Source organism: Glycine soja, chromosome 1 (assembly GCF_004193775.1).
Source record: "Glycine soja cultivar W05 chromosome 1, ASM419377v2, whole genome shotgun sequence".
Taxonomy (NCBI): Eukaryota; Viridiplantae; Streptophyta; class Magnoliopsida; order Fabales; family Fabaceae; genus Glycine; species Glycine soja.
Genome location: NC_041002.1, coordinates 35,520,801 through 35,592,889, shown reverse-complemented (window position 1 = coordinate 35,592,889; position 72,089 = coordinate 35,520,801). Strand labels below are relative to the sequence as shown.

Here is a 72,089-nt window from a genome sequence, read left to right as displayed (position 1 = left end):
AATTGAGAGAAATAAGTGAGAAGAAGAAGAAAGAAGAGGAAACGAAGCCAAGGCGCTACCAAATTGCAACTACGATCAATCTCTACATCGTCCTTGGTTCGGTGTTCTTCATGCAACCATCGGTTAGTTTTATTTTTAAGATTTGAATGTGATCCATGCACCCTTAGGGGGCCCCTTGTTGTTTTGTGCATATTCATCTCCTCCTTCTATCATCAGTAATCTCTTTTCTTTTGTAAAGTTTAATCTTAACCGATCATTAGTGTTGTAAAGTTGTCTTTTAAAGTCATTGAAAGTTAATAAAACCAACCCATAACTGATTTTCTCTCCATCAAAGTCACTTGAAATCATTCAAGGTTCAACGCCTTAACGACCCTCTTTTGTTCTTATTAAAAAAGAATCTTTCAAAAGCACAAAAAACAATTTGACACACAAACTTTCTCACTTTAAAGAACTATGCAGGTCTGAATTTCTCATCGCACCTGAGGATACGTAGGAGCAAGGGCAACACCCTTGTCGACCCCAAAAAAATAAAAAATATATATATAAAAAGGGAAAATACATAATTTTAAAGTCATGTTTTGCACACTCGATGAAAGGTTGTCGTCCCTTGTGACGGGCGTGTAGGGTGCTAATACCTTCTCCATGCGTAAACAACTCCCGAACCCTTATTTTCAAAATTCGCAGACCTTCTTTTTGGTTTTTCTAATGTTTTCCTCGAATAAACGTTGGTGGCGACTCTCACACATTTTCCTTTTTGGAAGACGCACCTTTTGCTTTTCGCCTCGCCCTCCCGTCAAAGGGTAGGTTGCGACATAGATCAATCTATTTTATTTTTTATTTTTTATTTTTTTTATAATTAATGTTAGTCATTTTCATTGAGATAAAATCTCTTCAAAAGCAAGAGCTTTAATGATGTAAAACCATCTAAGTAGTGAATGTTTAGTTATCTGAACTTAGCTACTAATGATTTCTTTGAGTGTGTTTTGAAAGACAAGACAAAATTTAGAAGCATAAAGGTGTGAACATAGGCCCACAGTAGAAGTTTTTCACACATAGATTTTTCATATTCAGAAGTAGCACTACTAGAAGGGGAGCTATTCAAAAGTTGGAAATGTAGTTATGTTTTTTTAGTCAAAGTGTTATCAGAAGTTGTATACGATCAGAAGCATAATGCTGAGGGTAGCTTTAGTCAATGAGTAGTTGTTGCAACTAGGATCGCAATGGCACAATGAAGATTGAAAATATACATTTTGAAAAATGGTATAGTGAAAAGTGAAACAATTGGTCCCTATAAGGGGGTTGAATAGCAACTCTAAATTGAATTGGCTATTTTTTGCGCTAGCATACTTGCTTCTAATTTACTTCTCAAGCTTCTTGCTTGGAGAAATCAGAAGTCAAACAAGAGTAATTTGTTTGATTTACAAGTACTTGGATAAATAAATATTTTCAAGTAAAATCTTCCAAGTAGTCTTGCAGTTCAATATTGCTTAAAAACCTACTAAGAAAAAGCTACAAAATCTGCAAAATAGTAGTTTCTATTTTTTTTCTTACTCAAAGTAGGTGTTGCTTCTGAATGATAAAACAATTTTATAAAAACCTTTTGAACAAGAATCAATATTAATATTTTTTAAAATAGGTTTTTCTAAAACAGATTTTAAGTGCGCAACAACAAATGATAATTAAGAGGTAAGAAAGGAAACAACACACCAAAGAATTATACTAGTTCAACCCAATCTGGGCTATGTCCCATACCTACACATTTAGGCTTTCCACTAAGACCAAACACTCGGTGTTTTTATTTTTTCTTGAAGCCTCCACAGACTTCTACAACAATATTCTCTAAGCTTATGTAGGCTCCACCTAAGTATTCTTTTGAAAAGCCTGTTTAGGCTTCACCTCAATATTCTCTAAGCCTCTACAGGCTCTACCCGAGTTTTCTTTCAAAAACTTTTCTCCAGGCTTCACCCCCAGTATTCTCTAGGCCTCTGCAGGCACTACCCAAGTATTCTTCCTAAAAGCATCTCTAGGTTTCACCCTTAGTAGCACCTACTATTGTACACACACACAACTACCTTTTGTGTTCCCACGAAACATTATAAGACATAGTCTCCTACTACTCTTTTGAGTTCTTTCCCTTTATTCCAAGGGGGGGATAGGAACTCTTTTGAATTTGGCTACACAGGCTCCACCTAGAATGCTTTGGCCAAGGAAGTACCTTCAATTAGGGGGTTTGTCAACCTTACCTTTACCTTCTACTTTGGCAACTCTACCTTGAAAATTTGTTCCTTCGATTTTGATTAATTTATATCCTTGATCAGAAGCTAGTCATTGGAGGTTGAATTCCATTTTCAAATGTTGCATGAGTTGTCCATGTTCTGGCAACTAGCTATTTTGCTCCAATTCAACACATGTCATACAACTCTTCTTGAGTTGTCTTTTCATATCCGCTCTTACTCCAATGCCAGCCAAATAGAATAATGTATCTGTTGAGATAGATTCATTAGTGCTAGTTGTTGTCTTAGTGGATTCCACGAGATTGAATTTTGAATCATGAGAAGTTTTCTGGAGATTGTTTTTAGTAGCATGTCTTCTAGAGATGCAATGGTACTATGATGTAATGTGCTACAATCTCTCTTCTACTTGGTTATTGGCTCTTTGACTTGGACATTTATCTCTTTTGAGTTCCTATGACTTGGACTTTGTCAAGGACCACAAAAACCAACAAATTCAAAATTAGTGTCGTTAAAGCACTGAAGCATTTTTTACTGGTGTGTGCTTCTAGAGTGCAAGATATGCCTGTCATCATGTTCCAATTGCAATGCAACTTTTGAGGATCCTTAAACCATGTGTAGCTTTTGATATCTACCCCTTGGACTCAAGTTATCCCCAACATCATGCTTATGATCATACACAACTTCTAATATATGCACTTTGATCCAAAAAACATAACTACCTTTCTAGCTTTAAAATAGATTTTCTTATGGTAATCCTACTTCTAATTATAGAATCCATGCCATGAAAAGATTTTATTGTAGGCCTATACTTCACGCTTGTGCTATGCTTCTAGATATATTGTGTCTTAATAAAGAACACTAAAAAAACAATCATTAATGGCTAAGTTTAGTCAGTTCAGTTTTTCTTCATAGTGGTTTGTCGTTATTAAAACATTAGCTTTTTGAGGACTTTGTCTCAATGGAGTTGCCACCAATATTTTTTATTGGGCAAACATTGGAGAAGCCATTCAAAAGAAAAATGGTCTTCAAAAACCAAATTTGTGTTCGAGAGTCAATTACGTGTAGGGAAGGTGTAACCACTCTATGACGTTTGTCCTAAGACAATTACATCTAAAAAATTACATCTAATTAACTAAAAAAGTTATTAATGATTTTTAAAATATTTATCTCACCCTAAAATGCAATTAAGACTTAATTATAACAAAAAGATAGAATTTAATTTATTTACATTTTGTTTCATTTTTCATGAGATCTTATATTCTATTTTATATGACTTGACAGGGGTGGTCCCCTACTCATACATATCTCTTGGTGCATTAGAGAATCATAGTTTATGAGACCAACTGACCCACTTTAATTTTTTTTCCTTTATGATGGAAACATATTTTCTTAAAAAAATAATAATTATAAATGAAATATATTTTTGAAATTATGTATACGTTCAAGTTATATACAAGTGCAAATATATTTATAAAAATAATGGTTTTGGAAACAAACAATCGTATAAATTAAAATAATGTAAGATATATATCAATAATTATAATTATGTTAATATGTTTTAGAAATATTTATGTTTATTTCTAAGGATATATACTTATATATAAAATTTAAAAATAATTGGAAATTTAATACATTAAAATATAAGTTAAAAATTTAGCCTCATGTAGTTCACAAATTAATACACTACTATATCATAGAGAAATGTCTATATTAGAGTGTATTAATATATAAGTGACTATTTTGGATATGTTGTGAAAATTGAACCAGTCGGAATTGGAATTGATTGCTTGACTAGTCCAATTTAGTCATTAGATCAATTAAGTATATGACTCGAAGGTTGTCGTGGCAATTAGTGACCTACTCGATTTTGAAAACCCGGATAAGCACATCAATTATTTTTTAAAAAAATCAAAATGCCCAAAATGCTCTTGACACAAGTAGAATGATGTTCTTTTCTAATTTACACTTAGTCTCACTTTCACAAGCACAGTTGGGTAGGGTTCTCTTCATTGTTTCACTCTTACCCTAAATCTCACCCCTTTCTCTTCATGACACATTCCAGTGTGACTTTCGCCAAGGTGAAGGCCTGAGGTGCATTGTAGCATCATTGTTTGTCTGGCATAGAAATTGTTTGTTTGTTGTTCTTTGCAGGTAAAGATCTCAAAATCTCCAATATTTCGTTTCAAAGTTTATACCGCCTAGTTTAATAACTTAATTTAATGATTTTTTTCCATATGAGCATTTTTGAAAGCTAGGATTGAAGTTTTTGAACTTTGAAGAATCAATGTTATTCTAGATATGTGTGTATGTTGACTACAAAAGCTTTTATTGGTTCTTATATTATCGTAAACTTTGTGATTCTAAAGGTTTTGTATTGGATATTTGGATATATTTAGCAGTTGCAAAAGCTTTTGTTTATACTATGAATTATACTTATAGTTTTTTGTAAGTTTATATATCTTTGTCAATGAATGTTGAAGTAAATTTTAGGATTTTGAAAAGGTGGGAATCATTTTTATGCTACACATCTCATTGTTCTACATTCCTACCTTGTTTTTGAAAATTAAAATGAAACTTTAAGCACATCCTTATTTTTCTATGTTTAGATTTGAAACTTCAATTAAATAGTTTACTTTGTTTGTTTTTCTTATATAATTTCTACCTTTTGTAGTATTTTCTTGTGAATACCACATTTTTGCATTCTTTAGTTCTTTACCTTTTGAAAATGACTTACATAATAGTTCATGGTAAAAAGATAGGATTTTGAAAATGTGAGAATCTTTTTTGTGCTACACATCTCAGTATCCTACATTCCTACTCTAATTCTGTAAAGTAAAATGAAACTTTAAGCACATTATCCCTTTTTATTGGTCAGATTTGAAACTTCAATTAAATAGTTTACTTTGTTTATGTAGTTTCAATACTTTGTAGTATTTCTTATGATTACTAAATTTTGGTATTCTTTACTTTTTGAAAACGACTTACATAGTAGTCCATGATGAAAATATGGGATTTTAAAAAAGTGGAAATCCTTTTTGTGTTACACATCTCAATATCCTACATTCTCACTTTGTTTTTGAAAACTAAAATGAAACTTTAAGCACATACTCTTTTAGATTGGAAACTTCAATTAAATAATTTACTTTGTTTATTTTTCTTATGTAGTTTCAACCCACCCTTTGTATTATTTCTCATGAATACTACATTTTTTTGTATTCTTTAATTCTTTACTTTTTGAAAATGACTTACATAGTAGCCTATGATAAAAAGATGACTTATTAAGTTATTACAAAATTGTAAATGAATGTTGAAGTAATTTTTAGGGGCTGATTCAATTTTATTTGAAATTATTAATATGAAATGAAATTAGTTAGACAACATTGCATAATTGCATAATCTGAAATGAAATTATTTTAGAATATCATATACTTTAAATTTTGGAGTATGGATTGATCAATCAAATTATTGTAACTATATATATTTTTTCATTTTTTAATAAAACTAGGTCATTAATGACACACCAATTCGACCTTTGACTCGTTAACCTAGTGCCTAGGTTGATTTTCACAACATTGCTATTTGGTAATATCTTATTAGATTTGTTTAGAATAGCTCAAAATTAATTAGACAATATCTTATTAGATTTGATTATGTTATTTTAATTTTCATATAAGATTACATATGTAAACATATGATTGAATTAGGTGATAAGAAGACTTTGGTACACATTATAAACAACAGTACAAATTCGGGAAAGTTCTTTCTCCACTCTACTCCACTTTAATATTCAAATTTTAAAATCAATATGTAGAAATTATCATTTTTAATATTAATATGTTTGCACTATTAATTGAATTAATGCATTGATCAACGTTTTTCAAATAAGATTTCATGTCAACATATAGTTGAGTTACATAATAAAGAAGCATTGGTGCACATTATTAAGTATTAACAATGTTACAAATTTAGGAGCTTTTTTTCTCCACTCCAGTTTGATATTCAATTTTCAAAATAAATATGTAGAAATTACCATTATTTTTAATATTTATTTGTTTTTCAGTATTAATTAAAATGATGTATTGGTCAACTAAAACATTTAATAGAAGTAAAAAATATTATTATTTTAAAATGAGATAGTAAAACCAGTAACTCTTTTCATTTCAAACTTCAGCAAGAGTTTGTACATACTAAAAGAAACAATCTATGCTTATTAATTAAATCATTTAATAAGCATTGATTATTTCTTTTAATAAGGATTGACTTTGGTTGATGTTTAAAGTGAAAAGATTTACTAGTTAACAATCATTTATTACCTCATTTTAAAATAATAAAATTTTCCTTCTGTTAATTAAAGTTTACATAGATTGTTATGTCAATTCAATTAATATTAAAAATAAATAATAATTTCTACATATTTATTTTAAAATTTGAATATCTAAATGGGGGAAAAGACCTCTTAAATTTGTTAGTTGTTAATACTTCATCATGTACTCCAATGCCTCTTTATTATGCAATTCAATAATATACAACCAGTCTTATTAGAAAAAGGTTGACCAATGCATTTGTTTAGTTAATAGTATCAAATATATTAATATTAAAAATGATAATTTTTACATATTGTTTTTTAAATTTAAATATCAAAGTGAAGTGGAGGAAGGTCCCCCTGAATATATAACATTGTTAATAATGTGTAGTCATGTCCTCCTAACATTATTAATTGAATTTATGTATTTGTTAACTTACATTCAATAGAACAAAAAAAAAATACAAATATTTACTAGTTAACAATCATTTATTACCTCATTTTAAAATAATAATATTTTTTTCTTTTATTAAATGTTTAAGTTGACCAATACAACAAGTTAATAAATAGTGTAAAACAAATTAATATTAAAAATAAATGATAATTTCCATGTGTTTCTTTTGAAATTTGAACATCAAAGTGGAGTGGGAAAACTCTCTTAAATTTGTAACATTGTTAATACTTAAAAATGTCCAGCAATGTTGTCCCTTTCAAGCAATGTTGTCCCTTTTATGTAATTCAATAATTTAGTGACAAGCAGTTTTATTTGAAAAAGGTTGAAAAATGAATTGGTTCAATAATATTGATAGTGATGCACGACATTGACTCAATTTTCTGGATTGACCCCAAGATGTTCTAACTTGATATAACGACAAGTTGAGTCTAACCTCCACATGGAGATACAAATTGGCCTCGCAATTGAAGGCCTCGACATTCTTGTTTGACATCTTGACAATCTAATGTAACATCTCAACATCACAGTTTGACCTTTTAAGAATTCCAGCTTGAGACTGACATCCACTCAATTTTATGGATTGACCCCACAACTCTGACTTAACATTGTTGATATTTCATTTGAAAATTGAATATCAAAATGGAGTACATGGAAAACCCTCCTAAATATGTAACATTGTTAATAATGTGTACCAATGTTCTTTTAACATTATTAATTGGATTGGTGTATTGGTCAAGTTACATTTTTGTACTAATTTGACTTAGTAAGTCTCTGTACTTAGCAATTAATCGAGTAGATCTCTTGTTCTACTCCATGAAACTTGACTGAGATAAATAAGGAAAGAGAAAATATATCTTTTCTAATTATTTGGAGAAAGATTATGGTAAGATTCGGTACAGTATTATCAAATAGGATGAGATAAGATCAGATTCAATCTTTCTTTTTAACATTATCTAATTAGAGAAATTAGGCCAATAAATATAATTTCATTGTTATAAAAGAGGTAACAAAGGTTCCAATAATCAACTAAATTGTAACCCTCTAGTACACCCCACCACCATGCTGGGAGGAGCGCAAGAAGGAGAATTAGAGTATATTGTAAGAGAGGTAGTTATTCAACTGCATTCTCAAGGTAGTGAGTTTTGTTAGTTGTGACATTGTCATAAGGACAACTTTTGTCTATAAGTACCTATATGTACAATTCAAAAGTGAGTTAACAAAAGATAGTTACTCTTCTTCTTCATTTTTATTTTTCCTATTCTCTGAACCCTACAACATTAAATAAGGAGCCTAACAAGGTTCTACCAAATTTGGTAGGAACATTTAGCACCCATCACTGGGCTTGATAAAATTCAACTCGATAACACAAATCAATTTAATTTTTACATATTACAAGAAAAACTTAATTCAAGGAGTTTGGGAAGATTCAATCAACACTTTCGTATTAGTTGCGAGTTGTCAGTCTAGAATCGAAATCATCATAAAGGAAAATCTAGATGTGTTTATGTATCAAGTAGTATGTTGTTGCGTTAAAATAAGAATGAGCAAAGTGCCGAGCATAGAGCTTGGTCAGCCTTAGATCAACCGATGGTAGTATTGGCACCATGACTTTCCTAATATTCCTTTCTGCATACACCTATAAATGGAGTATGAAAAGGGTAATGCACCTACAACTCTTCACACCACTAAATTCAATTTTGGTCCCATCTCTCTACACATCATGATTATACCATCATAAGGTATTATACCATAGTACTTAAACCTATGGATGCAAACATTTAAAGGTATTGCACCTTTTTCTTTTTTGGAAACTTTTATATTATCTATGCTAAAGTATTCACGCTAAAGGTGCCACATTATTTCTATTTATATGTCATGACATTAATGTTATAATATTACAATAGCTATATGTCATGTTAATTGTGTTTATGTCATGCCACTATATTTTTTTAAGAATTCAACTATATACGCCTTGATTTTTGCTAAATCAAATTTCAAATGCTTAAATAAATATTATCTTACAATTATGTTCATGCAATTTTTATGGCATGCAAACATGTTTTTTCCTTTGGAAAATGTGCATTTGTAGGAGTCTTCAATGACACGGGATGGGCTGGGGAAAAGAGGTGAGGCTAGTTGAAAATGGGATAGTTATCCACATAGCCTAATCTAACTCCATTATTATAATATGCTAAATCATCATTTTGGTCCCCCTATTTCTAAATCAAAACATTTAGTCTCCCTATTTTTTAGAATAAACAATTTTGGTTCCCCTATTGCACTTATTTTAAAATGGTGTAATAAATGACCAACATCAACTAATAACTCTTTTCAAATAAAATATAATTAGATTTGTTGATGTTTCAAATAAAAAGAGTTAGTTATTTATGTTGCTCATTTATTACATCATTTTAAAATATTTATATTTTTGTTATAATAAATGTGTAAGTTGACCAATGCATCAGTTCAATTAATAGTTTATCCTATCTCATTGGATTTTTTCAGGTTTAGGTATACCTATGGATAATCCGTTAAGAATTATAACAATAAAATTTTAATATATATTCTCTGTGTGTCGGCCCACCATGAGGAGGGGCCCAATTTTTTTATATAGTTATTTGGTATTTTTTTTAATGTTGTTTTGTATTGTTTTTATAAATAGATTTTTTTCGTATCTCTTTTTAATATCTAAATTAAAATATAACATGTATTGTAAAGTAATAATATTTTAGTTCTTAGTTTTTTTGTGTGTTACATTTATAAATTTATGTTAAATCGATTTTTTCTCACTATAACATATCAACATGTAATGGACATATAATAATGTATGGACTTAAAGTTTCTATTATATCAACAAGATAAAAACTAAACTAAAATAATAAAGGAGTCTATTTCTATAGTATAAACTAAAAATCATCACTTGGATACTAAATCTTTCACTCTCAACTAGAAATTCGTAAGGTTTTTCTTCCTCTCTTTGACAAGTGCATTTCACACACATTTTCTTTGGCAAAAAAATTCTCTATCAATAATCTCAAACTACTCTCCATTTATGTTTTTTTTATATATACTTAAATTTTTTAATTGCCTATTCATTTCAATTTAAAAATAACTTTATTCCTAACTTAGATAATAAAAGTTTCACTCTCAACTAGAAATTTGCAACACTTTTTTTCTCTCTCTTTGGCAAGTGCATTTCACACACATTCTCTACAATTGGCAAAAAAAATCTCTATCAATAATCTCAAACTACTCCCCATTTATGCTTTTTTTTATATACTTAAATTTTTTTAATCACCTATTCATTTCAATTTAAAAATAACTTTATATCACAATTTAAGTGATTTATTATAAATCTAAAATATAATTTATATATTCTAAAAAATTATTTATTATGAATTTTTTAAGAATATTTATTATTAATTTTAATAGTAACATAATTTAAAATTTTTAAAATATTTATTTATTATGAATTATAATAATAATTATATAAAAATAATTCTTCTATAAAAGAAATACTAAAATACTACAAATTAAATAATAGTGAAAACTAGAAGTAGTATATTAATAAACATAAAATAAAAAATGCGTCTAAGTTTAATATGACACATTGATATTTTGTCAATGATTCATGATAGTGTAGAATTAAATTGAATAAAAATTATAATTCATCTTATTTAATATATGTTAAAATTATGTTATTCACTTAATTAATAAAACATTTTTTAAAAGAAATTATATGTGCTACTTTTTTTAATCTAATTTATGTTTATATTTTAAAATACTTGTATATAGGTGTCTTATATTTTTTTGGTTTTCCTCGGGCCCATAAAAGGTTAGGACTAGCCCTGGGTACGGTTATAGTTTGATAATTGTCCCCATCCTCATTCCTTTTCTAAAAAATTGGGAAATACCCATACTTATATCCAGTTAAAGTGGGTATTATCTATCAAAGTCAAGACAGGTTTGGTGTGGTACCCATGAGTATGGGTTTATTTGTCATTCCTAGTAAAGGATTTAAAGCGATAAAAGGAAGAAAGCATTGAAGATAAATACGGAGTAAAATAGTCTTGATTTTTTTTTATTCTCTTCTAAAATTATGTACAAGGCCTATCTATTGGCTGAAAACTCAAATCCTCTACTCAATCATGTTTTTCTACTTGACAACTTCAAAAAACTTAGGTTGGGAGTCAATTAGGTTTGAGTTATTCAACTAATTTGACAGTTAAATTTAACTAGAATCAATTGAATTTGACTAGCATCAATTAAAATTTGGTTGATCAGTGTGCATTCTGCTAATTGAGACCAATTCACCATCTAACTTATATGTTACTTCGAATTTTGAAGAAGATGACAATCACTTCTCATTTTTAAGGGAGCATTATCATTGACCAGTTCTAACCATTAAAGCCATTTGAATATAAGGAAATTGTGAGAAATATCCTCTTATCTTTATCCAATTATTAAATCTGAATACATTCAACTAATTTTCTTATGTATAAAATTAGCTGAATTTTATCATTCAACTAATATTGTAGGTAGTCGAATTGACCTTATCCACATTTAGCTAACCTTCCTGCTTGGCTAATATGGTAAAATAGTCCGTTGCGCATTTAGACAAACTTGTCTTTTACTTATTTAGCTAAACATTAAAATTAGTTGAATTCCACATTAGCTTGACAACAATTTTGCTTAATCCTCAACAATTGAATTTTATTGTTGGTATCATAGTTTAGGTTTTGACAATAATTAAAAAAATGTAATATAATTTTTTCTTGTTAATATTTCTTTTTAAAATAATGTATATGTCCAAGTTATATACAAATGCAAATATATTTATAAAGATAATATTTTTCAGCAAACATTTGTATAAATTAAAATAATATAAGATATATATATATATATATATATATATATATATATATATATAATTATAACTATGTTAATATGTTTTAGAAATATTTATATCTATATCTATATCTATATCTACTTATATATACAATTTAAAAATAATTGAGAAATTAATACATTAGATTAAGTTATAAATTTAATCTCATGTAATCATGAAGTGGTCAATCAAATTTTTTAACAGAGATTAATCATAAGTGAAGCTGGTGGATACTTCACACTAATAATAAAATTAAAAAAATATATGCAATGTACACATTAATACACTAGCTAGTATATCTTAGAAACATGTATGTATTTTTGTGTATTAATATATATGTGAATATTTGGTGATATGTTATTAGGTTTGTTTAGATTAGTTCAAAAGTTAGTTAGATAACATCTTATTAGGTCTTATTAGATTAATTTAGTTTTCAAATAACACTGCATGTCAACATATAATTAAATTAGGGGATAGAGGGCATTGGTGCACACTACACATTATTAACAATGTTACAAATAAGGGCTCCCTATCTATTCCTTTTCGATATTCAATTTTTACGAGAAATATATAGAAATGATCATTTTTAATATTAAGATTTGTTTGACATTATTAATTGAAAATTGATGCATCGGTCAACTTTTTTGAAAGGTTGCATGTCAGCATATGATTGAATTAGATGATAAAGGGGAATTGACACACATTATTTATAACGTTACAAATTTCATAGGGCTCTTCCTCCCCTTCACTTTATATTCAAATTTAAAAAAAAAATACAAAAAGTACCATTTGTTTTTAATATTATTATGTTTAAGACTACTAATTGAATTGATGTTTTAGTCAACTTAAACATTTAATAGAATAATTTTTTTAAAATGAAGTAATAAATGAACATTAATTAGTAACTCTCTTCATTTAAAACATCAACAGGAGAAGTCAGAGCTTGTTAAATGAAACAATCATTGTTAATGAAGCTTGTTATCAAATGAAGCAGGACTTCCTTGACCAAACTTTAAATGATGCTTATTTTTAAAAAAATAGGGTCAAACTTTCTAATTCTTTTTCCCTCACTTCACTCCATTTCGATATTCATTTAAAAATAAACATGTAAAAATCATCATTTTTAATATTAAGATTTGTTTGACATTATTAAATTAACCGATGCATTGGTTACTTTTTTTTTTTGGAAGACTGCATGCCAGCGTATAATTGAATTGGATGATAGAAGAAAATTGACGCACATTATTTATAACGTTACAAATTCTAGAGGACTCTCCCTCCACTCCAATTTCATATTCAAATTTTTTGAAAATATGCAAAATGTACCATTTATTTTTAATATTACGATGTTTAAGACTACTAATTGAATTGATGTTTTAGTCAACTTAAACATAATAGAATACAAAAATATTTTTTAAAATGAAATAATAAATAAACATTAATTAATAATTTCGTTCATTTAAAACATCAACAAGTGAAGTGTTTATTAAATGAAACAATTAATGTTTGTAGAATGAAGCTGCTTATTAAATGAAGCAGGACTTTCAAGACCAAACTTTAAATGATGCTTATTTAAAAAAAATTAGGTTCAAGCTTTCTAATTCTTTTTTCCCTCCATCCACTTCATTTTGATATTCTAATTTCAAAATAAATATGTAGAAATGACTATTTTCAATATTAAGATTTGTTTGGCATTATTAATTTACCTGATGCATTGGTTAACTTTTTTTTTTTTTTTGAAAGATTGCATGTCAGCATATAATTGAATTAAATGATAGAAAAAATTGAGGCAAATTATTTATAAGATTAAAAATTTCAGAGGACTCCCTCCACTCCATTTTGATATTCAAATTTTAAAAAAATATGCAAAAAGTACCATTTATTTTTAATATTATTATGTTTAAGACTACTAATTGAATGGATGTTTTAGTCAACTTAAACATTTAATAGAATAAAAAATATTTAATTTAAAATAAAATAATAAATAATCATTAATTAATAGCTTTGTTCATTTAAAATATCGTCACTTATTAAATGAAACAATCAATGTTTGTTAAATGAAGCTGCTAATTAAATGAAGGAAGATTTTATTGACCAAACATTAAATGATGTTTATTTTTAAAAAAATTAGGTTCAAGCTTTGTAACTCTTTTTCCCTCTAAAGTTTCCCAAATTGTTAATTCACACCAACCTTGTTGTTGTGTTGGCCTTTGGTAGAAGCTTTTCGGCTCTGCAAATTCTGTTGGAACAACCGGCATTATGACCGAAGGGAAAATTGTCAATTTTGAGACTAGGCAAATCCGTGTAAGGTAAGTCAGAAATTATGTTATTATGAGTTATTTATCAGATCTCAACTGCAACTTCCATATGATTTGAAAATGATTTTTATTTTTTTTCTTTTCCAGTTAAACATGTACGCTTGCTTTGTTTGGCTGACCAAAAAAATACATGACCTTGTTTATGTCTGTTTAAATGATTTTCGTTCAATATATTTTCTTATAGTCACAACATTAAAGTTGAAGTTATCACTTTGTATAAATTACACAAGTCTTTTTATGTCGCTTTTTCTTTAAATTGTTCGTTTGATCTATATTAAAAAAATGTGCTTTGGATGTTAAATAATTTATTGATTATTTATTAAGGATTTTTAAAAAATAGAAATTAATTTATAAAAATAGTTTTTTTTAAAGAAAATGTAATTGATTTCTATGAAAAGCTATTCAAAATATTTACTATTTTTTTAAAAAACTATCTGTTTACTTTTAATTATTTTAAAAACTGAAATAAACGTTTTTTTTTTAAATTTAGCTCGATAACGTTTATGCCATGGTCAAATATTGGTCATTTGTGCCACAATGCCATGGTCAAATATTGATTTCTTTAAAAATATTCAAAATATTTACTATTTCTTTTAATTTTTTTCTTTTAATTATTTTAAAAACTGAAATAAGCGCATTTTTTTAAAATAATGTAGCTCGATAACGTTTATGCCATGGTCAAATATTGATTTCTATGAAAATCTATTCAAAATATTTTCTTTATTTTACTTTTAATTATTTTAAAAACTGAAATAAGCGCAATTTTTTTAAAAAAAAAAATGTAGCTCGATAGCGTTTATGCCATGGTCAAATATTTTTCATTTGTGCCACACTGCCATGGTCAAATATTGATTTCTATGAAAATCTATTCAAAATATTTACTATCTTTTTATTTTTATTTTACTTTTAATTATTTTAAAAACTGAAATAAACGCATATATTTTTTTTAAAAAAAATAATGTAGCTCGATAACGTTTATGCCATGGTCAAATATTGGTCATTTGTGCCACACTGCCATGACACCCAAAAGCAGAATTTCAATCCCTAGACAAACCAAAGGGAAACAAAGGAACAAAAACAAAATAAATACTACTAGCTGGCCCTATGCACAGTTCCAATTATACCCTTTTGGCTTTTTGACAATTTGATGATTTATGCCTTTAAAACCCCAATTTTAGAAAAATTATTTTCTTGCAAAGCCAAATGTCTTTCTGATTCTTGGAACTCCCCATGTGATGTAAGGAACTAGGAGACAGAAACAACCCTTTGTAAGACAGCTCTTGTTCCCATCAAAATAGGAGCCTACAGACCTCAAATCCTGTAATTGAATTCTCTCTTGGTGGTGAGATGAAAAATAAAACCCCTTCCGCGGCAGCCATTTAATTCTTTTTCAATTTTTCAGTTCTTACTCTTCTGGCTTTTCACTTCATTTTTGTCTCTACATAAATTCCATTAATCTAGAACAATTGGATGTGACTTTATTAAATGAATTGACATACTGGAGCGGAGACACGTCCTTGACGTGCAACAATAATTGGTAAGGTCAAATTTGGAAGGGACTCCTAAGACAGTATTTCTCAAATAATTGTGTGAGTTATGTTTGAAAGTATAGTTTTTAAGATTAAAGAAAAAAAGAATGTATTTTTTATTTTATTTCTAAGGAATATGTATTTTATAATTTGGCCGTTTTAAAATAAAAAATTGATAAATTAATTAACATAAATTTAATACCTTAATCTTTTGATTATATTTAGGAATGTCGGACATGTTTCTTAATTTAAAAGTAGGTTACATTATTTTTTTATTCTTATAGTTTCACGATTCGTTACCATTTAGTTTTTATAGTTTGAAAGTGTTTTTTTAGTCCTATTTTAATTCTCTTTTAGTTCCTATAGTTTAAAATTAATTTTTTTAGTCCTTGTAATTTATATTTTTAATTATCTTTTAGTTTTTATTAAAAAAATATATAAAAATAATTAGCAACAAATTAGTTATAAATTATCAACTATTTTTCTATTACAAATTTTCTTGCGATAAATTAATTAGGAATTATCTGCTAATATTTTTGTAGTTAATTGTAATTGATAATATTACTCATATTTTGATGGTAAAGACTTAAAGAGAATTAAAATATAAAGTATAGAGAATAAAAAAATCAACTTCAAATTATAGAGACTAAAAAGAAATTAAAATATAAATTATAAAGAGTAAAAAAAAAACTACTTTCAAGCTATTTAGACTAAAAAAGAGTTAAAATATAAACTATAAAAACTAAAAAATCACTTTAAAGCTATAAAGATTAAAATATACAAATGATGAAACTATAGAGAATAAAAATAATTTTCCAAAACTTCACTCCAAATATATATAAAAGAATCTAATCATAACCACTTTCATTAGAGATAGATTGAAGGTGTCTTCATTTCATGTTCCTAGACTAAAATCTCATCTTGAGCTTTGTATTCTAAAATATAGTTTAATTTTGCATCATACTTTTTTTATGGGTAATTAATTAAAAATCATCTTAAAATGTAACTTTTAAAGTAATTACAATACATAAAATTAAATTATTTATTTTGAAGAACTTCATATTTGCGTTACATTTTAATTAAATTAATGACCAATATAATGTTATTAGACCTTACTAAGAAAAAAAATGAAGTGAATGTTACATAGTTGTCATGGGAAGTCTAAGGAGAGCGTTCTATATTAAATGAAGTCAAGAATGGAGTTGTTTTTTTCTTTTTTTCTTTTTTCACTCATGTCTCTCTCATATTCACGTGCTTCGAGCAATCTTCAGTACTAATCATGATTGGCTTCACCTTCATTCTTCAAGTATAAGTAAGCAATCAGAGATAGCTCACAAAATGGTCCATCAATGTATCTATCTACCCTTCACTATCAAACATTGTTGACAACTTATGAAAGGTTCTTTCACCCAACAAGGAGCATAAACTCAATAACAACAACATTAACATTAATTATCAATAGCTGATGAAGCAATGTACCCCATTAATCCAACCCCATTTTCCCTTTTGATGTTCTAGGTGTCCCAGCCTTGCCAAAGTTTTCACAAATTTCAAAAGGGTCTTGCATGAGAAGGACTTAGTGCGCTGGCATGGTAATAACAAACAACACCGTTTTCTAGGCTGCGGCAGGTTTTGTGAAGGAGGGAAAGCAGCAATGGAAGATGAGGCTTTGATTGATTATAAGAGTGAAGGTGTTGAAAGAAGCATAGAATGTGAAAATGGTTGCAGTGATGAGAGTTTTGCTGATTTGATTAAAGAAAAGGGTGGAGAGAGCAGTTCCAACTCTGAAATTCTATTATCTGAGATGACAGAACTTGATGATCAAAATTTTGATTTGAATCATTTGATTAAAGAAAAGGGTGGAGAGAAGAGTTCTAGCTCTGAGGTGATGACAGAACTTGATGGTCAGAGTCAAGGTAGTGCTGAAGATTCATCCTCATCAACTTCAATGATGTGGCAGGTTCAGGAAATGCCTACATCTAATAGTCCAAGTCCACGTGGAAGGGAAGATGCAGAGAAAAAGGGCATGTGTAATGAGAATTTTGAGGAGAAAATCTCAGGGTTACCAATGTCAGGTATTCAAATTCAATGTGCTTATGTACATAATCTATGCCTTTCTTTTTGGTTAACAATTTTTGGGGAGGGAAAGAACACTCGTTACAGACTTAAATTTATCTCATTCAAATGAGAGAAGCAGGAGTCAAACCTATGACTTGTCAGATGCGAGACTCCGTTTTGCTCTACTTGAACAACTCTTTGGGGTTTACATAATCTGTGTTAAATTTCTACAATGGGGGCTCCTGGCTTATGATATCAATATAGTATATATGTTCTCTAATATGATTTTGGTTCTCAGTGCTAGAGCTTGAATTGATGAAGGAGAGGTTTGCAAAATTGTTACTTGGAGAAGATATGTCAGGTTCTGGAAATGGAGTCCCTGCAGCCTTGACTGTATCCAATGCCATCACTAATCTATGTGGTGTGTACCCATGAAACAGTTTCTTGATGCAGGTTTCATTTAGTGAATTTTAATTACTGCAATTCTTGCTCCTGAATCTGATGTTCTGATTGTTATCGAAACATTTTTCTGAATCTGTAGCCACCCTCTTTGGGCAACTTTGGAGATTGGAGCCCTTGGCACCAGAGAAGAAAGCAATGTGGCGACGAGAGATGGAGTGTCTTCTTAGTGTCAGTGATTATATTGTTGAATTGAAGCCTACATGGCAAACATTTCCAGATGGAAGCAAACTTGAGGTACAAGTAGCTTCAGGAACAATTTGAATGTCCATTTATGTAGCTGTATGATGCATGTTTTGTTAATAAATATTTCCTCCTTTTGCCCTTCAACCCTTTTGAGATAACTTTCATTTGGCATTTGAGACACAAGATTTTCAGAGGAAAAAAACAATCCCTCTTCAGTTTTCCCGATGGTTTGTGAATGGCTGAATTGTCTGGCATTCATTTGATTAATATTGTAATGTCAGTTAGATATAATATGAAATTTTAGGATTGTAAATTGAAGTTGAAAGCTTTTTAGTAATTTTTGCTAGATGATACGTCTGTTTTGAAAACAAGCATAAAGTTTAAAATGCAAATTGATATGATCTAGCTGAGTAAGGTACAATCATGATTTTTTTTAAGCGTTTATGATTAGATTTACATGTATGTGCTACAAATGTGATCCACCCTTTAACTGTAAGATAGTCATCATCATGAACATGCATTGCATGCACAATGCAATATTGCAGGGTCTGGCACTTGCAGTATATAAGAACAATGAGTGATGCAGGAGAAAAGATCTAATATCCATGCTTTCTTCATTTTAGATTGATTAAACTTTCTACCAAATAAAGTATATATAGATAGTTCTTGATATTTAGTACTGTTTCTTTTCACATGTGAATCAGGTCATGACCACTAGGCCTCGGTCAGATCTTTATGTCAACCTGCCAGCTTTGAGGAAATTAGATAACATGCTTCTGGTAAGATTTTACACCATTCAGAGCACATTAATCCAGTTTCAAGAAATAACACATATTAAACATTTTCTCTTTCCGCAGGAAATACTGGATAGTTTTGTTAACCCGGAGTTTAGGTATGTAGACCAAGGGGTTTTGGCCACAGATGCAGATGGCTCATCTTCATTCCGCCAAGCTCTTCAGCGGTTAGAAGAGAAATGGTGGCTCCCTGTACCTCAAGTCCCTCCTTGTGGTCTACGTGAAGATTCCAGAAAGCAGTTGCAGCACAAGAGGGATAGTACAAAGCAGATATTAAAAGCTGCAATGGCAATCAACAGCATTACTTTAGCTGACATGGAGATCCCTCATACATACTTGGAATCTCTTCCAAAGGTATAATATCAATGTCCATTCCCTATTCTTTCAAACATCATGAGATACTAATGAGTAATGACATGTGCATTTGGTTAAAAAAATTAATTAAGCACCGTTTTTTTTTTGTCTAAACCATAGGTATCCTTTACTGGAGGCAATTTAATTAAGCACCTTTTAACAAACTATCATGTGAGGACTTATATCATGATGTTAATTGTGAAACTTACTGAAATAAGATGGAAAAAACTTATTCTGATAGACTTAACTGTAAAACTTATTGAAATAAATTAAAAAGAGTTTATAAATCACTTTCATATGTAAATCCAAATGAGCTTTGCATTAGTTCTTCCAAACACCCTATTAAATTTTTTTATCCAATCCTTCTTTTCTTTCAGACTGCAAGAGCCAGCTTGGGGGATGTCATTTACAGATATATTACAACAGATAATTTTTCTCTTGAGTGTATGCCAGCTTGCCTTGATTTATCATCTGAACATCAAGCCATAGAGATTGCCAACAGAGTAGAGGCATCCATTTATATTTGGCGAAAAAAGACGAACTCAAGGCCTACTACAGGTCGCACTACAAGATCCAGTTCAAGATCATCATGGGAAATCTTCAAGGATCTGATTGTGGAGGGAGACAAAATGGAAACACTTGCAGAAAGAGCAGAAAGCCTTCTGCTCTCCTTGAAGCAGCGTTTCCCTGCTCTTCCTCAAACAGCCTTGGATATGAGCAAAATCCAATGCAACAAGGTTAGTATCTAATTATTTATAATGTTCCACTTTAAAGCCTTTTTATGGCTTACATATGTTTTTGGTAGGTTTGTGTTAGTTCCTATTAGTCCCTACATTTAATAAAAATAATTTTTTTAGTCCATCAACAACAAGGTTTTTAAATTGTAATCGCAGTCACAATTGCGGTTTGGTTGAGATTCTTGATATTGTAGAAAATTTGAATTAAATTCAGCTAATACAGTTGTAATTGATTGTGGTTATAGAGACATAAAAAACCTTAATATTGTAATCACAATTGCAGATGTTTACTATTTTTTCTAATCTTGCTCAACAATCCTTCCATAGGGATTAAAAGCGTGTGATTTTATAATTTTTAAAACTAATAATAAAAAGGATCAACTTTTCAAGTGCTTCAAAGTTGTTGTAAAATATGTCTTTAGCCTCTTAATATTTGTTGATTGTTGACATTTTTTTTTATCTCAGTGCTTCAAAGTTGTTCTATCTGTTTTCTAGGATGTTGGAAAATCCATTTTGGAGAGCTACTCACGAATATTAGAGAGTTTGTCATCAAACATTGTAGCACGCATTGACGATGTGCTCTATGTAGATGAACTGACAAAACACTCTAATCCAATCTCATCTTTCCCAAAAGTTGGTGTAATTGCTCACAAGAGCATTTCAGTTCCACACTCATTGCCTGGCCAAAGCATTCCTCCACATAAGTCATCTTTTGGCACACCAAGCTTTTCTCCTGCACAATGTGTTAGCCTGAAGGGGAGCAAAATCATCAATCATCAACAAAGGCAACCTTCCCCAAAGAGGGGTAGGAGTTAACAAAACTTTGACTCAGTTTGGCACTTGCATTGAGAGGAAAGAGAAGTTTGTTCTAACATTGAAAACAACTGATGAAGTGCTAGCGTTAAGAACATTTGATGAAACAGATATGGAGTCCAGTGATTGCATAGAAGATGTTAATCTCAATATGTTGGACTGGTCGTGGTTAAAATGAAAGGATTTTTAATGTATCAGTTATTCATCAAAGTTTAAATTTGATATTGTCAACTAGTTAATTAGTATTGCTACAAAATATAAATTTAACGTACGTAAGTCATCGCTTAGGAAAACCCATATTAACTAAAAAGTATGGTGACATTTTTTTTAGATAAAATATTATCGTTAACATCGGTTATTGGAGAATCACTATTAGGCCTATCCATCAATTTTGGTTTTTAAAAAATTGAAGTTGTGAGATACCCAATTTTGCACAGAATAGTGCCATTCGTTCCCCCTCCCTCAAAAAACTTTTGTTCTTTCTCTGGCTTGCCGAAACCCTGAAAGACTTGTCTCCTCCTCTCCCTCGACCCCACTACCTCTCCAGAATCTCCGCCTTGCCTCCTCCCAATCCCTTCTCTCTATTCCATAGCCATCCCGTGGCGGTTACTCCATTGTCGACATTGTCGAGGAAGCGAACAAGTTGATCCACGAAGCCTTCTATTTTGGCGAGGAAGAATTTGTTTTGATGAGAATCTTTCGCGAAGTGGAGCAGTTTTGCGAGCGAAGCGAACCGGAGGGAGTCTAAGTTGGTTTTCAAGTCGGTGACGGTTCAAATGAGTTGGTCCCGGGAAAGGACTTGTTCGGAAGCAGTTTGGTGGCGAGCTGAATTAGACCAGATCTGGATGAGGCTTTGGAGAGTGCAGTTGGGCACAAAGTCTTTGGTTTGGAGGAGTTGCATGGTGTTGTTGCTAGCATTGAGCCAGCGTTGGATGTTGGAGCGGTCATAGGTGACTCCGGTGCAGAGGCTGACAGGGGATTTCATGATGTCGAGAGAGATATGGCACTTGAAGAAGCTGGGAACGGTTATGCATAGATCGTCTCTGGCTCTCACCATGGTTGAGTTGAGCCAGTGGAAAGGGAGTGATTAAGAAATGAAATAAATAGAGGAGGGAAGTGGGAGATGGTGCGGACAAGAGAATGGGGTGTTTAAAGGTGAAATGGGATAGCGAGAGTCAATGGTGGGTGACGTAAGATGCTTGTCAATGTTATTGCTCCCTTCCTATTTTGTTTTTCTTTTGTTTTTGTCTGTTTTGTTTGGGAATACAGAGAAGTAGGGAAATCAGTTGCAAAGATAATAGCCCTTGCACTTGATTTGGATGCTAATTTTTTTTTATCAGCCAGAAATGCTTGGAGAGCCCATTGCAACTCTGTGTTTGCTGCACTATAAAGGTATTAAATCTATACCCTTTATACCTAGTATAGATACAAAATTTTCTTAATACCCTTTATACCTGGTATTGAAGGGGTTAGTCCCTACAACACTGTAGCTTTCATTTCTATTTGTATGCAAGGCAGTAGTGAGAAACTGAGAATTCTCTCTTCTTCATCCCTAGTTCCATACCTTTTAATTCATGGGCTAATTTCTATGAAATTTCAGACATGCCCTTCTTCCTTCAAATTCAAGTTTTTTCTTTCTAGATTTGTTTATCCTAATTTCATAGAGAGTCTTTCCAATTGTCATTCATACAAATCTATATGATGGGATCATGTAAGAAGATCATACTTTTCATTTGATAGTATCACATGGAACGCCGCAAAGCGATTCATTCTTTGTAAAATTAACTTATCTACCACAACTAATGTATTTCTAAAATTTTATTTCTTTTTAAGTTGTGTTATGTCAAGTATTAGGCATAATTGGCTGCAAAGAGAGGAAGTATCTATACTACTAGGTCTTAACTTCATTACCTTTGGCATGCCCTTCTCCTGAATTATTACATTATTTGGTTGATTGTTTATGTTGTTGAGCATTCATAGTGAATCTTGGTGACATGCTAGAGTGCTGGAGCAATTGTGTTTTTAACTAAGAAATCTTTCCCACTTTTAAATATTTCTGATTTTGAATAAAGGCAAGCATGCTTCTGACCTTGGAGGAGTTTAAAAGACAAAAGATTGATTTGTATGATGGGCAAGCTACCGCTACTATTCACAAGGGAAATATGTTGAGAAGTAATAAATTAGCTAGATAATTAGTGGTATGATATAATGTAGTTTACCTATAACATTTTCCTTGATTCTAGATTTAGCTTTTAATTAATAAATGGGAATTGCATGTGCATATGGTTTATCACTTGTATTTTTATAAGAACTCAAAAATTGAGAGAACTTGTGTGGTATCCTACATCTCCTTTAGCTGCTACAATGAAAATTGTAAGCTTTAATAGAAGCAGAGAATTGCATGTGTACACAAGTGATAAGTAATTTTATGTGCTCTCATGAAACTTCAAATGTTATGTGGTATTCTATCATTTGTTTCTAGAAACAAAACGCTAACAGTATATGTAATGAACAAAAGCTAAGTTAAATAAAGTATGTGATTTGGCCTTTGGGGTATCTTAACTGTGCATTCTTTTTCATTAAATTTTATTTGTCATATAATTAACAATTTACTTTGCATTTATCTTTAGGTCAACACAGCACAAAGTTCTAGGAAACGGTCATGGAAGATATTCCGTAAGCCCTAGCTCTTTTTTCTGGTTCAACTTTTTTCTCATTACGATTTTTAATTTTATAGGAAAACAGGTTTTACATTGTTAAATACATTAGTACATAATATATTTTGCCTCCCTAAAGATCCTGTTGTTTGTTCTGAGTTTAGAATTTTAAAATTGAAGTCATATGTACTTAATACATATAGCTAGTCAAATTTAAATAATATTTCAAGCTTTAGCTTGTAATCTTGTAGTTCTCTATTATTATCTGCTAATATTTCATATGATGATGAATTACGGTGCCGTTCATGGTTAAGTTTATGTCAGTCAATAGCTTCTCTAATGGAGCTTATGCATATGTTTTTCAATTTTCAGTTTTATGTTGAAGTTGAACCTTATCAACCAATTTGAATTATGAGTAACTCACCTGTTGTTCTTTCTTAGGTTAAGTATGCTGCATTGGAACAATATACGTGGATTATCAATAGGGTTCAATCATATGGAATGAAAGTGATGCTCACTGTTTTTCATCACTTGCTTCCACCCTAGGCTGATGAGTATGGAGGTTGGAAGCTGGATTATTTCATGGACTTTACCAGGTTAGTTTTTCATTTAGTGGCAGTTGTCTGTATGCTATGGCCTATTATTACTCTATCTATTGTGGATGACTCACAAGTTTCAAGTTAACTGCTACCTTGTGCTAGCCTATGGCTATAACTTGTAAATGAATAAAGTGCAATTATGGTGTTGGATTAATTAGTGCAAAATTACATTTTCATCTTGTGTTTGAGTCTTTGTTCATTTGTAGACTGGTATATTAACCTGTCATGGCATACTCATTTCATTTGTTCGTTTGTAATTAAAAACTTATCGTGCTCGATAGGGCCATATTTGGTATATTGTGCACAATAGAGTACATTTGTTCATTTGTAACTATAAGCTTATCATGCACAATACGACCATATTTGGTATATCGTGCACGATAGAGTACAGTAGCAAAACAATATCAGTTTTGGCAGAATTGATGTTGTATGGTGCATTACAATATTGGTTTTGTTAGAATTGATGTTGTTTTTACGTTTTTTTTTTATCTATTTGGTATTATACCACATCGATTTTAGGAAGAATCAATGTTGAAAATCGATGTTGAATGTCCATAAAAATTTATGTTAAATGCTTATTTTTTAATAGTGTAGATAGCATTCCAAATATGACTTTTGAAATAATTACATAAAGGTTGATAATTTTTAATCATATGATAATTCACAATTGGTTGACAACATAAAAATTATTTACATTATTAGTAGTGTATTTCAATTAAACTTTTAATCACTTGTTTTTTAGTCTTTGTAGGTATATCAAATATGTAGAAGACTTGATTTTAAGTTGAGACTATGATTTGGTTTGTAGTCACAAATTGTTGTGGTAGCAGCAATTGTCACTCCAATTCCTATTTAGATATTTTGGCCTCATCATGTATTCCGGTTCATAGTTTAAACGCTTGATAGACGGATTACAGATTTAGAGCACATTATTTAGGTTAAACTAACTTTTGGTCCTTAAATATGTTACTCATTTGCCCTTTATATATTTTTTTTAAAATCGGTAAACATAATATTATATATAATATAAGGGTACCAGAGGTACCAAAAATTACAAAAGGTTCCAAAGTTAGTTAATATATCAGGTTATGCAATATATAGAACATGTAGATTAGATACTGGATAACCCAACTATTGCACCCAACCTGGGGCCACAAAGATCCAAACAACAAAAACATATTACAATACAATGCAAACAAAACAAATCCACCCAATAAAGCCTTCGTTGTTAGCATCACCAACTGAAATATGCAGTTCCACCACCATTAATGCCCATTGGTTACACAAGAATAATTGGGAAGATTCAGATGCAATAACTTAAGCAACATGCAAACAAGTCTCGGATTGCTTACCCATTGAGCATAGGAATACTGAAAAATCAAAAGGAATAATTATGCAGCCATGACCAAGACACAAACACAATATCATCCATTAAGCCACTTATTTCCATCAAGGCCTATTGAAAATGATGTTATTCCTCTTCCTCCATACACATAAGATAATCGCACACCATATGACATTCCAAAATCCTTGAGTTTTCTGTACGGCCTCATAGCATTATTTTGCCTAAAAAGTGCCTCAATAGAGAGGGAGAGTAGTGGAAAAATCTGGGGCTTTCCAAGCATACACGTTCTTCCAAATCAGAGATACCACCATGCACGAAGAGAAAATATGTTGTGTTGACTCATTCTCTGAAGAACATAACGAGCATTGTAAATCTACTTGAGGTATGATGTTCCTTTTGTGTATTTATCCTTTGTTGGGAGGCGCTTTCTCAAAAGTTTCCAAAGAAGAAAAGAAACTTTACGAGGTATCTTCAACTGCCAAGCCAATGAAAAGATATCATTCACAACCTGAAAATTAGATCCACCCAAGTAAAGCAAATAAGTTGACTTTGATGTGTAGCTTCCACAAGGGCTAGCTTTCCACAACCAAGAGTCCGCTATAACTTTGTGTATCCGAAAAGTGTCAAACAAGTGAAGTAATTGTTGGATTAGCTCCTTCTCCCACTCAAACCCTTCTCTCCTCCAAGTAATCTGCCAAAGCCAAACATCATTACGCCATCGTCCCATACCCCCTAACACTAGCATCTTTATTATCCGACAAAAGGAATAACCTAGGAAACAAAGATGCCAAGTTTTATCCATTCACCCAATCATCTACCCAAAATTTCATCTTCCCTCCATCACCAAGCTTCCACTCACTACCCTTATCGAACCACCTTTCACCATTTAGGCTTCCACACACTCTCTTTAAGTCCTTCCACCAAAAAGACTCCCTCGAAGAATTCTCTCGTCCCAAAATCCCTCTCCACCCATCATACTTTTATTAATACCTTAACCCACAACCCTCCTTGGTGGAAAAGGTTCCACCTCCATTTTCCCCAAAAAATGCCTCATTAAACAAAGCAATGTTTTTCACTCCTAAGCCCTCACTCTCCTTACTAGAACAAATGTCCTCCCAACTAACCCAAGTTACCTTATTATTATGTTCTTCATCCTCCACCCACACAAGAACCTTCTTTGGATAGCAATAAGTTTTGTACAAATCACTTTTGAGAATTTGAAAAAAGATAGAAAGAATAAAGGTTAAGAATGGATAGAGGCTGAATTGAAAACTTTATTTTTTGTATGAAGTCAAATTAAAATTGAGTGTCACATGTAAAATGTTTTTTTTTTAAATTATTTTTTGTTGAGGTGCTTCTAGTTAGGTTTCTATCATGTATGTGCTATTTCTTGAATCAATGTGAATGATATGCAACATTAAAAATGGAAATATATTTTCAAAACCTTATGAAAAACTAATTAATTTGCTTTTGCCAAAGGGATGTCTACCACTAGCGTGTGTGTGTGGAAACTTATTTACTTGCGGTTGAAATGAGTGTGCGCACGTGTTAGAGACCTAAATGGATGAATAGCGGGCAAGATATAATAAATCTACCTTATCCAGTTGAGCATCAAAAAAGTGTGTGCTACTGTTATTGAGACCAAAGTAGTAGAGTTGTTTAAGGATAATGAATATTTCTTCCATAAACTATTGCATACTAAGTAAATAAAATATTGATGCAATGCTAATTATGGTTATTGATCATAAAGTAGATGTGATATTTAATTGTTAATGATGTATTGAATTTTATATTGGTCCAGCTACCCCATTGAATTTATAAATAGCTGACACGCACTAGCAGTAAAGGTTTGTAGTGATGTTCACACTTGGTTGAATTAGTGTTGAACTTACATTTCACGGTTGGTAAACCAGCACTGGATTTCCAGTATTCAGTACCAAGAATACAATAATGACATATTAATAGTTAATATATGTCATAATGATAAGTATAATGGTGGTATCTTCAAAGCCATTAAACTTGTAGTCTTATAGTCAAGTCATCTGGTTTGAATTCAATCTTTTAAGTAAATATAATAATGACTAAAATACATTTTTGTCCCTAATTTTAGTTTTTAGTTTCATTTAGTCAGCAAGTTTAAAAGATTTAAATTCGATAAAATATTCTGGCAGATCAAGTTGATCCTTTTATTAAATTTTTTTATGCGTGTCCTTTTATTAATTTATCAAACTAACTTAGAGAATTTAGTGATACATAACAAACTGATATGAAACATGTGATGGATATTTGTCACATCAATCAAAATTAATTTAGTTAGTGCAAAATATTGATGAAAAGACCAAGTTGGTCTAACAGAAATACTTTAATGGATCATAGTTGAAGTACTTTAAACTCGAGATCAAACTAAAACGAAAAGTAAGATAAGAGAAAAAAAAGTGTATTTTAACCTACAGTAGTAAAAATAAAAATGCGTATAAGAGCATCAATTCGGTCTATAGAAACACAGTTACGAACAAAATTTGATTTAACTGATACATATATTCACAGGTTGACAAATTTGGACTTTAGAAGACCCGTAATTTCAGTTTTCATAAGAAAGTGGAAATTATAAAGAGGTAACAAGATAACATGCTCTAATTTTAGAATGTGAGTAATGACAACAACTAGAAGTATAAACATCAAAACGAGATTTCTTAGAAAATACACCACCTACCTTGATTGGACAAGAAAAGGAAACTTGTTGTCTTCATATTTCATCATATCAGAGTTTTTTTTTTTTAATACCAAAGTGGTGCCATAAGAAACTCACCTATTGTCCTAGTGCCAGCTCCATTAATCCAAGATGGGTGACTAGACCAAGCACTTTTAGGGTGCATTTTGGGCTATAAAATGCCATCAGAAGCAGGGGTGTTGTCACACTGATTGAGGAAAAAATGGAGGCTTACACTAAGGTTTTTGGCATTCTTGGCCTTCTAGTATTTGTGAGCATTTCAGAGATTCATAGAGTGGAGGGTGCAGGGGAATGTGGGAGGTCTACTACTCCAGATAATGAAGCAATAAAGCTTATTCCTTGTGTCTCTGCAGCAAAAGATGAAAAGGCTGAAGTTACTCAGAATTGTTGTGTGACACCCTCTACCCTCACAAATAACAAATACAAGGAAATAAAATCATGCGGAAATTTTTTTTTTTAAAAAAATATATTGACTTTAAATTGATTTCAAAAGATAAAGGGTTCACATTCACTAAATGAAAACATAATAGAAATTGTTCAAATAAAAACAACAAAGTTATTCCGGCTCAAAACAAGGCCGTCCATACTGAATGAATAATAAAAAGAACTAAAACAGAAAACATAACTCAACGATATTGTTTGCGGAAAAATATAGCATGCGAAATAATTCCTATGCCCCAATTTCACACTTATCAGAGCATATCTCTATCACAGATTAAGTCTCTTCGGCTCTAACATGAAATTCATCATATGATGGCTCACCTGAACAAATGGCAATCAGCCCAAACACAAACACACACCGGGAATGAGTTATCACATTCATATATAATAAAATATTAGAGCATGTAAAACATATAGTGCTTACAACTGAATTTATATAATTAACACCGTTTCACAAAATCACACATATTATGCACATTCATTTAAGTTCGTCCACTCCAGAAAATAACATCAAACCATAATTGTTAACCCAATGAAAGAAAAACACATGCGTTATGCAACAAATACTCTAGACTCAAGCCTACATGCAATGTGGTACCATTTTCCAGTGAAAAACCTCGTCGGGCGCCTAGGAGTACATGACAAGACATGCCTCACAATGGGTAAGTCAGGTCACTCTCACTAAGTGAAATCATAGGGAGACCAGTCAGGGTCACGCTGTTTTGCGAGAATGCTCCAACCATGTGGGATCGGCACAGGCTTACAGGAGTACTCAAACCGGATGACCCCCAAGGCCTACACTCCGAAGAGTCCGTCAGGGCCTCTCCCTCCTGATTCAGGTCCAACCCAAAAAAAAAAACATTTGAACACACAGACTCTACCTATGAATTATGCAATACACACAACTACTCAATTGTTTTCAAAATCTCGAATGTATATATATATATATTTAAAATATTTTAACTCAGTGCGCCTCAAGTGATTAACTCGTCGGGTTCCCACAGTGGATCCCATCACAACTCATCGCGCATTAACTCGTCGCCCTTAAAGGGTCTTACAGTTGTGTGATTACATAGTTCATGGCTCACAACTCAAAACATACAACATCTCAACAATTATGTAATTCACAATCCATTACGTACTAAATGATTATCACTTACACACAGAGTCTCAACCATAATTTCATAATAAAATAATTTATCGTATTTCATGCATCCTACACATATCATTCAATAGTAACATTTACTTGACACAACAAAAATATAGATTAAACCGAATATATTAATTCAACAAAATAAATAAATAAAAACATCTACAACAATTAATTTGAGATGTGGCATAAATAATTATGATTAAGCAATAATTTTACAAAAGTATTTAATTTATTATTATACATATATAACTAAATAAAATAAAATAAAATAATAATTTCACAATATTTAATATATTTCTACAAAGCAATAAAATAATAATTTCACAAAATATTTAATTTATTTCTCCAAAGCAGTAAAATAATAATTTCACAACAACATCTAATTTATTATATATATATATATATATATATATATATATATATATATATATATATATATATATGTGTGCATAACATGAAAAGTAAAAAGCATGTGTATTCGTTGCTGCACTTACTAGGATAATATCTTTAATGAATAATATATTAAATATATATATATTATTGCAAAGGAATATATGACTGCTCAAAATTCGTTTCTCAAATCAAGGTGAAGAAAAAACAATAACGTGCATATTCTCCGCACTTTAAAAGGAACGTTTAATGTTGGAATTTATTTATCAATTTAATATGCAGAAACAATAACGTATCAAGCATATTTGATGCACTTTAACGTATCAAAGTTTTCATTTTAATTGCTGCAGTTTTGTTATACTATTAAAACAAGCAATTATGTCATTAGTAATAATGCATATTGCATAAAATAAGTGTAATTTAAATAAAATATATTATTTCCAATTAAAGAGAACCTCTATAATAATTAATTTAAGATATAACAAAAATAATTATTATTAAGGATAATTTTACACCGTATTTAATTGATTATTATACATATATAACATATATAAATGAAAAGAAATACAAATAATTTCACAGTAATATTTAATTTATTTATGCAAAACAATAAAATAAGAATTTCATAACAATATTTAATTTATTATATATATATATATATAAAACGAACGTAGATACAGAGCATGGAATTGCAACTTTAACAAAAGGGAATATACATATTGCATCGTAGTGTAGGTGGGAATTGCAGTTTCAACAAAAGAAATATATGCAAAGACACAGTACGAGTTATTCATAAATTTTTATTACAAAAAAAGGAATATAATTATTTGGGTCAAATTCTTTCATTCAAATTATAACAATTCACTGACACATTTAAAAAAAGTAATTCACAAGCACAAAACAACAAATATTATACACGTTAGTTAATATACAAAAAGAATCCAGTAATAACAATTGCCACTTAAAAAAAAACTTGATATACACTAACACAAATATCATATCAATATACACTAAACCGGATCATAGAATTTCATGATAGAAGATATTACACTCAATTTAGCGTAAGAATTATTCAATTTGAAAGAATCGTGAATTAACATTTTATAAAAACAACTCAAAATTGATCCTCTAGAGACCCCTATACATGTTCCTTCTTATCCCCAAGCGTGAGTAACTCATCCCTTACCTCGAGGTAGTCGCTTAAATGTTCTCTGTTAGCAATGGTGGCGTCTCTGGTGCTCTCTAGAGCTCCTCCTCTGGTTGCTCTGTTAGGGTTCTTGTGCGTCAGAAAAGAAAAAGGGGCAGAAGTGTTTTGTAAAAGCTGCTCTAGGTTAACATTTTGTTTATATAGTGGAGATTTATGACCTAATTATATTTTTATTTATTTATTTATTTATTTATTTATTTATTAACTTATTACTGTATTATTTATTTATTAAAAAACACGATTGTTACAATTCCACCCCCCTAAAAAAAAAGTTTCGCCCCCGAAACTTACCGGTATCGAATAAGGTAGGATATGCATCACGCATCTGACCCTCTAGTTCCCAGGTGGCATCCTCGCCCGAAGCACTTCCCCATACTACTTTGACCAAGGGAATCTCTTTCCCCCTTAGCTGCTTAACCATACGATCGTCGATCCTCAGTGGTTGTGTTTCATATGTCAAGTTCTCTTTCACTTGGACATTGTCTAATTCGATCACGTGCGACGGATCATGGACATATTTTTTGAGCTGAGAGATATGGAAGACACTGTGGAGATTTGAGAGAGATGGTGGCAAAGCCACCTGATACACAACTGGGCCGACACGCTTTAGGATTTCAAAAGGACCAATGAATCTAGGTGTGAGCTTACGGGACTTCAACGCCCTACCAACCCCAGTCCACGGAGTGACTCTCAGAAATACATGATCACCTACAGCAAATTCAAGATCCTTTCTTCTCTTATCATAGTAGCCCTTCTGCCTACTTTGGGCTGCTCTCATCCTTTCTTGGATTAACTTGACCTTTTCTGTGGTCTGCTGAACTACCTCAGGTCCTAAGGCAATGCTCTCACTGGAATCTACCCAACATAGAGGTGTCCTACATCTTCTACCATACAATGCCTCGTAAGGCGCCATACCTATACTGGAGTGAAAACTATTGTTGTAGGTAAACTCTATCAAGGGTAAGAAACTATCCCAACTACCCCTCTGCTCTAACACACAGGCTCTCAAGAGGTCCTCTAAGGATTGGATGGTGCGCTCGGTTTGACCGTCAGTCTGTGGGTGGTAAGCAGAACTCAACCTAAGCTTGGTCCCCAAGGCTTTATGAAGACTCTCCCAAAATCTAGAGGTAAATCTGGGATCTCTATCAGAAACTATGCTAGAAGGAACACCGTGTAGTCTAACTATCTCACTAACATACAAGCTAGTCAACCTCTCTAAAGAATATCTGATGTTTATTGGGATGAAGTGAGCAGATTTGGTCAACCTGTCTACAATAACCCAAATGGAATCTAAACCTTTGGGGGTCCTAGGTAACCCCACTACGAAATCCATGGAGATGCTATCCCACTTCCACTCAGGTATCTCTAAAGGTTACAACTTCCTTGAAGGCTTCTGGTGTTCTATCTTAGCTTTTTGACACACTAGGCATGCAAGGACAAACTCATTAACTTCTTTCTTCAGACCCGGCCACCAAAACATCTGCCTAAGGTCCTGGTACATCTTAGTCGCTCCCGGGTGGATACTCAGACTACTTCTATGGCCCTCTTCCAAAATCGTTCTTCTATGCTTGGGTACACTAGGAACACACACCCTATCCTGAAACCTCAAGACTCCATCAGTTCCCACTCTAAAACTACTCTCTCTCCCTGCGACTATGGACTCTAACTGGGCTGACAAGAATGGGTCAAACTTCTGACCCTCACGTATCTCGCTCAAAAGTTCACTGGTGACTCTCAACATACCCAACTTAATGCTACTAGAGGTGATCTCACATGCCAAACTCATGTCTCTAAACTGCTCTAAGAGGTCCAACTCTCTAACCATCAAAGCAGACATTTGAAGGGATTTTCTACTTAAGGCGTCAGCTACTACATTGGCTTTACCTGGATGATAGCTAAGCTCAAAATCGTAATCCTTAAGGAACTCTAACCATCTCCTCTGCCTCATGTTAAGCTCTTTTTGATCAAACAAATATCTAAGGCTCTTATGGTCACTAAACACCTCAAATTTAGATCCATAAAGGTAATGCCTCCAAAGCTTAAGAGCAAAAACTACGGCTGCTAACTCAAGATCGTGTGTGGGATAATTCCTTTCATGTATCTTAAGCTGTCGAGAAGCATAGGCCACTACCTGTCCCCGTTGCATAAGCACTCCACCCAAACCCATCTTGGACGCATCACAATACACCACAAAAGATTCACTCGGATTAGGTAACACTAAGACTGGTGCAGTGGTCAACCTTTCCTTAAGGGTACGGAAACTACTCTCACATTGGGCATCCCACACAAAAACTTGACCTTTACGAGTAAGCTTAGTCAAAGGTAAAGCTAGCTTAGAAAAACCCTCTATGAATCTACGGTAGTATCCTGCTAAGCCAAGAAAGCTCCTAATCTCAAACACTGACTTAGGACTCTCCCAACTCATCACTGCCTCTACCTTGGAAGGATCTACCGCTATCCCTCCCTTAGATATAACATGCCCTAAGAAGCTCACCTCCTCTAGCCAAAAATCACACTTGGACAACTTAGCATACAGTCTATTGTCTTTAAGGGTTTGCAACACAACTCTTAAATGCTCCTCATGTTCCTTTCTCGTCTTAGAATACACTAAGATATCATCTATGAAGACCACTACAAAACTATCTAGGCAGGGGTGAAAGATCCTATTCATATAGTCCATGAACACACCAGACTCAGGAAAGACAACAGATTTCTGAAAACAATTTAATAAGACATGATTGGAAGATAACCAGTCCATACCAAGAATAACATCAATCTGACTCAAAGGTAGAACAACTAAGTCAATAAGAAATTGTCTATCAGAAATTAAGACAAGACATTGCAAACACACATCAGAAGTTAAAACAGACCCACTAGTAGGTGTATTCACAATCAAGTCAAATTTCAAGGAAGACACAGGCAAGGCAAGTTTTTCAACACAGACACGAGAAATAAATGAATGGGTCGCACCTGAATCATACAATACAACCAAAGGAACTTGACTTATGAAACATATACCTTGAATGAGATCATCAGACTGTGCGGCATCAGCACCACTAAGAGAAAACACTCTCCCTATGGTCTTTGGTCGTCCATTCTGGTTATCCAGACTTCCACTCATCTTCTCCCTCCTCGGATGTGGGCAACTGGTACTGAGGTGGCCCTTACCCCGGCAGTTGAAACAAGTCACATCACTATCTGGGCACTCACGAGCAAAATGACCCATCCTACCACACTTAGCACATCGGATTGGCGTAGCAGGTGTAACAGAAGCACCACCACCATCTCCACTAGCAGGCTGAGACACTCTGTTAACTGACTGAGAACTCCCACCAGCTAGGTGATGTCCTCCGCTGGTCCTTTGTCCCCCAGAATGGTTTCCATATTTCCCGGGAGGGGCAGAATATGGCTTAGCACGACTGTGAGTCACAGGCTTCTTATCTTTCCCATGACTAGCATTGGCATTCCTGTAAAAAGTAGTCTTCTCCCGCTGATCTTCATCAAAGATTCTACACATGTTGGTCAACTGTGCAAAGTCATGAATACCGTGATAATTTACCATCATTTTTACTTCTGGTCGAAGGCCATTGACAAATTTCACGCATTTGGACCTCTCCCCAGCTTCCCCCTGATAATGAGGAAAATACCTTACAAGGTTCTCAAACCTCGCCGCATACTCTGCCACCGTCATACTTCCTTATTTAAGCTCAAGGAACTCCATCTCCTTTCTATTCTTCACATCTTCTGGAAAATACTTCTCCAGAAAAGTCTGTCTAAAAGTTCCCCATGGAACAACAGCACCACCTGCTCCCTCCAAACGTGGGCGAGTGTTCTCCCACCAATATTCTGCCTCATCTGCTAGCATGTGAGTAGCAAACAACACCTTCTGATGGTCCTGACATTCCATCACCCGGAAGATCTTCTCAATCTCCCTCAGCCAAGCCTCAGCACCCTCAGGATCATAACCCCCTTTGAAGGTAGGTGGGTTGTTCCTCTGAAAGCGATCTAAACCATGGTACATAGTTGCTCCTCCACCGCCTCCCTGATTGGCCATAACTTGCGCCAAGTTGTTCAAGGCCTGGGTAAGAAGTCGTTCTCGCTCATTTCTCGCAGCCATTACTTCCTATGTCACGCAAGAAACAAAACTTTGAAAAAAAAAATATACCAACAAAATAGAGTACACCTCTAATCAAACAAAACAAATACAACACATCAGAGTACACAAGGAAACACAGAAAACTCATAACACACATGGCCGAAAGGTTCGACCTGCTCTGATACCACTAAATGTGACACCCACTACCCTCACAAATAACAAATACAAGGAAATAAAATCATGCGGAAATTTTTTTTTTTAAAAAAACATATTGACTTTAAATTGATTTCAAAAGATAAAGGGTTCACATTCACTAAATGAAAACATAATAGAAATTGTTCAAATAAAAACAACAAAGTTATTCCAGCTTAAAACAAGGCCGTCCATACTGAATGAATAATAAAAAGAACTAAAACAGAAAACATAACTCAACGATATTGTTTGCGGAAAAATATAGCATGCGAAATAATTCCTATGCCCCAATTTCACACTTATCAGAGCATATCTCTATCACAGATTAAGTCTCTTCGGCTCTAACATGGAATTCATCATATGATGGCTCACCTGAACAAATGGCAATCAGCCCAAACACAAACACACACCGGGAATGAGTTATCACATTCATATATAATAAAATATTAGAGCATGTAAAACATATAGTGCTTACAACTGAATTTATATAATTAACACCGTTTCACAAAATCACACATATTATGCACATTCATTTAAGTTCGTCCACTCCAGAAAATAACATCAAACCATAATTGTTAACCCAATGAAAGAAAAACACATGCGTTATGCAACAAATACTCTAGACTCAAGCCTACATGCAATGTGGTACCATTTTCCAGTGAAAAACCTCGTCGGGCGCCTAGGAGTACATGACAAGACATGCCTCACAATGGGTAAGTCAGGTCACTCTCACTAAGTGAAATCATAGGGAGACCAGTCAGGGTCACGCTGTTTTGCGAGAATGCTCCAACCATGTGGGATCGGCACAGGCTTACAGGAGTACTCAAACCGGATGACCCCCAAGGCCTACACTCCGAAGAGTCCGTCAGGGCCTCTCCCTCCTGATTCAGGTCCAACCCAAAAAAAAAAACATTTGAACACACAGACTCTACCTATGAATTATGCAATACACACAACTACTCAATTGTTTTCAAAATCTCGAATGTATATATATATATATTTAAAATATTTTAACTCAGTGCGCCTCAAGTGATTAACTCGTCGGGTTCCCACAGTGGATCCCATCACAACTCATCGCGCATTAACTCGTCGCCCTTAAAGGGTCTTACAGTTGTGTGATTACATAGTTCATGGCTCACAACTCAAAACATACAACATCTCAACAATTATGTAATTCACAATCCATTACGTACTAAATGATTATCACTTACACACAGAGTCTCAACCATAATTTCATAATAAAATAATTTATCGTATTTCATGCATCCTACACATATCATTCAATAGTAACATTTACTTGACACAACAAAAATATAGATTAAACCGAATATATTAATTCAACAAAATAAATAAATAAAAACATCTACAACAATTAATTTGAGATGTGGCATAAATAATTATGATTAAGCAATAATTTTACAAAAGTATTTAATTTATTATTATACATATATAACTAAATAAAATAAAATAAAATAATAATTTCACAATATTTAATATATTTCTACAAAGCAATAAAATAATAATTTCACAAAATATTTAATTTATTTCTCCAAAGCAGTAAAATAATAATTTCACAACAACATCTAATTTATTATATATATATATATATATATATATATATATATATATATATATATATATATATATATATGTGCATAACATGAAAAGTAAAAAGCATGTGTATTCGTTGCTGCACTTACTAGGATAATATCTTTAATGAATAATATATTAAATATATATATATTATTGCAAAGGAATATATGACTGCTCAAAATTCGTTTCTCAAATCAAGGTGAAGAAAAAACAATAACGTGCATATTCTCCGCACTTTAAAAGGAACGTTTAATGTTGGAATTTATTTATCAATTTAATATGCAGAAACAATAACGTATCAAGCATATTTGATGCACTTTAACGTATCAAAGTTTTCATTTTAATTGCTGCAGTTTTGTTATACTATTAAAACAAGCAATTATGTCATTAGTAATAATGCATATTGCATAAAATAAGTGTAATTTAAATAAAATATATTATTTCCAATTAAAGAGAACCTCTATAATAATTAATTTAAGATATAACAAAAATAATTATTATTAAGGATAATTTTACACCGTATTTAATTGATTATTATACATATATAACATATATAAATGAAAAGAAATACAAATAATTTCACAGTAATATTTAATTTATTTATGCAAAACAATAAAATAAGAATTTCATAACAATATTTAATTTATTATATATATATATATATATATATATAAAACGAACGTAGATACAGAGCATGGAATTGCAACTTTAACAAAAGGGAATATACATATTGCATCGTAGTGTAGGTGGGAATTGCAGTTTCAACAAAAGAAATATATGCAAAGACACAGTACGAGTTATTCATAAATTTTTATTACAAAAAAAGGAATATAATTATTTGGGTCAAATTCTTTCATTCAAATTATAACAATTCACTGACACATTTAAAAAAAGTAATTCACAAGCACAAAACAACAAATATTATACACGTTAGTTAATATACAAAAAGAATCCAGTAATAACAATTGCCACTTAAAAAAAAAACTTGATATACACTAACACAAATATCATATCAATATACACTAAACCGGATCATAGAATTTCATGATAGAAGATATTACACTCAATTTAGCGTAAGAATTATTCAATTTGAAAGAATCGTGAATTAACATTTTATAAAAACAACCCAAAATTGATCCTCTAGAGACCCCTATACATGTTCCTTCTTATCCCCAAGCGTGAGTAACTCATCCCTTACCTCGAGGTAGTCGCTTAAATGTTCTCTGTTAGCAATGGTGGCGTCTCTGGTGCTCTCTAGAACTCCTCCTCTGATTGCTCTGTTAGGGTTCTTGTGCGTCAGAAAAGAAAAAGGGGCAGAAGTATTTTGTAAAAACTGCTCTAGGTTAATATTTTGTTTATATAGTGGAGATTTATGACCTAATTATATTTTTATTTATTTATTTATTTATTAACTTATTACTGTATTATTTATTTATTAAAAAAAAACGATTGTTACATGTTGTACTCAGATCGAGAAACTAGGCAAGAACCCTAGTTGTCTATGTGCTGTTATGCTCTCCAACACAGCCAAAATGTCTGGAGCTGACCCTAAGGTTGCCATAACAATCCCAAAACGCTGCAACCTTGCTAATCGCCCTATTGGTTACAAGTGTGGACGTATGTATATTTTATTTCCTATTCACTTATGTCTAGTTTTTTCGGATTTGACTCCTCTAAACCGATTAGACATGTGAAGTAAAAAAAAAAAAGTAAGGATATATACGTCTATCATTAATTTAAAGTTGTTTACTAAGATTTTAAATTGTCGCGATGGTGCGGATGAATTCCTTGATATTGTGAGAAATTACCGACAAATACAGCATTGTGGTCCTGAGCATTCTAAAAACCTTGATTTTGTGACTGAAGTCGCATTTGTACACCAGTTTATAAAACCTTGATTGTTTAGTTTTAAAAGATACTTTAAGTCATGCTGAGAAAAAAATACTCTAATTCAAATTAAATATTAAGTACAACTTTCTCACTTTATGCATGTCTTCACTTTAGAAAGGTTAAATACTATTTTCCTACATAGCCCTTTTCTTGATCTATTCATAAAAATTGCTGATTTTTGCAGCTTACACTCTTCCTTAAGATTATACTGAGAGCAAGGAGAAATTTGGGCATGAAGGCACAAAAGCTGGTGGCTACAACTGTGACTACAAAACTATGTTTGTTTGTCCTTGTAACAATTTGATCAATAATGGGTAGTACCTATCTGGTGTCTATCCTCAATAAAACTTGCAATTTTAATGTTTCTATACCCATTTAATATATTAACATCTACCTTTTTTCTTTTTTTTTATTCCAATGCAATTGACTCATCTAAAATAAAAGGTAGAAGATGTAAAATAAAAAAATAAAGATATATATATATATATATATATATATATATATATATATATATATATATATAATTCACCTTTTTTAGTATAGATTACCAGTATCTTTTAAGGGAAGTCATTTTGCTTAAGTCAAATAATACTATTATGAACAATAAAGTTTCTCTCCAAGTATTTAACAGACTTGTTTATTTAATATTCAAATTTAAGATTACTGATTAGGTTATAATAATTTCACACCAATAGATTCACATGTTTAGTAGCAAATTGATTCACTTTAAATTAAGTTGAAATACATCTTTACTTTCTCACACTAAAGAAGTCAAATGGGATTGTGAAACATGGCAGACATAGTCCCTAAGATGTGTAAGATAGTGAACTAAGCCAGCTAAATGTAATGTAGTGGTGCTATCTTTGACTCTTAGTCAAGAACCAATAACATTATGGACTAAAAAAGAGATAAAATCTTCAACTACCAGACACAAGTCACAGCAAAAAGGAAAAAAAAAAAAAAAAGAGCAGACAAAGCAGCAAAGATCCCAAAGGGATACTGAAAGAGGCCTTGTTTGTCCTAACGTTAATTGATGGATAAGGATAGGTGAAGGTGTGACGGGTCAGATTTTGAATGGGGCATATGCTGAGACTCGAAGTCTTTATTTATTTATTTTTTTCTGAGCTAAGATAAAAAGGTGAATAGACTAATTGGTTAACTAAGTGTTGGACAGGTTTGTGTATTATCATGCTTGCGGGGGCCACAATCTTTGAATGCGGTTATAGCTTTTATCAGTGCATGACAATGTTCTTGTTGACTTTCTTTCAAGCGGGTTCACGAATCTGTCTATGGTTAGTTTTCTCATTGTTGTTGTTTTCTTTGAATGATTCGTGCACGCCAAGTTTTAATTAGCACATGGATAGGCGTTTAAATTGATGGATGAGAGGGAAAGAGAGAAGAGAAATGAAGAGATGACTCGTTTGATGTTATTTGTCAGTTATGTTATGTGATTTGCTTTTGATGTGCAACTAACATGGCTCTTTGAGGAATAATTTTTTGATTGTTCCTAGTACGGTTACATCTACTCACATCACTCTGCAGCAATAATACCGACCCAAGAATCAATAGTACTAGCATATGGTTTTGTTTCTCGAAAAAAGAAAAAGAAAAAAGATGTTGATCATTGGTGAGTGAACAAGTTTCAACTAGCAGTTATCAAGTTCTCCAAAAGGTGTTCCGAGTATCAAGTTACTTTAAAGAAAGTCTTGTAACAATAATGTAAAGACAACAAATCACGTAGTGTGTTTTTCTTCTAGAATGAAAAGACATAAATCACAAGGGATTGTAAATACATAAATCACAAGGGATTGTACTTAGTCACGGCTACTTAACTAGCCTTTAGACATTATAGGATCTTCTTGAGTAAGATTCCCTCAATCATGTAGCTTAGAAGCTATATAAGTGTGTTCTGCAATCTCATATTGGCAACTATATTTCAATCTCATTGATTTTAAAGGGGAAAGTTTAGAAAAAATGTGCATTATGCTGCTAACAAGACCATAAAGCCTGCTAAGAAGAATATTGTTGAAAAGAGAAAGACGTGGCGATAGAACCATGTGTGCGTGGTTGGTAGATAAATAAAAAGGCCAATTAGGCCCTCGAATTTTTTACCAACGTCAAACCATAAAAATGAGGAAGAGGTGAAATGAAAAAGTTATGAGTTGCTTTTGATGTGCAACTAACATGGCTTTTAAGAGAAAAGACTCTTTCAATATTTGATTATATGAAATAAGTATCTTATTAGAATATGTTAGGTGAAAAGTCGTTTTGACATAATTTATTTGTCTAGACTTTGGATTGTTATAAACTGTTTTTTATAGTTAATATTCAAAAGGGGATATAAAATTTAGTTGGTTTTATATTCAAGACAATTTATCAGGAATTAAATAGAAAAATAAAAAAGCTAAAAATAAGCTTTTAGCTTTAAATTATAAACTCAAAAATCTTTTATTATCAAAAAGATTATCTTCTTTGTTGAAATTATATCCATAAATTAATATAAATTACCAAACATACTTAACATCATTAGTTATTTTCTATGAATAACATGATAATCTTAGTAAATAATCTAAACCGAAACATGATAATAAGATCAACAGTTACAGACATATTTATCAATAATCATAGCTGAAGAACTAAGAAAGAGGTGAAACAAGTAAAGAGAATTTCTTCCATTAAAGTAAATACTTGCATAGCTGAAGTACTAAGATAGAGGTGAAACAAGAGAGTTTCTTCCATTAAAGTAAATAATTGCAAAGTTCAGCCACACAAGAGTAGCTGATAATGCACAGAATTCCTATACAACTTTTACAATAGGGTGAGGATAGTATCCTTTACAATAAAATAAAAAAGAAACGTAAATGATCATAGATTCATCATATCATGATTTTCTCAAAGCCAGAGAAAGCAACTTGCTGTCCACAACCCTTTTGATTGCTGTATAGTTCTTCCATATAACAAAAGATGGACTATACTTCTAAACTATCTTGCTATGTACCTGCAATATGCATTCATTTGATTAATAAACAATGCTAGAACAGGAAATATGACTAGAGTTTTAGAATCAATTCAGAAATATATAAGTATCATAAGATCCTGAACCCTACAGAACAAACGTCTTTGCTTTCTAAGATTTCTTACTTTTCAATCTACGTTTTAAAAAGAAGGAAACACTAAGGGATATCTAAGAATGCCATTTGACTATAAGGTTTGAGAAGATCATATATACCTTGAGAAGCACATGCCTTGGCAATAGTGATCTTAATAATAGAGACCCCCTGTGGATAGAAAGTTAACAGACAGCAAAAGAATGAGAACTTTGTGACAGACAAGTACAATCCATATGTAAACTTTTATACCATAAATCTATTAGACAAGAATTATGTCATAACATGCCTTGCCACCAGTCTCCTCTTGAAGCAAATTCTGAATCATCTTCTCCTCCATCATTCCTGTGCTGCTAAACAAAAAAAGAAAAAAAAAATATGTTAGACATTCTACATACTAGAAAATAATTATCAACCAAACAAAATAGGAATATCATTCAACTTATGACCTAGAGGTCATGAGGCAGCAACCTTAGTGTTGCGCCAAGGCTCGTAGCCGCTCTAGTATAACAACAATAATAACAGTAAAAAATAAATGCACTGTCACTCACCATAGAGTTGAATCCCTCATTCTGTGTACTCTGAGGATTTGAATAGATGTCCTGGCCACCATAATAAATTGATGAACTAAGGTGACATGGTTGAACTCTTTGATCCTGATAGATGGAACTCATATCCTTGTTCACGGCATTCGGAGCCTCGCTACCATAGCCCTTGGAGAAGTTATCTGCATTGATTGGAAGGATAAGGCTGGAAACTTAGAAAGAAGAAAAAAAAGGGGGAATTTTGAAAGGAAACACTATATCTAAAACTACTAAAAATTCGGTCCTATAGATTATGGATGTATACACAGGATATATCATTCCATTATGCAAAATTTGACCAGCTAAATTCAACGGAACCAAACTCAATGATAAAATCTTCAAATAGATATTTTCATAATCTTTTCTAAATATAAAAATACCAAAATGGAATCAGATCACTACCTACTCAGGGTGCAGGATAATTCAGACCCAAGGAAAGTAAAAAAAAAAAAAAAAAAGGAAAATAGCGCCAATAGAAAATATGTCATTATGTGATTTTTTTTTTCAAAATTTTATTTTAAAAAGTCACCAAAAATTATAGATAGTGGCCAAATATGTAAAAACCAGGGGCTGAAACCGAGTATCATACCTTGAATACCAATTCTGGAGCTCCAGGTCTCATTGGCAATTTTGCTACTCATTTCAGAGCGCAGAGACTCTCTCCCTAACACCTAAAATTGAAAGAAACCAATCCAAAAAAATATCTCAGAACCGTTTCAGCATGACTCAGATATGCAGTGAAAATGGACATGGACCACATGGTATATAATTCAAATTCAACCCAAAATTAATGATCCAAACAAACACTTCAACAGATAGCAAAATTCAATCATTCAGGTGCAAATGCTCATTGATTGTCAGATTTGACCTTCAAGTTGAAACTGAATTGCAAAAATGATTTTTTTTTTTTGTGTGAAAAACATGGTCTAAAAGAAAACTCAGACTTTTAACACAGCAAAACCAACACATAACAGAAACCAATCATCAACTTCACCATGAAATGCAGAAAAAAAGAAAACAAAGGGATTGACTGATTATGAGCAGCAACAAAAAACAAAAGAATCAAAACAGAACAAGGTGTTGAAATTAAAAAAACACACCTTAGACGATGGAGGAGAAAAAATGGACCCAAAAATCCCAGAAGAAGAAGAGGGACGAGACTCTTTGGACCCAAAGAGCTCAGAAGTGAATGAAGAAGAAGCACCCTTTTGCTTATTCCCTTCCATTCTCCCCAAAAACTAGAACTTTTGTATCAAAATCACTACTTTGAATCAAAAGGAGTGTGTGGGGGTCCTTTTATATAGAGACAACCCCACAAAACTACACCAACCACCGCCTGAAAAAGGCCTCAAAATGAGAAAAAAAAAATACGTTTATCTCGGGAAACTAACAGAGGAGAGAAGAGAAGAAAACGTAAGTGAAGAGAAGAGAACAAGGAGAAGGAAAAGGAGAGGCACGTGAATGAAGAGACCCCTCTTCACAGAAGTGTCTGTTTTTCAAATGAAAACCGTTTATTTCTCACACCCGCAGAAAAGATGGACTAGTCTCATGACGTAAAAATAAAAAATAAAAAGTTTCAACTTTCAATTGCTAGTAATTTTCTTATTTGGAATTTTGGTTTTTTTTTCTTTTAACCCCAAAGAGAAACCGGAGGAATCAAATCAATCAAAGACCGAGACAGAGCAGTTTCTTTCTCTCTTTGTTCTGGTTTTCAGTTTTTTTGTTTCTGGTTTTTCACTTCTAAAGTCTTGTGTTGAGTTCAGCGTGGAACAGAAAATTGCCACGTGTGGTTCTTGAGTCATAGGTTTGGGCCCTCAAAGCAAATCAACCTTTTACTGCAACGAGTACTTTGAGGATAACAATAACAGACACCCCAACCCCTTTTGTCCATTATCTTCTCAGCTGGGTTGTTCGGTTTTCGTTGGATGTTTCACTCTTTCAACTAGTTTTATTTTACTTTAGAATTTAATATGTAGTATCATGTATTATTGATATAAAAAAATATTTTTTTAATTCATAAAATTATATTTAGTAGACTTTTAACATAATTAGTCTTTGGATATGTGCGATGCATAGAATTTTTATGTTAGACGTAGATTATAATAATTTTAAATTGTAATTTATATTTTTACATATATTTTTAAAATGTATTTTGGAATTAAATATTCTTGATCGAATTTAAAAAATATTTCTTTAGATATATTATATTCTTATAAACATTGAATTATTTAAATCTAATATTTTTAATTGGATAAAATATATTTTTTAATTTTTAGTTAAAACAATTATAATTTCTAACTGAACTTTTTTACGATATATGTGTGTTTAGTCGTACCAATTTCAATTGTTTATATAAACAATATTCTTTTATATCATATAATAAATGAAGGTATAATAATCAATTAATTAATGTATAAAGTTACATATTTATCAACAACATCGTTAAAACTCATTAATGTTTCTCCTAATACATAACAATAAATGTGTATTTAAAACTTATTTTCTATATACTGTGGCACGAATTAATATTATTTATTAAATGAATGGAGAATAAAATAACTGGTGAAAAGAAATTATTTAAATTGTCCTTATTTTTGAAAGAAAAATAATTATTTAAATGTATTGTTTTTAATTGGTTAGAATATATATTTTATTTTTTAGTTAAAAATTAAAATTTTTAAATTATATTTTTTATGATATGTGTGTGTTAAGTCGTAAAAAATTCAATTGATTACGTAATTATTGATGGAAGTTAAAAAATATTTACTTAAATATTTTATATTCTTATAAAGATTTAATTATTTAAATGTACTATTTTAATTGGGTTAAATATATGTTTTATTTTTAATTAAAAAATTATAATTTTGAATTGAATTTTGTTATTATATGTTTTTGTTAAGTCTTAATAATTTTAATTAAATATGTAAAAAAATTCATATAATAAATGAATATACAATAGTCAATTAATGAATAAATAAAATCAAATATTTATTAATAATACCATTAAAACTCATTAATTTTTCCCCAATATAGAACAAAAAATGTTCATTTAAAACACACTTTCTATTAAGTGTGTCATGAATGAATGATTTATTAAGTGAATGGAAAATAAAACAACTAATAAAAATAAATTGTCTAAACTGCGCTTTTTTTTTTTTACAAAAATAAGTGTATCAAAACTTTCTTACTTTATCTTATAAAAAATCATTATAAAAATTAATAAATCCATTTTTCCAAAGAATTAAATTTATCATATATTATAATTTGTGATTATTCAATATATTATTAATATATTTACTATAAATTAATAAAATATTATAATTTGTAATTAAATTATTGTATCTTGTGGTAACGGAATACCAATATACTACTTTAATAGTACATGTGTTATGTATTCTTTTATTTTTTAGAAATTATCTTTAGTAAAAATTTTAAGATAGCCACACTAAAAATTAGCAAACTTATTATATATTATAATTTGTAATTGTATGAAAATATACTATTAGTGCATTAGTGCATGTATCATTATTTTTTCCTTTTTTAGAAATTATATTTAAAATACCTTTTAAGATAGTTACAATAAAAATCAATAAACTTATTACCTATTATAATTTGTGATTAAATAATAGTATACTGTTAAGGCATGTATTATTTATTCTTTTTAAAAAAATATATATATATTTAGCATAACTTTTTAATAGTTATTACAAAAATCAATAACTTATGACACTTTGTTGTTTGTGATTAAATGACAATATATTGTTAGTATATGTATTATTATTATTATTTTATTTTTTCCCTTTTAGAAATTATATTTAATATAACTTTTATGGAAATTTTATAAAAATTAATTAATTTATTATACATTATAACTTGTGATTAGATACTGTATATTATTAGTATATATATTATTTTATTATTTTTTTCCTTTTAGAAAACTATATTTAATTTAAATTTTATGGTAATTATTATAAAATTTAATTAATTTGTCATATATTATAATTTGTAATTGAATGACTTGCCATTTTTAGCCCATTTATTATTTTTTTATTTTTGTTTCCTTTGTGGAATTGCTTTGTGTTATTTTGGTTCCTTGGTTTTGCATTCAAGTTATCATATACGTGCGCACAGAAAGAAATACTTTGGGAAGGAGAGACTAGAAAGTGAAATAGGACCTCACCAGACCAGGTCTTACTCCTCTTGATATCCTGTCGGATCTAACATTGGAATATTTTTCGGGTTTTTTTTAAGAAGACTTATTCTTTTTATTAAGATCATGGCATTAAATAATATATAATTATTTGTTAAAATCTATTTTTTAGTAAAGATAAGAGAAAAGATGTCAAATTGTGACTGACTACTATACAACTCTCACTTCAAAATGTTGAAACAAGTCAAATTTTGTTGCTTTTTTTAGTCATGAATAAAGAAGGTTGGATTGGCAATTAGAGAATGGCAGAGTCATTTGTAGGAAACTGGGTTGAGAAGGACATCGAGTCTTTGTTCGTTGTTACGATAAACTCACTAATAAAGACACTCAAGTGATACCATTCTTTAGACAATGGATAAGTACTAGATGCAGTTATTCTAGCTATTACATATATAATAATGAGTTTTTTTCACATAAATTAAAAAAAAAAAAAACAAGCATTTCAAAAGAAATAGTATTTATTAAGTGATACTTTTACTAATATATCATTGCTTTCTCCCTTAATTTCAATAAATACATTATGAAATCTTTCAAGAAAACAATATTTATTAGAAAATAATATTAAAACAAATGTTTAAGTATGTATTGAAAAGTAAAAATATCAGTTAATTTGTGATAATTTTTTAAAGGCTAAAACTACAGTTATTTTATGACAGAGGGAGCAACACTTATGTAAATTATAAATCAATCTTACTATAATTAAGATGGCTTGGGCTACTTTCAAAAGAGAAATGTTTGTGTACTAAAATTTTTAGTATGGGCATTGGGATTGGAAACGTCAGATGGCAGCTTCTGACGGTCAACTGAAAATCATGTTCTTTTAGGTTTCTAAATTATGCAGTAATTAACATATAGTTTTTTTCTACAACTAACATTGTATTTGATTGTGTGAGAAAAAAATGAATAAAAGAGTGAAGAAAGAAAGGAATAAAAAGAAGTAAAATAGAGTAGAAAAAAAAAGTAAAAAGTAAAGATTGTTCGATTTGAAGTGAAATAGAATATAAAAAATATTTAGATTAAAGTAATTTGATAGGTAAAAAAAGAAATTAACATTTAATAAAAATATATTATTATTATTATTATTATTATTATTGGGGTGTGTGGCATCTAAATGATTATGGTAAGAACCATATTATTATTATTATTATTGGACATTTTTTAAAAAAAAAATTCTTCAATTTCTTTCATCTCAATATCAAACAATCTTTAAGACATAATCATTCAAGAAAGGATAGAATGTCAACCTCATTTCTCATCTATGAGGAAAAAAATTAGATTAACACCTTACCTCTAGTTGAAAGGATTTAAAATATATAAAGATTGAATTTAAGCTTAACAAACAACTTGATGAGAAAGAGTACTTCAGGGTGCTAGCTTCCACAACTAGAATGTGGAAGGCGGGCTAGTTTGTATAATTGATTAGAATTTTTTTAGTGTCGAACTAGAATTTATATTCAACCTCAAAAATTATTTTTGGTTCATTCTTGATTCGAAAGTGATGCAGAGTAAGTTAAAATTCTTGATGGATCTTCATTCAAATGTATCCTATATATGTAACTCATGGAGGATAAGCTTAGGCAATTTTTAGTGAAGACGTTAGTGATTAATAATGAGTGTGCAGGCAAGTGAAGTCATGATTCAATATTCTTTCTAAAAGATTCATTTTCCAAATTTGATAGTAATTGTTTCGGTTTAATGTCTTAACACCAAAAAAATAAATTTTCAAGACATATGTACTGGAACTGTAAAAGTATATTTTGTTACACGTTTTTAATGGTATACTTGTCTATAAATAAAAACTAGCTAATTAATTGATTGATAAAAATAAATGATTAATTTTAGATAAAATTATAATTTTGGTCTCTCATCATTCTTAAACCACGATTTTTATTCTTCTATGTTTTATTTTGACTATTTTGATCTCTTATTTTTTTAAAAAAAATCTGCAATAATTTGGTCTAATAATCTTCAATTTTTTATACCTTTATTTCTTTTATCTTTATATTTTTATTAACTAAATTATTTTTTATGATATCTTAAGTAAATATTTTAGGTATAGGTTTCAATTGTACCAAAATAAAACAAAAAATAAAATACAAAATTGAACATTAAATAAAAATTGCAAATAATTAATCACGACAAAAAAAAAAAAACAAGAAGACAAAAATGGTGAATTAGAAATTATATAGACAAAAAAGTATAATTTAACCTTAGTTTTAATGTGCATGTTAAAAATATTTATAGTTAAATTTAATTACATATTGATAAAATAATTTTAAATAATATTATTCATAAATATATTTTAAAGCAAATAATTAAAAAAAGTGAAATTAATTGAACGGTAAATATTTGTGATATAATAATAATAATAATAATAATAATAATAATAATAATAATAATAATATAGTAAAATTGACTTGTACCTCGGAATTTATGTGACATTTAGAGTTATTAATATTTCTATATATATTTTAGAAATCCATTATTAATTAAAAATTATTACTAACCCATATATATACATGTATATTAATATATATATATATATATATATATATATATATATATATATATATATGTAATAATAATTTATTTAGTAATTTCCATTATTAATAATTAATTAAATAGATCACTTGTAAAATCATTAATTTTAATTATTGTTGTTCGTGAATACTTTTAAAGTAGCTAATTTATAAAATAGAATAATTTTTAGCATAAGTATTAAAAAATATTAATGATATTATTATATTATTTATAAATAAGAACATGCTGTCTCATATAATATTAATTATGATATTCAATAAATATAATATAAAATTTACATTATGTTAAAAATATATTTTAATAAAGAGTAGCTATAACTAAGGAATTACTTCTATCTTTCTCTCTCTCTATATATAATGGACTTAAGCTATAACATTAATGTGATAATTAATGTGGTGTTTATATATTTTAAATAATTGTTCTTAAATAAAATATATTTTAAAGAAAACAATTTAAAAATTAAATTTAAACTTAATAAGTATTAATATAATACATAATGAAATAGATTTGAACCTAAGATTAATTAACGTGATATTTAATGTTATTAATACAATCTTTATACCTTGTTTTACAGAAAATCTTTATACCTTTTAGAAATCCACATCATGTGGTTCTATATTTTCTTTGAATTACTTTCTTAAAAAAAATCTAATTTAACTTAATTCCATAAAATGCAATTTGAATTCAATTGGATGATTTTCTTTTTATAGACTTATTTTACATAGTGATATTAAGACCAAGTTATTGCTAAGGAAAAAAAAAATCAATTGTTTACCAACATTTCTATCAAGTTGTAGTTGTAAAATCGATAAGTTACAAAACAAAATATTATATTCTAAACTCAGTAAAAATAACTAATTTTATCCTAATTAAAAATAATTAACATTATTTAATTTTTTTAATCTCAAATAAAAAATAAAATTATTTTTAAAATATCCTTCATTAAGACTTATTATCATGAATAAAAAATCATTGAAAATAGAATTAAAATTAAATAAAGAAGATATATTACTGCAAGCCTGGCCTCTATGTAATTTAAGAGAGATAACAAATGAGTGATTAACACCAACTATGATTTGGTCTGATCTTCAGCAGATTTTGGACCACGAGGAGTTGGTGTGAGCTCAAAGGGCGAGCGAGACAGGACTGGATCAATTTTGGTGATCGCAACACCAAGTTTTTCCACCTGTCAGGTGTGATTAGGAAGAAGAAAGATTCTATTTCGGAATGGTGATTTAGTCACTGATCCTGTTTAGTTGAAGGAGATGATTAAGGAGTATTTTCAAAAGCTTTTTGTAGCATATGCAAAACCTTGTACCTTGGAGTCTTCAGAGTAGGTTTCCAAGAATCGAATCTGATTCCTTGATAACCATTCAGAGTTTGCCATCTAATGATGAAATTAAGGAAGCAGTATTTATGATGGGGGGCTTAAAGGCTCCAGTCCGTGATGGAATGCATGCTTTGTTTTATAAAAAATATTGGGATCTAGTGGGGAGCTCTTTTTGTGATCTTATTAAAGCGATTTTTGTGGATCCATCTTAGTGTGAAGCTTATAAATGAAGTTCAGTCAGTTTTAATTCCCAAGATTGATCCGGGAGGGGGAGTTATGACTGTGAAAATTGATCTTGAAAAAGCCTATAACAAGATGAGGTGGGAGTTTGTCAGGGATACTTTGAAGGAATTGGGATTTGATCAACATTTTATTAATATTATTTGGCATTGTATGGCTTCGTGTGCTATGCAAATTCTGATTAATGGGGAAAGAACTAAACCTTTCACTCCAGCAAGAGGATTGGGACAGGATGACCCTCTACTATCCTACCTTTTTGTTTTGTACATGGAAAGACTGTCTCAGCTAATTCATCACCTAGTTGAATGTCGCAAATAGAAGCCAATTGTGTTATCCAGAGGTGAACCTCCTACTTTTCATCTGTTTTTATTTTTTATTTATTTTTTAGAGGCATCTTGCAAACAGATGGAGGTTATCATAGATTGCTTTATTAACTCTTTCTGTGCAGCCTCAGGTGAAGTTGTCAGTTTGGGGAAAACCCGAATTTGTCATCTCTAAAAATGTGAATTCATTTGTTAGGGTTAATAATATATAGTTAATGAATATATTAAATAGTAAACTAGTAATTCAAAAATAACTTTAACTCGAGTGCTACTTTATCTTTTAAGTTTTAATATAACTCGCTCTCATATTGTATGCATTGTATTTAGAGAGATAGAATTGGAAATAAATAATTAAAGAAAGCAAGTACTTGGAGACAAATATATATATATATATATATATATTCAAAAAAATAATTAAATCTAATATTTATTATTTTCAATTTCGTAAAATATAGTGTTGAATAAATAATCAAATATTATAAATTGTATAATGGTTAAAATGATAGTGTAATAAAAAAATGTGTATGAAGAATGAGTGAAAAAAACAAATATATAATAAAATCATGTTCTATTTAAAAAGGGTAATAAGAGAATTGATTAAATATTTCAAGTAGTATTTCAAAAATTATTAGAAACTACTAAAAACATTAAAAATTACTAAAAAAAATTTGTTTATCAAAAGTCAAACAAGTTCTTCATTAGTAAAAAAAAGTTAGAATCTAACTGAAATAACTTGTCGAATATAGAAAAAATTTAAGAAATAAAAGAAAAAATACATTAAGACTAGTTGAAAGCTGAACATTTAACTTATTAAATTATAAGTATTTAATAAAACTATTGAAGTAAGGGAAAATGTATAATGATAAAAAAATAATAAAATCATGATTTATTTAAAAAATTTATATATTTAAAAAATATATTAAAGATAAAAAATAAATAAATATAAAATTAAAAGTTAACATTTTAAAAAACGTTACTTCAAGTTATAAAAAAAATTATTTACCAAATAATTAAACAAATTTTTCAATTAATAAAAAAAATTAACCGAAGATAGTTGTAAATTTATAGAAACTTGAATATTTTGTCGTAAGATTAAATATTTTATAAAAATTGATAATACTTTTCTATAAAATATTATAATTTTTTTCTAATAAACAAATTTTTTAGATTCGCTGCTGAATCGGAGGATCTATGTATCTTTGGAAGTGTGCACCTCTTTCTTTAGCTAGCCACCGTTGCAATAGTAGAAATGCCAACTAATTGAGCAGTGACCCAAAATCAGATTTTGGCCTATGTTCACGCACTTTATCACAAATATTAATTACAGGGTACTTGCATTTGTTGACGGCTTGAAATGATAAGATCGTAAAAAACAAACCCCAAGATTTTTTTTGTCCATATTAGTCAATATTACTAGTTGAGCCTAATCATTGTTGGTTACATTCACCGGTGAATACCGGTAAAATTGGTGTTGAAGGTTATAAATAATGTATTTTTGAGATATTTAAGAACATTGGCCCACAGGACTTGTTCGTAGTATTTCACGCAAGTTCCCATAGAGTATAACAAGAACTTTTCAAATATGTTGAGACTACAGAACTAGCAAAACTCAATCTTGGAATCCAGGAATGAAGTAAGAACTCGGAAAGAAGGGAGAAGATAATATTTTTGTGTATTTGAAACAAGGACTGAAAGACCATATTTATAGGGTGAGAAGGAGCACGAAAATGGAAAGAATAATAGATACTTAAAACGAAAATTAAAACACATTAATAAAAAATGGTAAAATAATTTGAATTTGACGCAGAAATTGATTTGGTAATAACAATGAAATTTGGGCTCATATTCGTAATTTGGCTTTTTTCCGCAGACGTTTCACTTCTTTGCAGCACATTACTGACTCTTTAATTAGGGGCAGATCCACATCAGGTGTTCAAGGAAAATTTCGTTGTTTGACTATAGCAATTACAGTCTACTGCATCTTGCTGTCTAGGAACAAACTGATTTTTGAACATTATCAATTTTCTGTAATAGAGGTTATTAGTAAGATTAAGTTTCTTATGTATAGGCAAGCGCACCTGTTGCATTTGTTTTAACATCTTGATATAGACCTTCTTGTATTAGGAAGACTTTTGATTTTCTCTAGCCACGGGATATGTCCCGTTTATTGTTGTATCATTTTGGGTTTAATATAATTTACATTTTTCCCAAAAAAAAATAATGAAGATTAGAACAGTCAAAAGAAAATAAATGACGACGACAGAAAATCTCATGATTGCTGTAATTGATCCAAATCATTTTCCATCACATTAAAATCAAGATATTTCGGATAAATTCCAAAGTTCAAAAGAATTTAAATAAATAAAAGGATAAATATCTATTTTTGTCATTGAATTTGTTAGGCTAATTAGGTGATTGAAAGATGAAAAATTAAAATTATTTCTGAATTTGTAAAAAGTATGACAAATTAGTCTTATTATTAGTTTTCTTGGTTAACTCAAATAGTTGTACTTACCTGACATTTTCAGTGATGACATGGTTACTGATAGTTGCCATGTGTCATACACGTGTTTGTCACATTTCATCTACGTGATTGTCATGTGTCAAAAAGTTAACTTTTTATTTGATTTCTAAACTTAATCATTTGTTGTCATTTTAGTTCTTGAACTTAACACATTACTCACATTATGATTTCTAAACTTAATTATGTATTGTCATTTTAGTCCCTGAAGATAAGGGTGTAAATGAGCTCAACACTAGGGATTGAAGCTTGGCTTGTGAAAAAAAGGAGTGGCTCAAGCTTGACTCATTTATTTAAACAAACCTAATTATAAGCTTGAGTTTGGCTTTTTTGAAAAAACTAAAGCATGAGCTTGAGCTTGAATGGTTTAGCTCATTTAAAATTTGATTATTTTTTAACTTGCAAAAAAATTATTAAATCATTTTTTAACTGTCAATTTATTATTTAATAAAATATTTTAATACTATGTAATAATCTACAAATAAAATATGTGTTAAACATATGATATGATATTGTAGAATCTATGTAATTTTAATTTTTATATTCTATTTATAAACGAGCTATTTATGAGTTATTAATGTCAAGCTTGTAAAACTTAGGCTTAGCTTGAGTTTGTTTATTTCATTAAACAAACGAGTTTGATGGAGCATTTAGCAAGTTGAACTCGAGAAGTTCACGAATAACTTGACTCATTTACATCTCTATCTAGAAATACTTTTGAATTTTTAATTAAGTGTCGCATTATATATAGATTGTTAACATAGTGGTAATAAATGACATTTGTTTATAGTGATAACTATTATTTATGGTGATGAAAATTGAATGAAAAATAATTTTCAATTATAGAAATAAGAAATATTATATTTTATATTTGAAATCACTATTACTTTATTTATTATATTTATTAAGTTGAAATTCAAACAAATAATATTATAACAGTAACAAGCAACAATATAATATAACAGAATTGAAAATAAATAAACATATGAAAATTAAATTAGTTTTTCATAAGAATCAAATTAAAATTTTGTATTATGTAAATATATAGATACTAACAAATAATTTATTTTTAAAAGTCACTATATTTATTTAATTAATTAAGGAGAAAATTAAAATGCAAAAAGATATGAAATGGATCATTTTATTCGACCAAATTCCAACTCTTGAATCCTATGTTTGTTGTTAAATTACCTTGAACATGTTGTCTTGAAATTTCCGTGATTGTTGCCCTATTCTGGATTTGTGTATTGAGTTATTTTCCTTGAGTTTTTTATGCTAAAATGAGTTCTTTGAGTGCTAAAACATAGGTTTAACCTTAAATTTCACTTAAATTAGAGTTTTCAAGCAAAAGTTATGAAAAAAACAAGTTTTAGAACATTGTACCGGATAAAATATGTCACGAAAATAATCTGGTAGTGAGAGCTGTATGGATTGGTTTTATTAAATTTTTTTACCTCAAAATGAGTTTATTAGGTTAAAAATGTAGGGTAGTGTATAAGATTTGTGAAAACCTGATTCATGGAGCACCAAGAGCATTGAGAATAAATTAGGAGCAAAACTTTATAAAACTGAGTGACAAAGTGATTTGAGACAGCAAACAACTTAACATATAGTTGTTATAAATTTTGGAATATTGTAAATATAGTTGTTATGCTGACGAATTTTTGATAGATTTGTGTGAAAAGTGATTTCTATCACTTGAGGGGCCTAGAATGGTTCCCTAAGAGTAGTACATAGGCTTGAGCCTCGTGTCTCAGTGTGAGTGTATGAATGTTTGTTTTGTGTGATATACCACGGCATGAGAGCTATGCACACAATGCAACAGAAAAGATTGAAGGAAGAGTTTGGAACCTTTAGTTTTGTCCCATCTGTGAGATAACGTGTTTGTTTTTAGGTTTGATCTGTGAGATGACGTGGTTATGGTTAAATTTCGTCTATGAGATGGTGAGGTATATGATTATGATCCATCTATGAGATGGCAAGGTATATGTGATTATGGTCCATCTGTGAGATGTTGAGGTATATAGTTATGTTCCATCTATAAGATGATTAGGTATGTGATTATGGTTCATTCGTGATATGGTGGGGGTATGTGGTTATCTTCCATCTATAAGATGGTGAGGTTTATGTTGAGAAATGGATGATTTACAAGGTACACTGGAATATAGTGGGCAGAAGATTTGAAGAACCTAAGGGAATTAGCGAGTGGTACTACTCGATATTTGGTGCACTTATTTGGCGTAGGGAACTCACATGCCTCACTTTGCTACTCCTAATAGGTTCTGAGACTATACTTTTCAGAGTTGGGAGCTTGGGGATCGGTATACATTCTACCCGTATGTGGCGATCACTCCCAACTTTCATCCATGTGGTTGTGTAAGACCACCAATACCTGGGAGGCTTGGTGTCTTTGTTGGGTCTTGTTATGTGTCGAATGTGACAGTCAATTGTGTCTAGTGTGATTGTTAATGATGTCAAGTGTAGTAGTTAATTGTGTCAAGAGTGATAGTCAACAGTGTTAAGTACTAAAGTCATTTATGTCAAGTGTGATAATTATGTGCTCTAGGGCATCGAGAGTGTTGTTTGCCTAGAAAAATCATACATCATTGTTATGTGAGCTGTATCTTTTGTTTGTTGTTTGTGGCATTTGAGGAGCAGAGGACTCATGCCTACAATCAACAATTTTTAGGGTTAAGAGATGTCGAGGGAGTCGCGCCCTCTACGAGCTTGGTGTAGTAGGCAGACAAAAAGAGTATAGTTGAGTTGATGGACATGCACATCAATGTGCATGTGTCATACTCTAGTGCACATGGTGCCAATAGATAGACTAAATGTCACACCCATCACCATCGATCATTATCGGTACTGCTATATTCCTTGGGGATTTATATCTCATCTGCAACTGGGGTGGTTTCAAGAAATTAGTTTTTATCTAGGTTAAAGTGTCTCACGATGCTAAAGAATTCAAAGTGACCCCAGTGAGGTTTGATGTGAGAGGTAATGTCCTGAGTTGGAGATTCAAGTCAGTATGTCCCGTGTAGGTCACTGAGGACCACGGAGATCACACCGACATCACGCTTGAGGAGGAGGAAGTGTATCGCGAGCTTCTACGAGATTTAAAGCCTTCATTTGAGGAGGAGGATTGATTACCTTCCTATGTTTATACCTTAGGCGTAGTTCAATACTTTTAGTCGGGTAGTGATTTGCTCTGATCCTAGATCCTTTTGATATTTTGATGTAATTTGAAGGGCATGATCTTCAGTGAAAATGTTTTGTTGATGTAGCAAATGTGTATTGATCATTTCACTACTTTTACACTTTGGGTTGTATCCAATCTCTTTTATCGTGATACTATTTATTTGATTTATTTACATACAAGGCTTCATATTATAAATTTACATTCATTTATTTATGGATTTAATTATAACATCAAAACTCAACGCTTTTCAAGCAACACACTTATTTACCTTATTTTATTTTATTTATACAAAAAAATGATGAAATATTTTGCCAACTTAGAAATAGAAATTAAAAGATAATCACACGTATTCCACAATATCTATTATTTAAATAATTTTTGAAGCAAAATTTCAGAAAAATAATTTAAGGTATTACATTTATAATGGGTCAAGTTTTTTTAAAATGTCTTTTCATCATTAACATTATTTCACAAAATAGATTAATTAATTAGTCTAACATTCTACACATATTAATTAATGTCTATTTCATGTAACATGTGACTTAATTGAAAATTTAAAAGTGTTTTCAAGGACCAAAATGACAATTGGTGTTAAATTCAGGGACAAAAATTTCAATAAGTGGTTAAGTTCAAGGACATAAATGACAAGTTGTTAAATTTAGTGACCAAGTTGAAAAGTCAACTTTTGACATGTGACAGTCACATAGATGAAACGTGGCAATCCTGTGGATGATACTAGCAACGGTCAATTGTCACGTCATCACTAGAAGTGTCACGTAGGCACAATCATTTGAGTTAATGGAGAAAACTAACAGTAGAACTCATTTGTAATACTTTTTATAAATTCAGGGACACAATTTTAATTTATTTTTAATCTTTTAGAGACCTAATTGTCAGCACCTAACAAATTTAAGGACAAAAATGAGTATTTATTTATAAATAAAACATAAAAAGATTGCTCAGCCTCTTATCGCACGTGTAGAGTCGGGGGGAGGGGGAATCAATGAATTTGCACTATAACAAGCCCACAAAGTTCAAGCTCATGTGCCCAAGACTTTCATTTCTTATTGGCCATTTTGAAAGTTCATATCACAAGATGATATATAAAATAGTGAGTAAAGACTATCCTAGACAATGTGAAACTTTGCTTTTTGTATTACCCAAAACTACAATAAATATTGATAAGTAAAAATGCAGAAAATTAGTTGAAACTTGAAACTGGTATTTAACAAAATTATCTTTTTTAATAAAATCTAAAACATTATATATATATATATATATATATATATATATATATATATATATATATATATATATATATATATATAAACACTTATATAAGGATTACAAGAAAGTATACATTATTTATGAAATTGTTAATTTTTTCATTTTACAAAATATATAATTTAGTCATACATATTAATTTAAAATTTTTAATAACTTTTTTATAATTTTGTTTTATTTTATATGTTACTTAAAATAATGTTGTACAATAGTAAAAATATAAATTTTATTTTACCATTTAGTGCACTTTAGAGTTCAATCAAAATGAACTCATTAGTTACAATCTCAACTATTAAGTTTTTTATTAATATTAATTATTATTATACTTTATCCTCTAAAGTACACTTCCCACACTTTACACCAAGAAAAAGAAATCAAACAAAATTTAAGAACTTTGTATTACCACGCAAGCCCACATGGAGCAATTTCAAAGTTACTTTTAAGCCATTAGAGGAAAGAACGGCCAAACACGAACATATAATAAGTTATTTTTTTTCGGTATAATAATTTATTTAAAAATAAAAAATTATTTAGATATCATGATGCAATCACATCACACCTTAACTGGATATGTATATTTTTAGGGAGCTTAATCTATTTTTTTCTATTTCTATATTAAATTTATATTTTCATATTTATTTATAGATTTCAATAATTTTTATAAGTTTTTAGTGTAGAATTAGAATAATTTAGAATTCAAATATAATAAAATTTATCTATTAAATGAATTTTTGTTATAAATAATTATAACAACTAAATAAATAGATTGAGAGTAAGTTTTGGTGAAAAAAGAAAGAAACATTTATAAATAATTTTCTGCAAAGTGCTAATTATATGTGAGGCCTTCCACATATTATTTTATTCGTTGTAAACATCGTAACCTTCCCCATATTCATTTTGATAACTTTCAATAGATAAAAACTAAATAATAAGATAAATTTATTGTAATACGATAAAAAATAGTATTGGAAGGTCAAAAGTTACTAACAAATGAAAGTATATGATTAAAATTCTTATACAATAAGATACATCGAAATAAGTTTCATAGAAGCCCTTCTAAAACTTCTTTAAAACCTAATTAGGTATTTAATTATTAGTTAAATATAAGATGTAAATTTATAATGTTTCTATGATTTATTAATTAATATAAATATACTATTTGTTTTAATGTTAAATATTATTAAAAGTTATATCCATTTTGACAATACAACATTTATGGATGACGAAAAAAATAGTAACGAAGAAAAAATTAGATTGAAAGATTTCTATAATTTGCTAGAAGAGAAATTGAAGAAAAAAGTAAGGAAAAAAAACATCTAAAATCAAAATTTAAATATTTTTTCAAAAATTTCTATTCATTTTAAATTTAATTTTTTGCTTATATTACATTTTTTCTATTTTTTTTAAATAAACAATGAGTTAATTAAGACTTTTTTTAGTAAAGTTAATCTAGGGGGTGTATTGGATTAGGGTTTGAAAGGATTTTAAAAAAACTTTGTTTTATAAAATGTATTGTGGTATTTAATCAGAATTTTTAAATAGTATAAATAAGACTTATAGTATTCAATTAATACTTTTAAGATTTTTTTTAAGGAAGACAATAAAATCTCATGGTATTTAAGTATAATTTTTGATAACTTATAAAAAGTTTTTTGATATTAAAAAACTATACAAATTTCGATGGATTATTTTTTAAGAAGGATTTTGATGGATTTCATCAATTTTTAGTATAAAATATTTATCAAATAATCTCACCCAAATCCTTGAGATTTTGCTAGATTTTTTCTTTTTTTCTATTAGTTATCAAACTTTTTTTTTCTCATCACACATACTCTATTCTCTCTTTAATACTACCTCTGGTCCTAAATATAAGTAAGATACTACAAATCATCAAGACTAAGGAAAGTGGTGGTCATATTAAATACTACTATAAATTTAAATTTTATTTCAAAAGTACCCTTAAATTTAAAAGTTGTAAGTCATGATCTCATTTAATGTTAATACTCATAGTCCAATGAGTGGGTGTTTAGTAAATAGAGATGACAATAAATTAAGAGTATAAAAGACATTTAGTCTCAATAAGTTTGAAAACTAGTCATTGTTGCTTATAATTAATGATGCAATCCTACCCCCCAAGAGCATTGGATAGAAGACTTCAAGAAGATTGAGTCAGAGATGCAAGAGAAGGCCCTAGGATTCTCATGAGCATTAGGGTAGATTTTGGGCCCATGGACCAAGTATGAGTCCACTTATCTTTGTACATATTAGATTAAGGTTTCATTATTTTTGGGCCTTATATTTAGGGCTCCATAATGTAGGTAGGGTACTCTAGAAATGTAGGATTTTTTAGTCTTTGTATTTTAGGGCACCTAGACTAGTTTTTGTATTAGGGGTAGTTTTGTAATTTCACGTGTATTAAGTGAATATTTGATGTGTGTGTTGGGAAATTAATTTAATTGAATTGGGAGAAGCCCAATCCAATTAAATTTTAGAGGGGGAGGTGAGCTTTTTCTTGCTACATCTCATTGTCACATCATATAGTCACACTTTGTGCATGCCCTTCATGCTTTACATGCCTCATGACACCTAAGCACACTTAGTGGAGAATCTTGGACTTGATCTTGGATTAATGGGCTGAACCAAAGTTAAAATTCACTAATTATAATTAGTGAAATTTTGGCTCCCAAATTTGACTCCACAAATTCAATTTCAAATTTAAGTGAAATTTAATTAAAAATTTAAATTTTCCTTCAATTTTGTGTAACACTTAGACTATAAATAGAGGCCATGTGTGTGTATTTTTTTTTAACTTTGATCATTTGAGAATTACAGTTCAAAGTTCAAACCTCATTTGAGGCACAAAATTTCATGCTCCTTCTCTCCCTCTCCATCCACTCATCTTCCCCTACCTTCAAGCTCTTATCCATGACTTCCTATGGTGGTGAGCTTCTTCTTGACTTATCTTCTCCTTGAAGTGGTTTCTCCAATCATCTTTCTTCCTTCTCCATTCCGCTGCCAATGAGCTTCAAGAAGCAAAGGACTCCATTGATGAAGAAGATCAAAGGCCTACAAACTCCACATGGAGCTACGTCATGTGGTATCAAGAGCATCTTTGTCTAGGTGATGTTCTTTTGCTTCCTCTATCTTTTTGTTCGGTCAATTCACTTTAGTTCCTTGTTCTTCATCTTATTATCCATGTATATCCTCCATTTTCTTGTGGTTTGGTGTTGTTTAGAGTAGATTCAAAAAAATAAACCGATTAAATCTTAGATCTACACTTGTTCTTGCATTTCAATGGTTCAAATTTTATAGATCTACTCTTGAATCATGTTTGTGTGTTGATTTTAGGTTCTATCATTTTTTTAGTCATAATCTTCTTGTGCTGAACCTTTAGATCTAAATTTTCTTCCAAAATATTGATTAGGAAAAAAAAACACAAAAATCTAAGTGTAAATCACTTAATCCATACCTATGAAGAAATTGAGTTGTGGTGCTCAGTTGTGGCTGGATTTGTGAATCAAAATAAGTCTTAAGATCTCTTGAATGGTGTTAGTCAAGAAATTTGAGCATAAGCAAACATAAATAGCAATTATCCAAGCCTTAAGCAACATAAACACTACTTTTGATTTCTAAGTTGAAATCGCTGGTGCTGGCAGCTTGAACATACAAACTAGTAAAAATTATTGGAAATTTGTCAGTGTGAATTTTGAGCTGAAATTTTTACTGAAGTTTCTAGACATCTGGACCAAAATTAGATTAAAAAGAACCAAGTGATTTGGATAAAAGGAAAAATACGAAAAATCACACAAGTTGGCAAGAAAATCAGTGTCCAGGAAAAAAAAGTGAAAGGGAAGTGTGCTTGTTGTTTTGGATATTAAATTTCAATTGAAAACTAGTGTGAAAACAAGTCCCAAAACTAGAGGTTTCTTGAGTCTTATTTTTTTGTTTTTTTTACTCTACTCTAGAGTCATTCTAGGTTTCTCTTTGAGTCTTAGCTTGCTTTTGTATGCTTTTTATTGCTTTAATTGTTGAATAATCCTTGAAAATTTGTCTTGTTAAAAATCTATTGGTTTGGCTTTCATTTCATTTTTTGGTTTTTGGTTATTGCTTGTCTCTTTGTTTTGTTGTTTGTGAGTTGCCTATAGGGAATTGGAAAAGAGGATTGGTGCCATCCCTTAAAGAATTTGAGTCAAGAAGCAAGGGGCCAACCACCTTAAGAGCTATTGGACTAAGAATGATATGAACCCTCATGGCACAAGGGCTGACTTAGGATCGTCTAGGATTAAACCTTGATGGAAAATGCGGAAATTGATTAAGGAAAGGATGGAAAATAAGGTGGTTAATTTCGTGGGTCTTAATAAGGTGGTTTCTGGCATAAAATGGATGAATGGGATGGTAAAACGTAGGTTAAGTGGTGGCTGGACAGAAATATAGAAATGGCAATAACGGAAGCTACAGGGCTCCAAATGAGGTGATTCCAAAACGAGGTGAAAGGTCTCGTTTTGAAATTCAATTTAGGCTCAAGAATCACTTAATTTGAGTGTGTAAAATGGGAGTTATGGTCACGAGATAATTTTGGGCAGAGGTGGATTTTCTGGAATTGTGGTTTGAAAGAACAAGGGTGGAGATGATAGGAAGGAAAGAATCACTCTTTCCAGCGAGGGCAACACACAAAGGTTGTGAAAGTCCTTTGATACAGCCAGGGTGTTCTTGAATCACTCAAGAATTTAGGAGAATCACTCTCACTAAGATAAAAGAGATAAACTCTAATTTTCTGAATAAAACTCAACTTGTGTTTATTGATAAAATGGTTCAGCTTATATAGAAGCTTTACAGCAGATTTTAGTAATGACCCACTAACCTAGAATTAAAATAACTTAATGCCATTAACCTAGGGAATTAAAACAAACTTAATGGCTGAGTGTAACTGAAATTGTTGGCAACCAAAAGTCACCCCCAACAGCCAACAAGTCAGCCACCATTTGGTCTCCCAAAAGGCTGATGCCTAGGTTGCCAATTGGACCCTTATTACAACTTGAACTAAAGCCCTTTTAGTTGATTAACCCAAAACATATTTTTGGTCAGCCAACTTTACAAGGATTGGGCCATTATTTAGACAAACTAAACACTCTAAAATTGAAATAAAGTGGTGTCATTTAGTCCTCCATTTGGGCCATGATACAACTCACAACCTTGGACTTTTCTCCTTGAAACTTGGGCTTGTATTCAAATAGTATGGACAGCACTTGTTGAAGAGCTTCCTTGGCTTTCCTTGCTCTAGCCCTTGTCATAGGTCCTCCAAGTCCTTCAAGTGGATCCTTGCCCTTGCTCTTGGTCATGTCCTCATCATTCTCTCCCTCTTGAGAAGGATTTGTCCTCAAATCGGATTCTCCATCTGTATCAAAAAGAGATAAATCAGAGACATTGAAGGTGGAACTAACATTATACTCACCGGGCAGCTCAACTTTGTAAGCATTGTCATTGATTCTTTCAAGCACTTGAAATGGTCCATCTCCCCTTGGTTGAAGCTTTGATTTCCTTTGTTCCGGAAACCTTTCTTTTCTCATGTGCACCCAAACCCAATCTCCGGGTTCGAAGACAACCTTCTTTCTCCCTTTGTTGGCTTGTTTAGCATAGCTTTTATTTTTCCTCTCAATTTGATCTTTGACTCTCTCATGAAGCTTCTTCACATAGTCCGCCTTTGCTTGACCTTCTTTATGCTTAAAAACAGAAACATTAGGCATAGGCAAAAGATCAAGAGGAGTTAGTGGGTTAAAACCATAAACAACTTCAAAAGGAGAACAATTAGTGGTGCTATGAACAGCTCTATTGTAAGCAAATTCAACATGGGGTAAACAAGCTTCCCAAGTTTTTAAGTTCTTCCTCAAAACTGTCCTAAGCAAAGTTCCCAAAGTCCTATTAACAACTTCCGTTTGCCCATCGGTTTGTGGGTGACAAGTGGTTGAAAATAACAATTTAGTGCCCAACTTGCTCCACAAAGTCCTCCAAAAATGGCTTAGGAACTTAGAGTCCCTATCACTAACAATGCTCCTTGGCAAACCATGGAGTCTCACAATCTCCTTGAAAAACAAATCAGCCACATGGGAAGCATCATCAACTTTTTTACATGGAATAAAATGAGCCATTTTAGAAAACCTATCAACAACCACAAAAATGGAATCTCTACCATTGCTTGTTTTTGGCAGCCCCAAAACAAAATCCATGGATAAATCAATCCAAGGATACTCCGGAATTGGCAATGGAGTATACAATCCATGAGGCTTTACCTTAGACTTTGCCTTTTTACATACAATGCAATGTTCACAAAATTTCTGCACATCCTTTTTCATATGAGGCCAATAAAAATGTTCTTGTAATGTTTCTAGAGTCTTTTGGACCCCAAAATGCCCCATTAAACCTCCTTCATGTGCTTCACAAACAAGCAAATTTCTAGTAGAACATTTAGGCACACACAATTTGTTTTCTTTGAAAAGAAAGCCTTCATGTCTAAAGAAACCATTTTCTGAAAATTTTTCACAATTTTTAAAAATTTCTCCAAAAGTTTCATCATTTTCATACATGCTTTTCAAACATTCAAGACCAATCAATTTTGTTTCAAGCATAGAAAGTAATGCATGACGCCGAGAAAGAGCATCGGCTACAATATTACCTTTTCCCTTTTTATGTTTGATAACATAAGGGAATTGCTCTAGGAATTCCACCCACTTCGCATGCCTTTTGTTAAGCTTGCCTTGCCCCTTGATATATTTGAGGGACTCATGGTCACTATGAATGACAAATTCCTTGGGATAAAGGTAGTGTTGCCATGTTTTCAAAGCCCGTACTAAGGCATACAACTCCTTATCATAAGTTGAATAGTTAAGGGTGGGACCACTTAACTTTTCACTAAAATAAGCAATTGGATGGCCTTCTTGCATCAACACAGCCCCAATCCCAACATTTGAAGCATCACACTCAATTTCAAAAGATTTTTGAAAGTTTGGCAACGCAAGTATGGGGGCATTAGTTAGCTTTTGCTTAAGAACATTGAAAGCTTCTTCTTGTTTCTCTCCCCATTTGAAAACAACATTTTTCTTGAGCACTTCATTGAGAGGTGCTGCCAATGTGCTAAAATCCTTCACAAATCGTCTATAAAAACTTGCTAAGCCATGAAAACTCCTCACCTCGGTCACGGACTTAGGTGTAGGCCATTCTTGAATAGCCCTAACCTTCTCCTCATCAACTTGCACTCCTTTTGAACTCACAACAAAACCAAGAAACACAACATGGTTAGTACAAAAGATGCATTTTTCAAGATTGGCATACAATTGTTCTTCTCTAAGCACAGTCAAGACAGATTTTAAATGATCAATATGCAAATCAAGTGAAGTGCTATAGATAAGAATATCATCAAAGTACACCACAACGAACTTTCCTATGAACTCTCTCAAGATATGGTTCATTAGTCTCATGAAAGTGCTAGGAGCGTTAGTTAGGCCAAAAGGCATAACCAACCATTCATACAAACCATATTTTGTTTTAAAAGCAGTTTTCCATTCATCCCCTTCTCTAATCCTAATTTGATTGTATCCACTTTTTAAATCGATTTTAGAGAAGTAACATGCACCATGCAATTCATCAAGCAAATCATCAAGCCTAGGTATAGGATGCCTATATTTAATGGTGATGTTATTAAGGGCTCTACAATCGGAACACATGCGCCATGTCCCATCCTTTTTAGGGACCAAAATCACTGGGACAGCACAAGGACTCATACTATCTCTTACCCAACCTTTGCTAATGAGTTCATCCACTTGTCTTTGAATCTCTTTGGTTTCTTGTGGATTACTTCTATAGGCTGGCCTATTGGGCAAAGAAGCTCCCGGAATGAGATTGATTTGATGCTCAATTCCCCTCAAAGGTGGTAGTCCACTTGGCACATTTGGTGGAAACATGTCTTGAAAATCCTGCAAAAGAGTTTTAACACTAGAAGGCACTTCAAAATCATCAAAAGTGTTAGTGGTCAAAATCTGATTTTTGCAAAACAAGATATATAGTGACTGTTTAGCACGAAACAACCTTTTGACCTCACTTTTTGTGGCTAAATAGCTCTCCCTCACTTCAAGTGTTTCACTCTTCTTTTGTTCACTCTTTTTCCTCTCAAGTGTTTCCCTCTTTTTCTCACTCTCAAGTGTTTTGCTCACTTTTTCTTTTTCTCTTTTCTCTTGAAGAAGTTTTTCTCTCATTTTCTTTTGATCCTCACACACTTCTTGTGGACTCAATGGCTTGAGCACAATCTTTTTGTCTTGGTGCATGAAAGAGATCTTGTTGGTGTAACCGTCATGATTGGCTCTTTTATCAAATTGCCATGGTCTCCCCAAAAGTAAGTGACTGGCCTCCATAGGAACAACATCACAAAGTACCTTATCATTGTATTTCCCAATGGAAACGTCCACTTCCACTTGCTGCCTCACTTGCACCTCCCCATCCTTACTAAGCCATTGAAGTTTGTATGGCCTAGGATGTGGTTTAGTAGCTAAATTTAGCTTTGACACTAATCTAGCACTAGCCACATTGGTGCAACTACCTCCATCAATGATCACCATGCACACCTTGCCATTGATTAAACATCTAGTGTGAAAGATGTTTTCTCTTTGGCTCTCCTCCTCATGCTTCAATTGACCACCAAGTAACCGCCTAATCATCAACAAATCTCCCTCCGGAGTCTCCTCTTCCTCTACGTACTCACTCTCCTCTTCCTCTTCAACATCGGATTCACTTATATATTCTCCATCTCTAAGAACCATGGACCTTTTGTTAGGGCACTCATAAGCATAGTGTCCTAGGCCTTGGCACTTGAAACACTTCACATCTCTACTCCTTTTAGAGGGTTCCTCTTGGGACTTTGAGCGAGTTTTTGATGGGATAGGTGTGGAACTACTAGAAGTAGCAGCCCCATCTTTCTTACCTTTGTCTTTCCAACTAGAAGAACCAAAGTTGGTAAAACTCCTCTTAGCCACTCCCTTCCTTTTTAATTGTTGCTCCACTTGGATTGCTTTGTGAAGCAAATCATCCATTTCAACAAACTCCTGCAGCTCAACAATATCACGGATATCATTAGTCAAACCATTAAGAAATCGAGCCATAGTTACCTCCTCATCTTCTTCAATATTTGCTTGAATCATGAGCACATCCATTTCCTTGAAATACTCCTCAACCCCCTTGTTGCCTTGGGTTAGTTTTTGGAGCTTGAATTTCAAGTCCCTTGAGTAACTAGCCGGCACATACCGCTTCCTCATGATCTTTTTCATCTCCGTCCATGTATCAACCATTGGCTCTTCATTTCTTGCTCTCTCCTTTTGTAGCTTGTTCCACCACACAAGAGCATAGTCGGAAAACTCCGTGGCGGCAAGCTTCACCTTCTGGTCCTCCTCATAGTTGTTGCATGAGAAAACATGCTCTATTTTCATCTCCCACTCCAAGTAGGCCTCCGGATCATTCTTTCCTTTAAATGGAGGAATGTTGAGTTTAATACCATCAATTCGGTTTTGTCTAGGAACGCCATCATTCCCTCTTCTCCTCCTTTCTTCTTCATTATGATCTCTATTCTCCATTTGACCCAACCTCTCATGGAGCGCATCATCTTGTTGTTTCATTAACCTCTCCAAATGTTGCATCAAAGCTTGCATTTGGAATTGCGAAAGCCCCACTCCATCATTAGGATTAGTACCTGACATCTCAAACAAACAAATCAAACGTAACAAGACAATTATAGTTGCTGTTTGAATACCTCACCCACTCAAGTGTATCACACAATTATGGCTTTTCTCTAATGAAACACTCTTGCCTTTTACCACTCTAATTCCCCTTGAGTTCTTAGGCAATTCAAGAGATTATGGCCACAACAAAGAACAATTCACCAATATGTGTAAGGTAAGGCTAGAGAGACAAGGAAAAGGTTAACCAAGAAAAAGGCTAACAATGTTTTTAGGCACAAATGAAGGAAATAAAATTCAGAATTTAGGAATTCAAGTAACAATCCTTCATGCAACCAATATATTACCTTAAAGAGATTTTTTTTTTTTTTAAGTTCTTCAAGCATGAACCATTCAGCCCAATTTTTTTTTTTAATTTTGCTTATACGAAATTCTGCTTCTTTTTTTTTTTTATAACAAAGAGATCAAAAGGCTTAACTTTTGCAATGGTTCAGCCTAAAAAAATATATATGAATAAGAAGGTAATATAAATGGCAAAGAGAATAAAGAAGGATGTTACCCAGTATTTCCAGCAAAGGAAGTGTTGATCCTAGAACCGGAGCTCTGATTACCAAATGATATGAACCCTCATGGCACAAGGGCTGACTTAGGATCGTCTAGGATTAAACCTTGATGGAAAATGCGGAAATTGATTAAGGAAAGGATGGAAAATAAGGTGGTTAATTTCGTGGGTCTTAATAAGGTGGTTTCTGGCATAAAATGGATGAATGGGATGGTAAAACGTAGGTTAAGTGGTGGCTGGACAGAAATATAGAAATGGCAATAACGGAAGCTACAGGGCTCCAAATGAGGTGATTCCAAAACGAGGTGAAAGGTCTCGTTTTGAAATTCAATTTAGGCTCAAGAATCACTTAATTTGAGTGTGTAAAATGGGAGTTATGGTCACGAGATAATTTTGGGCAGAGGTGGATTTTCTGGAATTGTGGTTTGAAAGAACAAGGGTGGAGATGATAGGAAGGAAAGAATCACTCTTTCCAGCGAGGGCAACACACAAAGGTTGTGAAAGTCCTTTGATACAGCCAGGGTGTTCTTGAATCACTCAAGAATTTAGGAGAATCACTCTCACTAAGATAAAAGAGATAAACTCTAATTTTCTGAATAAAACTCAACTTGTGTTTATTGATAAAATGGTTCAGCTTATATAGAAGCTTTACAGCAGATTTTAGTAATGACCCACTAACCTAGAATTAAAATAACTTAATGCCATTAACCTAGGGAATTAAAACAAACTTAATGGCTGAGTGTAACTGAAATTGTTGGCAACCAAAAGTCACCCCCAACAGCCAACAAGTCAGCCACCATTTGGTCTCCCAAAAGGCTGATGCCTAGGTTGCCAATTGGGCCCTTATTACAACTTGAACTAAAGCCCTTTTAGTTGATTAACCCAAAACATATTTTTGGTCAGCCAACTTTACAAGGATTGGGCCATTATTTAGACAAACTAAACACTCTAAAATTGAAATAAAGTGGTGTCATTTAGTCCTCCATTTGGGCCATGATACAACTCACAACCTTGGACTTTTCTCCTTGAAACTTGGGCTTGTATTCAAATAGTATGGACAGCACTTGTTGAAGAGCTTCCTTGGCTTTCCTTGCTCTAGCCCTTGTCATAGGTCCTCCAAGTCCTTCAAGTGGATCCTTGCCCTTGCTCTTGGTCATGTCCTCATCAAAGAAGCACTCCAAATTGAGTGAATCACCAAAGATAGCACAACCACCAAAATTAAGGATTGTTTTGTAATTTTATAATTGGCAATTTACTTACCTTCATTGCTTTCAAATTTTGTAACAAAAAAGCCTTTTATTGGAAGTGTGTTGGGAGCCTCCAATAGGTTACCAAACTTCCATTTGTGTGTAATAATTTTAGGCAACTTTTCCCTTAGGATATTGAGTGTTTTGTTGGGAACCTTAAATGTGGTCATCCAAACACTCTTAAGATCTGCTTAGATTACATTTCTTGCACTTTAATTTCTTGCTTACTTTCATAGCTTATTTTCTTTACTAGTCACGCCTAGTTTATCTTGTTATTACATAATACTTTCTTCTTGTTTATCATGCTTATCTTGAGTTCTTTTGAACCCTAGCTTTTACCTTTTGCAAACCCCTAACAAGAAAGAACCACAACTTAGGAACCAACATGAGTCATCATTCATCTAGTGTTAATGGTAAGGGTACTAGTCATAAGGACCCTCTATCTAGAATCTTAGATGAGTTGAGTTCCCTCAAGTTATGGAAATAAAAACTAGAAAGAAAAGAAAAAGGAAAAGAGAGGGTAGAAATAAATCAAGATGAGAGGGAACAAATAAGGGAAGAAGAAAGAAGGAAAATACTAAAAGAATTAAGAAAAGAAAAACATGTCTCCTATAATAGTCATGACCCTTGCAAGAGCCTAAGCGAAGAACTTCATGATTATTATGAAGAAAGGCATAGGTCACATCTTAGACCTCACTCCCATAGGAGAGAAAAGGAAAGAAAGCCTCAAGAGGCTAACATTAACCTCCCATACTTCCATGGGAAGGACAATGTAGAGGCTTACTTAGATTGGGAAATAAGGGTAGAACAACAATTTAAAAGGAAGTCTACTTCAAAATCATATGGCCCTCACTCTTATTCAAAGAAAGACCAAGGTCAAGACATCTTAGGGGCGGAACCTTTTAAGCCCAGAGATGATAAAGGGAAGACAATAGAAAAACAACCCTCTAAGATTAGTATGCAAGAAAAGACTAGCTCTATAAAGTGCTTTAAATGTCTTGGAAGAAGACACATTACTTCTCAATGCCCCACCAAGAAAATCATGATTATGAGGGGCCAAGACAATTATAATAGCCAAGATGAGGCTACTACTTCACCTTCCTCTAGTAAAAGTGAAGAAGCAAAAGAGGAAGAACCTAGTGAAGAAATCTACCCCCAGGAAGAAGGACAACCTTTAATGGTTAAGGAGGAGTGTAAGGAGGTAAGTGTCTCCTCTAAGAGGTTACTTAAGAAGGAAAGTCATTTTGTAATAAAGACAATCATTAAAGAAACTTTCCCTCTTAGACAACCTCCACATCTTCTCCTTTGTAAAAAGACACTTGTTAGCACTGTCACACCTCTTGGGCTTGAGATTATTCCTGAAGTAAAGGAGTTATTGGATGAGGGTTTGGTTCGTAAGAGCTTAAATCCTTGTGCTATTGGTTCCCAAAATAGGTATTATGAGGCACCAACTCCCTATGACAGGTGGTATGATGAATGTGTTGAGTGGTGCAACCCTCTTTTGTAAAATCACCCATGAATCCAACATCTTCATGATTCACATACATAGGGATTCATTAGGAAGGTTTGTTCTTAATTTTTGTTTCAATACAAACCTAGGTGCTCATATGGGACACCTTAGGTTTGTCATACTTTTTGGTAGGAGTAATCAACATGGAAATATAAAAAAGATATGTTTTATTGCATTACTTTCCTTAATTTTTTAAATGGTGATCAAGGGGTTCCCACGAACCTTAAGAGAATAAAGGTCATTCCTGAGTGGTCCACTCCACCAAGTATAAGAAAAATTTGAGGCTTCCATGAC

The 72,089-nt window shown here is 31.4% G+C and overlaps 2 protein-coding genes and 1 pseudogene across 3 annotated transcripts; 2 read left to right on the top strand and 1 right to left on the bottom strand.

Moving 5' to 3' along the window:
• The first annotated feature begins 17,096 nt into the window (after positions 1-17,096).
• Positions 17,097-21,358, top strand: LOC114415160 (annotated as a pseudogene).
• A 7,277-nt stretch (positions 21,359-28,635) lies between these two features.
• LOC114415150 (putative lipid-transfer protein DIR1) lies at positions 28,636-39,826 on the top strand. The gene is made up of 3 exons (XM_028379723.1): positions 28,636-28,845; positions 38,990-39,148; positions 39,606-39,826. The coding sequence occupies exons 1-3, from the start codon at positions 28,662-28,664 to the stop codon at positions 39,620-39,622; spliced, it is 360 nt and encodes a 119-aa protein (XP_028235524.1). The 5' UTR covers positions 28,636-28,661; the 3' UTR covers positions 39,623-39,826.
• A 2,243-nt stretch (positions 39,827-42,069) lies between these two features.
• LOC114415140 lies at positions 42,070-44,808 on the bottom strand. Of its 2 annotated transcripts, none has more exons than XM_028379704.1 (6): positions 44,213-44,808; positions 43,702-43,783; positions 43,080-43,255; positions 42,818-42,881; positions 42,651-42,699; positions 42,070-42,419 (listed from the first exon to the last, which is right to left on the bottom strand). In XM_028379704.1, exons 1-5 carry the CDS (start codon positions 44,336-44,338, stop codon positions 42,683-42,685), a joined length of 465 nt encoding a protein of 154 aa, XP_028235505.1. In that variant the 5' UTR covers positions 44,339-44,808; the 3' UTR covers positions 42,070-42,419; positions 42,651-42,682. The 2 variants fall into 2 exon arrangements, with proteins under 2 accessions (XP_028235505.1, XP_028235512.1); XM_028379711.1 differs by having other exon boundaries at positions 42,818-42,878; positions 44,213-44,807.
• Between the last annotated feature and the right edge of the window lie 27,281 nt (positions 44,809-72,089).

Coding starts and splice junctions, on each gene's coding strand:
- LOC114415140 (XM_028379704.1), bottom strand. CDS start 44,338: ATGGAAGGGAATAAGCAAAAGGGTGCTTCTTCTTCATTCACTTCTGAG. Junction 43,784..44,212: donor TTTCTCCTCCATCGTCTAAG/GTGTGTTTTTTT, acceptor TTTCAATTTTAG/GTGTTAGGGAGAGAGTCTCT. Junction 42,882..43,079: donor ATGAGGGATTCAACTCTATG/GTGAGTGACAGT, acceptor TTTTTTGTTTAG/CAGCACAGGAATGATGGAGG.
- LOC114415150 (XM_028379723.1), top strand. CDS start 28,662: ATGGAGGCTTACACTAAGGTTTTTGGCATTCTTGGCCTTCTAGTATTT. Junction 28,846..38,989: donor GGCTGAAGTTACTCAGAATT/GTTGTGTGACAC, acceptor CGATTGTTACAT/GTTGTACTCAGATCGAGAAA.